We start from the raw sequence: 72,089 nt of genomic DNA on the forward strand, positions 1-72,089 counted from the left end.
GCACCCCTTTTTAACATTTCAAGAACACACACAAAAACACCTGTTTTGATTCATTTTCTTTTTCGAGGAGACCTCTGTTGTCCTTTTAATATAATTATGAGGAAAACAAAAACCAGAAAAGTATAATGCAACTACACCCAATTGGATGCATCATGTGGTTATCTACATGTACATGTATGCTTCAAGTAACAAGCCATGCTGATAAGTATTTCAACATTTTCATGATTCAAAAAGTATACCCTATTTTTTATTAATTTCGAGTACACCGTCGGCTGTCGTCAAAAACAACCCTATTTTTGAACATAAAATGTTCGCGAACATAGTTTTAAAATAACCCCTTTTTCCCTGAAATTGGGAACAATCATTTGGAAGGAAAAGGTAGTCTTATACTGTAAGTGAAGATGGATTATAGTTTTTGGCATGGTTCTTTAGCAATCTGCCGATTTGGCGCTGTTTACAGCATAAACACGGAAGTGGGGTTGTCATTGGCTAATTAAATCGCGTCATGACATCGACACCTCATTTGCCGATCAAGCTGCTTAGCGTTGTGTGACCTAGTTCTTTTAACGCAGAAAGAGCAGTCGGACACTGCTGAAGGACCATGCTGAATACTTTAACACCCAGCTATAACAGATAGTAGATGAAATAATTTCTGTGCATTTGCATACTGGTTTGTCACTTTGCATTAAAAGAGTTGGTATGTAAATCTGAACGCTTAAAATGCTATGTACATTATTATTATGTTTTGATAACTTTGGTCTCTGGTGTGATAAGGAAAACATTCATTTATTTCTTACATTTATACCAAATTAGAGTGATATTTTTGTTGATGACCTCTGTACTCGCAGCAGCTGAAAGGTCTATTATGCTTTGCAGTACCTTAATAGAACTGCTCTTGCCATAGAAAATGTACGCAAAATTCCTCACTTCAACTTTCAATTACTTGCTTAAATCAGGGGTGCATGGACTTGTGTTTGAAAAAATATCACCCCTTAAGTATTGTTAATCTATAGGCCTATATAGCTATCAGTATTTAAGCAGCTCTTGTATACATTTGCTATGGAGCAAGCAGATACACTGCAATGCATGATGGGATACTCCCTTCAGCTGCTGTACTCATAATATTTGTCTTCACCAATGAATTAAAAGAGGAGAATGCCGGGGGAGAATGTGGATTAAACTAAAGGAATTATTGAAATGTCACAATGGGAACCAAAAATAATTGCAGCAAATGCCCTAATGGAACATTTCATAATACAGTCTAAGAGATCATGAGTGTACTAAGATTTGTGCATACAGTCTGTCCACCCTAGAAGTACAAAGTAAATAGACCTCGGAAACTGGAGGTATGAGAATAATTATTTCAGTGCAATGCGTGTGTTATGCTTCTTTGGTGTGCCAAGTGCTGCGCGATTTGTACTTGCTGAGTGCACCATGCTCTTTACGCGTCACATTTTTTAACACGCAGTGCGTGTGACGCAAAGCATCAACCCCCAATGCCACAGACTTGGTTTGTACTTCAAAGTGGACAGACTGTAGCACTTAGTGCAGTCCTGTCAGAATTGCATTGCAAGCAAGGCTCTTCATGAATCATTCCAGAGGTACACTATTTATTTACTCATCCACAGGTTACATGCAAATGGTCTTCACTCATGAGGTAATATAGATTGTCAAACAGAATGTACATAATTATAGAGAACTTAGAGTGGTGTTGCTCATTTGTTGGTGAGTCTGCAGTTTTATGCCAAAGATAAAATCATGTTAACCTCCTTAATATGATCAACATGAATGAAAGTTTTCAGGATTACTCCTGATTTGAGGATTAAGAATTGACACATTCTTTCAGTTCAATGTACTTCTGTGGTCAACAGTGTATAGAATTTCCTATCTGATTATACTGTGTTTGTGGTCACTCAAAGTATTAAAAAGAAAATACTCTTTGTAGTATGTGAAAAAATAAAAAATAAAAAAGTATTCAACAAAAAAAGTATTATAGATTTGTGTCTTGATTTAGCTGCGAAATCATGTGATAGCGCTTGTATGGGACTGAAGTTGCTTCAAGGTCAATTCTCAATTCCATATTAACAAGAGTAGCCAGGGATAGTGCGAGCTCAAAAATTTAAGGGTCCAACTGATTTTTATCCAGACCAAAAATTGAAAGGGTCCAACGAGAATTTTAAGGGGTCCTAAGTTCTGAACTTTGAAAATGGTCAAATACCGATTTAGATAGACAATAGGTTCAGTGGTTCAAAAATAAAAATAAAACTTCATAAAAATAAGATTTTGTAATGATAGCCCTTTCTTCAAAACAGGATAAATTACGAAAACCTTTGTGTTGGTCAGTCTTGCGAATATTTTAACCGACTCAATCGGTCTCAATGCAGCAGTCTTCACAACTACGTCCATTTGAAGTGTAGTGCAATACCAGCAATGATGGAATTGTATTATAAGCAACTCTGCAAAGGATTAAAGCTTCCATGCATCATAAAATTTAAGGGATCCATGCAGTTTTGATCGGACCCATTGTCCAAAACAAAAGGGCAAGGGGTCCCAGGATGCACAAGAATGCAACCATTGGTTGGGGGGTACAGCAGTTGGAGTGCATCAATCTTGCCTTTGAATCTGGTGATCTGAATGAAGTAGAAGTGATCAATTTCAAAACCGGACAAAATAACCTGGGAAAACCTTTTTCTTAAATTAATAGGTCAATCATCTTTGTATCAACAGTTTTTACATTGATTTTTATTTGGCTAGAAATGAGGACAGGTGATACAATTGGTGCCACTGGTGTCCAATTTATATCAAACATATCTAATAGGGCGATTCACAAAAAATGAAATTGGTATTTTTCAACGGGACACCCCCTCATTTTGGTAATAAAATTATACCTGCAAAATATGAAAAAATTCAAAAAAGTTTAGGGGTGCTACCGGTCAATGAACTTTTGTACACAAAGTCAATGGGATTTTTTGTCAAAAATTTCAAACGCTTATTTCAGGGCCTAAAAAGTCTACCAGGCTTGCAAAACTAAAGTAAATGTTCAATGATATACCTAACTTTGTGAAAACATGGGTTTTTACCAAATTAAAGTTCATAGTTGACTGTAATAATAAAAAATGTTTCAAAAGTGACAGAGGGAGTATAGCTCAAGAAAAGAATACCCTGGGATATCCCCTGGAATCCCACCAGGCACCCCAAATTTATACCTTATTGAACTGAACTGTTGATAAAAAAAAAAAAAAGATTAAAATTCTTCACATATTAGTTTACCCCAATGGTGATACCAGCTTTTGAAATCTTATGTAATAGTAACTATCAAAATCCATACATCTGTATCAGGGTGGTCATTATGGCCATACCTGATGAAGATTTGTATTGTTTGAATTGAATGACCACAGGAAGGATTAGATTCACCATGGTTGAAAAGAAATGTATATAAATTGGGGTCACAACATTGGATAGTGGCCAGTTCAAAACTACACCTTGTGCAAGGTACTTGTGACAAGAGCTAGAGTGGCTAAGACACATTTACTACTGGATTACACATTAAACATTACACTACACTTACATAAAATTACAAACCTACACACATTCAAAAAACAAAAAAACAAAAAGACAAAATCATACCATCTTGAGTTTTCTACACTAGACCTACATGCTCTGAGAAAACAAACAAAATACAATATAGGAAACATAATTATGATCAAGTAAAAACAAACAAAACAAGACAAAAACAAAACATAACAGAACAAAAACAAAACAAAACAACATATAATCATGATCAAGTAAAATCAAAACAAAGCAAAAACAAACAAAGAAACAACAAAAAAAAAACATTTAAAAAAAAAAGAAAGAACTAGAGCCCCATAAACACAACTTTATATTAGCCAAGTACCATAATATTTTGGCTGTTCCAGCAACTGCCTTGCCCCAAATGTAACAGTTTTCACAAAAATGCAATTTTCTGGAAAGCGGGTTAACATTTTTACAATTTTCTTAAGCATTTATTTTAAGGACATTACTCACACTATGATCAAATATTTTTGGCACAATCAGGGAAAATTAACATGGCTTTTTTGTGTTGTAAAGAAAATGGCTCATAAATCCCATTGACTTTGTGTACAAAAGTTCATTGACCGGTAGCACCCCCTAAACTTTTTTGAATTTTTTTCATATTTTACAGGTATGATTTTATTACCAAAATGAACAAAATGAGGGGGTGTCCCGTTGAAAAATACCAATTTCATTTTTTGTGAATCACCCTAATATCTAACAACATGGAAATGTGTAATTGCAAGTTGTTCATTTATTTGGACATTTTTGTATTGCGATCCAAGTGGGAAGAAAGGATCCTGGACTGGATATTTATTTAGCATGATCCAAGTTTTGTTGTGCATTGCAATAGACAATTGAAGATAAATCCCCCGCTATAAATAGTACTAGACGCAGGGATGTAAATAACCCTGAAGAAAAAATACGGAAAAAATCACGTAAATTCGGGCTAAAAAGCCCAAAATGGGCTGAAAATAAAAGAAATTGCGTAAATCTGGACTACAAAAATTACAGAATTCTGTAAAAATACAGAAAACTTACATCCCTGTAGACGCTTCCATTGTTGCCTTGGTACTATTTATTACATGCAAAAATGTCCTCAGTATGACAATTAACAAAGGCACACAGTCCGTACTTGTGTGGATGGTCCTCGTATGATGCCCGGTTTGCTGGCAAATGTGTGTGTGTGGGGGATGCATGTATTTGTGTCTGTATGCATATGAAATATCCGAGTCATTCATGCATAGCAGCGTGTAGACTGATATTAGACTCATTCTTGACATTTGCTTAAAAAGTTACCTTTTTCCGTTTTGGTTGAACAGTGATGTAGCTTGCGACAAAATCACAGCGTCTTCATACGCTGAATGAAGATGCCATGATGGTGTCACAAGCTACATCGCTGCTAAACCAAGACGCAACAAAACAACAAAAAAGACTTCCAGGGGGCAAATTATACGGTATATAAGAAAATACAAAAGTTTTTATTTACATTCTATACAAAACAACTCATGAAGATACATGGAGAAAACATATGCTGACGAAAATATCAAACGAGATGTGCAGTTTTCTTGACTCTTGCAATACAAAACATAAAAGAAAATAATCTGCCATTGCTTTATACATGTATCTTGTTATGGTCATACGCCCTCCATGAGCTTAAAAGTCTGGTTGAACTCATAAAATCAAAATTCAAAAGTTACTGTCAAATTAATACATGGTAATAGTGAGTACATAATCGGTCTATAATGATTTTAACATTATCACACACTAGGTTTTAAAGAGCCACTTTTTGGCCTGAATGATCACTAATGCTAACTTACACTACATAACTACCACCCTCCCCCACCCCTTCCTCAAGGCTGGTTTATCACTCAAAAGGCTTCTTAGAGCTATTGTTATAACATTATCAAGTTACTCACAATGTGCATTTCACAACATTTCATTTCATAAAATTAACAAGTGCTGGAATTCATAACTAACACAGAAACAAAGTATTGGCAATATTATAACTATCTTGATTTGCATAAATGACCAAAATAAAATGATAAAATAATAAAGGCACTTAAAAATTTGCACAAATGTGGGGACTCAATTTGACTGTGCAGACTCTCTTTGGAATGAACGAAACACACTCATGATGACCTGTTGGAACTTTATATGTAATTGCCCCAATGGGTAGGAGGAGTCACAGTCACACTTCTTGGTGACAGTGTCTTGATGCTTCTGACTCAGCAAAACGGTAGATCCAGGTGTCCCTATACCTAATTATTCTACAACTTGACTTTGTTGTGTTTGTAGTTTACACAAAAAATTACACACTTTGGAAGTGCTGGACGGTATTTATAATGCGCCTTGTTCATCATCTAATAATAACTAGTAGACTCTCACAAAAGAAAATGATTCTAGTATTTAAAATACTAAGCTACATTTGTGACCTGCTGTCATAAATTGAGCATCAAGTTGACAAAATAACTATTTCAGATTGATTTGAAATCCTTATTTTAAAAGCTTTTAAAGCATACCAATCATGTTATGTTAAGGATGCTCCTTGATTTGGTCTTCAAAGATTTCCTTTTTTAATTGAATTTTCTCACGTTTTATTGGACTTTATCCTTTAAAGTTTCTGACGACTTTACACTCATTTAGTGACAACAGGTCACATCAACTACTGTTTCTAGTACATGTCATTAATCATACAAAATGGACAGAATACATTCAGAAAACAAAACTTCCAAATAAACATTTTACATGCAGCATTGGTACAATAATACTTCCAACAAGCCTTTTCAAAGTATAGCGTACACAAAAGGAGGGCAGTATAGAGGCCCTGCATGAAATAATCGATTGGCTCCAAACAAAGGATTTGAGCCAGTGTCCTTCACCGTAGTTATGGCGGAGTGCAGTCCATTCAATCAAATGTTGTCATCAACCTATTTGATCGTAGTGCAGGGTTATGTGTGTGAGACAAACTGTCACGGTAGATTGCAATCATGCTTTTGTTGAATGCATTTGAGTAGTCCGCCATATTTACGGGATGATACGTCACATGCAAGGCCTTAGGCTCTATTGGGCTACTGTATTAGTGGAAATTTTCAAGAGGTTTTATTTTCACAAATTCGCGATTAGAGCTTCAACCGCGAAAATAACATCTCGCGAATATATGCAATAATAGCATTACAAGTATAGGGGAAGACTGGGCAATCGCGAAAATAACATTCGCAAAAGTGTGTCTGTCACTACAAATCGCGAAAATAACTGTACGCGAAAATTACCACTTATACAGTATTCCATTTAAAATCCACACTCCCCCTGTGAATGATTTTGGAAATATCTTCAGCAAAGGCCAAGGGATTATGGATATCAAATGGAATGAACACATTAGGCAGTTCCATTTGAAACACCCTCCCTATGTGGAAGATTCATGTTGAATCTTTCTCAGAGGGTGTAAGAAATTCAAATAGAGCTGCCTAACATGTGAATTCCATTTGATATTCAAACTCCCCCTGTGGAAGGTATTTCCAAAATCTTCCACAGGGGGGGTGTGGATTTTAAAAGGAATAGTCCAATTTCAATCTGAGTAAAAAACCTGCTTTTGCACATCGCTTTATACACACAGAATGCAAGCAACTCATTTTAAATCAAAAGTTTTCCAGGTGAATAGCAAAATAATCCGGAGGTACAAAATTTTGGCCTCCATGAGCAACACACAAACATAGTGGAGTCGGTACTCTTTGGTTCTTCCAAACTGCCAGGAATGCATCTTTCAAATAATGTGACCTTGTCTTGTCATTTAACTTGGCTCAAAATATTTCTAATCAGGCCTTGGCTTTGTGATGTACCTACCTTCATCGTTAATACACAATAATTGTATAATAATGCTATAATGTTTGTACGAGATTGATGAAAAATAAAGATAGATTGATAAATTGATTCATAATATCCCTCTTTAGAATCCTCACATTTCAAGCTTTCAAATGAGAAGTTATTTCTACTATTTTCACATTGTAAATCATAAATAGATAGTTAACATAAATTGGTTAAAACTCAGCCAATATTCTAAAGTTACATTTATAGAAATAAGGGTGACATCAAATTTCTACTAACACAAATTTGCGAGAAAATGGAACCATTTTTTATTGGTCGATTCCTAAGTCTATTGCCAATCTGTTCTGTTCTGTAATACAAAGCACATGGCAACCTTCAACATTACTACAAATACATTGCCAGTATTGCAGCTATTCTTTAACTTGACCTCAGTATCATCACATTTTGTTGTTGCTGCTTATTGCCAATATTTTAGTTTATTTACTATGTGCATGTAGATTAAATCACATGAGACATTTCATTCATCCTGATCAAAGCATTTGACTTTCTCTTTGTAACAATTTCAGGATCAATCAATGTTGACTACCTCATTGAAATCTTAGTGAATAATCAATGTAGAACCCCCGGGTAGAACCCCAAACCAACTGTGAAACCATACAGTTTGAGTAGCCTTAACTCTAGAAGAATTTGCTTAATTTGTCAGGCCTTAGATAAATAAAAATGATGGAGTAGTCTACATATGTGCCCATCCACCACAAACTGGTCGTAAAGTCGGCATTTTCCATTTTGAGATACAATCAAAAACAGTAACTGGATTTCTATGTTGAATATACTAGGAATTTGACCTTTGATGAACTATAACTTCACTTCCAGATGTCCGATGAAGCTGGTTGAGGTGTCATTTTGAAGCTGAAAGTGAATTCTTTCAAAATCTGCAATAAACAGAAAATGATCTAGAGCCGACTTTACTACCACTTCGTGGTGGATGGTCACATATTAGTAAATTTCAACCGAGTGCAAGTAAACTCAACTAAGAGAATTTGCTCAACAAGGGATATGGTGCTGCACCTTGTATGTTACTCAGTTCATTACATTAAATACATTTAAACAAAAGGCTAAGGAGCAGTCTTCATATGAGTAAATCTCTACAGTGCCTGTATACATAGAGTACCTGTTTATAGCAATACAATCAATCACTACTTGTGAATCTACATAAGGTTCTACTACTGCCATGTCACACCTCGTCCAATCCCTGCTTGATGTTGTTGGTTAAATTGCATGCCTCCTTGCTGCTGAATAAACTGCTGCTGCTGTGGCCCTCCACTATGACCCATATGTGGAGGTGGTCCTCCATAGGGAGGAGGACCTCCATGAGGAAGGGGTCTTCCATGAGGGTGTCCGCCAAGGTGAGGGGGACCACTGTGAAGAGGGGGCCCTCCATGAGGAGGTCCTCCATGGATAGGTGCACCAAGCTGTGGAGGGGGATGTATTCTCATATGCTGTGGTGGTGGAACTCCCATGTGAGGTGGGGGACCAATGTTGGGGGGTGGTCCAACCATTCCTCGATTTTGTGTTGGCGGTGGTACTCGCATCATTGCTGGTCTTTGTTGGGGAGGTGGGGTGTTCATCATTGGTGGAGGTACTTGTTGAATACTGTATTGGGCTACAAATGGAGGCATGGATTGCTGGAGAGTTACACTAGACTGTAATGTATAGCTTGTAGGTTGAGCCCCTGCTGGGAGTTGGGAATCATAACCAGAGCTCCAGACTTGATGTGAACCTTGGTTTTGTGGTGCAGACATTGGCACCTGTTGGTGTCCTGGTGGGAGCTGCTGCTGAGGGCCTAGTGGCTGGGGTTTCCCTGCAGAACAAACAAAATATTCATTGGTAAAGGACCTCTAGGCATGATTCATGATGTAAGATTGAAGTAAGATGGAAGTTTTACATTCAGCATTAATTTTCAAAACAAAACTCCCACCAGTTTTGGTTTGAAGGATTTTATTAAAATAAATAGAAAAACAGAGTATTTCATTGCTAATAAGAGAGACAAACTCTCATGCCATTTTCGTAAATAGAGATTTGACATCTAATTTTCTGGTCTATCATGTTTTGGATGTAATGTGTACACCATACAAAAAGTTTTACATACAGCACCCAACAGGTGTAAAAAAGTTGGAAACTTACTAAATATCGTAATCTGTTCCTGCTCCTATTATTCATTGATATCTATCAAAATCCTGAGTTTTAAACATGCTATGTCCCAAAATGTCATGGACATACAGTAATACAAACAAGAAACAAATTCTTTACCTTGAAAGATAGGTTGTACAACCTGAGTCAATTTAGTCCTGGGCGATTCCTCCATGTAAGCTGTCGGTTGCACAATCTGCTGCTCACCCATTATGTATGGTGTCGGTTGCACAACCTGCTGCTCATTCTCCATGTATGGAGATGGATGTCCTGGTGGAATGTCTATAACAGGCTCGCTATCTTCTGCTTTCAATGCAGCCTGAGGTGATAGTGGACTGTTTGGGGATGGACTTAAATCTGCAAGGGTTAGAAAGAATACATAATGGCATAGTAAACAAGCTTCAATACTGAGTGCTTGGCTGATAGCACCCTCCAACAGTAATGCAATAGATCAAAATTTGTTCAACCTTTTGATCGACCAATGCTTGGGTGATTCTTATTATTTATGAATTATCACATACAGGGATGAAAGTCCATTTTTGACAAAAAGCCTGAAAAACAGTGTCTGGACTACAAAGAAGCCTAAATTCAAGCAAAATCCTGAACTCCTGCAATTAATTGGCTATTGTTAATTGTTATAACATGTATTCTTTCAATGGAATATATTGTCCAATACAATTTTACCATTAATTCTGATTAAATAGGCAATATGGTTTTAATAACAAGCATTGAAGCAACGTAGACAGTAGATCCAAAGATGGAACAAATTTGGCTGCAGTGCCTTACAGACATTTCACTCAAAGCTGACACACTTGTAGTTTGGTTTAATCTCACAGTTACCACTTTTCTCCAGAAATAAAATATATCATGCACAAATGAAACAATCCAAGTTGATATGTGAAAATGACCCAGGGAATAAGTAAGATTGAGAAATAAATCTTAGCTCAGCAGAAGTACAGCTATGTAAATTGACATTATTGCCGTGATCGCATATGCTGGAACTTCCCGCCAAATGGGAACGTGTATGTTACGCTCTGCTGATCACATGTATGGGGTGCTAATGGTGCACTGTTAGCTGGCACCCCAATGGCGGTGCCCCATATGCGAATTAAACTTTTGGTTCCTGGTGGTTTCTTTTTATTCATGCATCATATCGTGCAAATCCTAACCAGCCACATTCTGTAAGGGACTTGATTGACCGAGAAATGAAGCAAATAAGTAAAGCAATCAGATTGGTAAGCACTGAGTTGCTGAAAAAGCATTAAACAAAAGAAAAAAAATCTTCCTTTGGAATATCTTTTTAAATGTAATAATTTCATAAATCCATTTCATGTTCTTGAGTTTCTAGTTGCATCAACTACCCACCCCTTTACATCAGGTTTTATTTTAGATTTACGGTAATAGTTTGGGTATGGCCATGTCTTAATTCACTAAGACAGGCAATACAAATTTTAAGCAGGAAGCTTAAGATCTATTATTACCCAAAACGATGAGTTTGTTTAATTTGGTAAATGACTTTTGACCTTACCACTATTAGTTGCATGTATCTCTTCTATCTTCTCCTTGATAACCGATATAGTGCTTTCAATCTCCTGTAACTCATCCACATACTGTGTACCACCACTGGCCATCATAGCATCTAAGCAACGCTTCCTAAATGGTAGGTAACATACAACAACAAACATTAGTGGCAGTTAGAACTTGAGACTTGGATACGGTGTGGTCTTACTAAATTTCATTTCTGAGGTAGAAAGGTCAAAAATTTGAAAACAAAGAAACAGACAAATTTCCTTGTCGGGGGTGGAGCTTCATTTGAATGGTCAGAAAAGAATCAAGGAACAAATGTGACAACATATTCACACAGCTGTTGGCAAACATACGATATGAGGTTGAAGCCAGGAATCCACCATATTTAAATTGCTCAATAAGTATATCAATGATGAAACTGAAGAGCAGGTGTTTCAAACATAGGTCTTCTACTTAATTACAATTATGCTGTAATTGTAATTGAAAATCAACATTGACCTCAACCATGTCCCTAGCTCATTCAGAGAGGTTTGTAAGCTGAACAATTCTGTGGAATGGTTCCCTTGTACCCTTGCTAGAGGCCACCAGACATTGGGTCCCAAGAATCCACCAATTATTCTCCCTGCTCACCTCAATTGGTGCCACTTTTGAACACACAACTGAACAATCACTCCAGACTGGCATTCTGCTTCCACAATGTTACCAACTCTTTTTATACACAAAGTAGCCCGAGTGAAACTTTGCCAGCAATATAAATGTAACTGGATAAGTGTCACTCATGCCACCTAAGCCACCCTAGACCTACCTGTTGATTTCCAGGCATTTCATGTAGCGTACTAATTCTTCAAGAGTCACAACAAGGTCATCTTTCTCCTGCTCTTTTTCATCTTCCTCCTGATAAAAACATATTTGTTGAGTTGTTAAACTGTAGTATTGAGTTCATTTCAATGAATAATAAAGTATTTCAATTCACAATACTCATACATTGACTCACTGTCAACGATTAAGTGACTGATTTGGAAAATACTTTGATTTGTGTTCAAGCAGTCTACATGAAGGTCCTTAGTGTTTAAGATGACTAGATTTTAAGAAATTAGGGGGAAACATTTCCTGTTCAAATCAATACTGACCCAAATTTCGAAAATTGTAGGACCTTTTTTTGGGGGGGGGGGGGATTTCAAATATTTACAGATCTTGGTGATATTTAAGGTCAATTGCCGAAATAAAAAAAAACTCTGACCAACCAACCATACTTGAAAGGTCCGCCCACCAGTAGAACAGGGTTTTTTTTGTCACCTAATAATAACATACAGGTGTCAGTGTATTTTCTTACCACTGGTGATTCAGTTAATTTGGACTGCATTTCTTGCATTTGTGATAGGAACTCCACATCAAGATTACCTGATGATGCTAGTAGAAGGAGTGCACTGATGGAGAAAAATATTTTAAAAAGATTCAATACATTAACTCTAAAATGGCAAAGACAGAAATTAATTTCATCTACCATTGGGATCAAAATGATTATAAGCATCATCTGTTTTTTTCCCTTAAATCAAAAATATTGTAACTTTTTTAAATAAGGCGTATCGTATCATCAAAACATACTATATCAATGTATCCAACCAAAACACACATTAGCAATGGTATAATCACTTTATCTATACCCTTTTTCTCCCTGATGTTGCAGTGACATCAACACGTTGAGGCACCTGTTTCTCCTGCGCATCTATAGGCAGGCATGAGAATTATCATCCATGAAAAAACCTGAAAAGTTTGAAAAAGCCTGAAAAAGCTTGTGAAATGAGGCTAAAAAGGCCAAAAACGGACTAAAATTAAAAGAAAGTGCGGAAATTTGGACCACAAAAAAATGCAGATGCAGGAAAATTCTCATGCCTGATAGGGCGTCTTTAAGCACCTACATGCATATCCCAACTCTTTGAGTGAATGCTAGCTATTTGAAGCTGCACCCAATGAAATACGCACTGACATTACTATTCTGACATTACATCGCTGACATTACTTTTCCTAGAGAATTCTCCATACAAGCCATGCCAGGCCCTGTTTGAAACAGCTTACCAGTTCACATTGCCAAGTACTGCTTTCATAACCCATGGTATATTACTACAAGTCACATCTTTTACTCAACAGCCTGGAATTTCTTTGACAAGTCCAGTAATTTTACTTGACAAGTCCAGTAATTTGCTTAATTTACACTTCATGGTAACTATTACTTGGTATACCAGAAACAAATCAGTTTTGATTTAATTAATAACTGCACCTTACACGCCAACAAGTGTGACATTGGATTTAAATAATGAATCAAATTTATTATACATAAGCTACTTTGTCTAACTTACTTTGACAGAGAGATGAGTCCCACAGTTGTTAGGTCAGCAGCTAATACTCCATTTAGGTTGATTCCAACTCTGCAATGGAATCAATATACATTTAAATAAATATATGTGACACAATCTGGTCCATGGGAGCTAAAGGTGCAAATTTGAAATTGAGATAAAGGCAAAAATATGGAGTAAAAAAACTAGAAAATCTAGATAGGCCTTTGGTGTTTTCAGTGTATGATATCCTATTTTTTGTATAAGACGAAACTGCTACGCACATACTGCATATTTTTACAGTCTTAGACATGCAACGCTGGTGTTATTGTTACACACATACAAAGCATACAAAGCACAGGGACTTTGAATGTTGATGGATAGTCTGTAGTTGTCTGTGGGAATAGCCCAATTTGGCTTGTTCCGGGGAGATCTGCAGATAAGCATTGCTAATGTGTATAATCTAGAGTCCGAAGTTTACCGTTTTCTAAAACCCATTTTCCGTGTTGTAATCCGTGTTGTAAAATTTGTAAATCTGTGTCATGAATAAAGCTTAAAATGTATAAACAATGATATTAATGTCACAATAAAGTGTTCAATATCGCGATCAAAATGCTCTGATTGGAATATTCTCACGATAATAGGCCGACTTTTACGATGTTTGGAGGGATATAGGAGGTTCATGCCTTGGTAATAATACAAAAATGTCATTTTCCGTGTTGTACCCCCGATTCTGTGAATTTCTTCCGTTTTCCGTAAAACAGAAAACTTCTGACTCTGGTATAATCCTTTATGTAACCAGAAAGTAATGTGATATTCCATTTGAAATTCACATAACATTTGGGAGATGACAGTTTCTCACTTTCAGCTTAACAATGTGGTTAACCCAGGTGGACATATTTTGTGTATGCACAATTCATGTTAAATCCAGCTACAAAAAAGGCTACAGAATGTTCAAATACAGTTTGTGTAGAGGTCATCAGTATGACGTCATTTTGGGCCATCTTGTGGGTAAATCAATGTCATTACCTTCAAGTATAAAAGAAATTACATTAATTTGTTTGTTTGTTTGTTTGTTTGTTTGTTTATTTATTTATTTATTTATTTGTTTGCATGATATTAAATCTACAGACGAGTACACAAATTTGCACCCATGACAGTAAAGGAAAATGCAACTGTATTGATTTACCAGCTTTTACCCACAAAATGGCGAAATGTTGACTGCCTCTATTTACACAATTTGGTCCCCATTTGCCAAAGATATCTTACCCTTCCCAAAATCCTTTGCAACATGACACATCACCTCATTATAGCAAATGACATTCCTATTACTTTGAACAGGTTCCCTTTGTTTTCATGTTGAGAATAAACTGGCTAACATTTTACAAGATCTGGATGTGCTCTGTTCATTGAGGTACTTGTTGCTACTATCGACCCATGTTGCACTAGAGAACAATTCATTTCAGGAAATTAACGGTGGGAGAAATGCATTATGGGAAGTGTAAGATATCTTCTTTAGCTAGCATCATACCTGACAAGCTCCTCAAACAATCCAGGAGCATCTGATCGATTGAAGTTGAACACCTCAATATCTGCTCCTGATTCACTCATCTCTAATATCTACAATATTAAAGCAATCAAAATGTTATCATTATTGGCAAACAATAGTACATTGTGAAACGGTTATATACTACGCATGAATACTGGTCGTAACATACAACACTGAAAAAGCATGAGTCAATATTCTAACAATTTGTCTGTGATTTTGATGCAGAAATATCTTCAAACCATTGAAAAGCGTAACAAGCAACACTGAAAATTGTCATATCTGGGCTAGGTTTTAAGGTATGTCACCTACGAGCTGTGCTCTATTCTGCATCACTCTCAAAATAATCAGAGGGTGTAAGACAGGAGTGGCGAACCAGATTCTAAAGTTGCACCCATGTCTTTATAATGCTGGTTTCATACTTTCTGCTGCTTGCCGCTTGCAATTTTCTGTAAGTGGATCGGCACACCGCTGAGCTGCAGCGGCATGACCCTGAAAGCCATTGTTGCCGCTCAGCACCGATCCAAAATTGTATTTTGTTTCATACGTCACAGCGGCACCACTCCGAGTTGACTTGAATTCAACTCCTAGCGATACTGCCGCTTGGGCAAAGCGGTGGAGTGATCGATATATCGGCTTGCCGCTGGTCACCGCTAGCATTTTTTGTTGCAACTGCGCAGTGAAGCAAAATCATCTTCAGAGCGGCAAGCAGCAGGAAAAAGTATGAAACCAGCATAATCATGGTCACCTGTCCAAAATATCAACTCATTAAAAACAGTCTAACAGCTACTCATTTGATAATGGCCACATATGTTGAAATACTATCAGCAAATTGCAGGTGTGAGTAAGATTTCTAACTATTACCACTTTCTACTTAAGCATTTCTACTACTTTTACTTTCTATTTTTTCAGAAGAGGGCAAGACCTGCACATATAAAATAGGTGATATTTGATTTAGAGCAATTCAAGAAACATTACAACTGCCAGTACATCTGGATCCAATCATTATTTAGATCAAGAAATTACAAAGAAAGTGTCAAATTACAAAGAAAGAAAAATGTACAAACACCAACATTAATAAATGCACTCTGATTTTTTTCGTGAGGTTTTAGCTTAGTGCGAAATAACAATACCCAAAATGTCCAAAATGCTCACAATTCTGTTCACCAAAATAATAGCGTATCCAATTGGCTACATTTAATCAATTCATTTAGTGCTACTTACCAAGTGGGCTAACACATTAAGACCTCCACCTTCATTATCTGATGATTCCAGTAGGGCTGCTATCTCTTCTGTCACCATGTATACATCTCCATCTGGTGAGCCCAAGACTACATGCACTAGCCACTGGTCTGCTAACTCATAACTGAAAATAATAAAAAGCATTATGGAGTAGAGTCACAGCATTGTTTATTCATAATATTTTGCATATGACTTAATCCAGGACAGTGGCGTACCTGAAACACCACAGACTATGCATCATTGATTTATGGTGCCAAAGGTGGCAGTTATAGCTAGCATGGCTATGAGAACAACTTTATTTTGATCAATTTCATGCAAGAGGTCGCTTTTTAATTTAAATATTTAAAGCGGCATTGTGGAGCAATGTGTCCTTTACAGTAACCATATTCATTCAAATCATGATCAAACAGATGATCTGGTGGAGACAAGAGACTAAATGACCAAGATAAGAAATTGAATGTTGCCGATTAACATTATTTTACATTAAGGCTGGGGCTTTTCATCACTGGTCTACAAGGGCTTACTTAAGTGCTCAGTCACCCAACTAATACACTTTAAAGGCTCGGTTAAAACTTATATTTATTTGATATTAGTAGGACATTCCGCGTATTCAGAATGCATTTTGGCAAGTCTGCTGTGCTCTCAGGTCCCACAAAAATACTTTGCAAAGGTAGGTGACTGAGCCCATAAGAGCATATGGAAAAATATCCTCATTTAATGACATAATAAGGCAGGTTGGAAAGTATCATGGCCAAGCAGTGTTTGCTCTCAAATATTGAGTCAAATAAAGTTGACACACGAAAGGAAAGGTATGTGTGGTCTGATATAAGCGGTGTCATTTCCAACCCATGTGGATGATTTTGCTGGGGAGGAGAATACACCAAAAACTTGGGTTTTGATATACATGTTTTGATGGCCTTAACCCAAGAGCTGCAAGACTATGGAAGTATACATGCAAATATTGGCTTCATCGACTCATTTCCCATACGATCAATGTATTTTAAAGTACATAGCAGTTTCTTTAGTCAAATGGCCAAAATTGGGAAAAAATTGCACATGACTCATTCAACAGATGCAGGAAAGAAACAACTTTACATGTGTGGTGTCTGGTGATCTTCAAAGAAAACTGTATCATCGTTATATTTGATCTCAATAAAGTTAACTGCTGATTTTATCAATGTTTGTTTTAAAGGAAGTAGCAACTTTGATGCTAATTCTTAGGTATTTTTACAAACCCACCATTTCACATTCCATGTAATTCCAAACTGATCATCAAGTGAGATGCCTTCCATCTCCTTATTAATCTCCCTGATCTCTGAATCTGTCTCAGATGCTGTACTGTTAGTCTTGGGTTGGAATGGAGATGCCTTGGGATCAAGCTCACTACCCACACTATTGGTTTCCACTGTAAACAAAAACAGAGAGAACATGGTAAAATAATTGAAATTATTTCAAATATAACATTTCTGATTCTTTTTACCTTACAAGTTTTGTTAAGCGACCTAAATTTTCAAATTTAAGCACATATGAACAAAATTTAGCTTGTTTTTGCCACCTCACTATTAACTCACAAAGGCATTTCAAGTTTAAGAAATGAACATGGTAAGTATGGCTCCATAACAGCTTTTCATGTTTTGACGAAATATCTAAATGAGGTTATCAATATTCATACTAAATACTGATGTCTGAAACAAATACTATACATCATTAGACCTCCTCAGGTTCTTTTGCCCTAAAAACTTGTTTTCACCCCCTATGGATAACATGACCTTAATCTCCCACACAGTGGGTGTGTATGAGTGAAGTCACCCATCCACGTAACCCCATTTGAAATTCACATTCTCTGTGTGGAAGCTCCCATGGATTTCAACTGGAATAACCCATTTAGGTAGTAGTGGATTAATATTCACCAGCACAAATAAAAAGGAATGATGACAAGCATCCATCTATAAAGATTACTTGATTTCTTTAAACTCATAAATTTATTGTATTCACAAATGCCATGTATCAGAAAATTGTATCATTGTACTGTAAGTAAACACACATACTTATATATTTCTCAATTGACTTTTTTATATGTCATTGCCTTTGCCAACATCTTTGTCTGTCTGCACTAGTCCTGTCAGTCTGACGCTTGCACCCCCCCAATCCTTGTCTGTTGTCGTCTTTTCATTTGCACTGAGGGCAATCACGTCTTTCGAGCTTTGCTCTTGTGATTGTCCTACCATCCTTTTCTCGATTTTTTGTTACTGTATATATATATATGATATGATGATGGTGAAATGAACTTAAACTTGATATGTCAAAATAATCACCTTTTCCTTCTTGGCCTAAATATTTCTTTTTCTGGTTACCGTCACATTAGACTTCCATGCAGATCAGAATACTTCAAAGCAAAAAGCAACTCCTGCGTGTATGTCTCCTAAACGACTTGCAGGCGTTTTCCCATTGTGACAGTGTCTTCCACGGCAGCTTAAATTTTCCGCAGCTGAAAATGTTGCAGTGGGAAAACAAAGCCCTGACAAAGCTAATCACTAGATCAGAAAATCAAGGCCGATAACCGAAAGTCTAATGAAGTTTGGTGAAACGCACCCCAAGTCCATAATGCACAACTCTATCACCTTAGGGCAGCATCTTCTGATCAACCTCCAACCTACACACATCCTGTTCAAAGACTATGCATTATATGCAATCACTAACAGGGCCTCATCAACCCCACATACTTACAAGCAGCATCTTTATCATAGAGTTGTTGAGCATCATTTAAGTTACATGTCCTTTCTTCTGAGCTGACTTCTGGTAAACCTGGAGGTGACACTCTGTTGTTGGCATCTTCTTCCACTTGATGCTGTAATTCAGTCAAGCATATGTTTTAAGGATTTATCGTAGATGCACAAGAGGATAAGTTTAAAGGGCTATGGCTTTTTACACCATAATGTATGATTTCTGTCAAATTTTAATGTTGTTATTATTTACCCAAAATGTTAGTAATAACTGTCAGGAATAACTATCGGGAAGGAGTTCTATCTACTTTAAGCAGAAATAACAAGGCAAAGTGAAAGAATCCTCATTGACTTTATTGACTGTTTAACATGAAGTTCTATGGGGACTTCATGAGTGAATTATGACATCATGATATAATCACTCTATTGACCTACAAACACAACAAATTTGGCTGATTCCGTTTAGGTTTAAGTTGCGACATGTGTAAACATTAAAAATATAGCATCAAATCAAGTTTGAAAACAGAAATAACAAGGCAAAGTGAAAGAAACCCCATTGGTTTTCTGGCTGTGTAACAAGAAGTTCTACGAGGGACTTAATGTGTGAATTATGACATCATGACATTGTTATGAGATCGTACATTATGGCTTTAAGAGCACTAGAATAAGTTTTCAATCAGCTTTAGTTTTAAGCTTGTGGCTAAAATGCAATTATTTAGTGTTCCATATTGCAATGCTGATAAAAACAAAAGTGAAATAAAAATACATGTTTTGCAGAGGAAACATATTATACCTCGAACCTAATTTAGTAGAATAATTCAAAAGAAGAATTCTAGTTTTGAGATCATTTGCAATAAAGTAAACAAAATTGTATCTTGCATTTTTCAAAGAAAACAATATTGTTCAATTGAAAGAATTTTTGTTTTATTATACTTTAATTTTTGAAATTTCAAGTGCAAGTTTTGTCTTTATTTCCAATTTATTTGTGTTTTGAGCTGCTCATGCAGAGCTGCCAACTCTCCCTCCTTTCGCAGGAGACTCCCTACTTTTAAACCTTCAGAACCCTTAATTTTGGTCATCTCCTGAAAAGGAAATGGTTTCGATCCATTAAGATGTACACATTTTGACAAATCTCCCTGATTGCAACAGGAAATATCCCTTTTTTTTCAAGATTCAAATGTTGGCAGCTCTGCTCATGTTTCCCAAGAAGCTACTTGACTTACGTCACCATTTGGTCCTACGCTTGGTCGATCAAATTCTTCAGCTATATGTTTCAAAGAAAGGTATTGGTGTTCTCTATAGGGTAGAGCATGTTCATTCTGAAAAGGTTATCAATACAAATGCATTAATACAATTATGTGTGGTAAACTGGCTAGGTTTCAATCTTCGACAAGTGCTTATGAGGTGTGTTCAACTATACCATGGCCAAGAAATGCTTTCAGCAGTTAAGATTTTACAACCAATTTTGGTGATTCACTATACAATGCGCCATCAGCGGTTGCTCTTGCTAGTCCAATTTTTGACCTTCAGAATTCGACATCATCGTTCCAGCCACCACTGAATTTTCATGCGAGTGTGATAATAATAATGTTAATAATAATAATAATCATCAATAGATAGAAAATGGATCTACGTGTAACATTTAGAGAATAAAGGTATTGTTTTTAGCCGCTGGAGTGCATCTATCGTCTCATATAACACGGGCGACAAAAGGTATTGTTTTTAGCCGTTGGAGTGCATCTATCGTCTCATATAACACGGGCGACATCATGTCGCCCATGTTATATGAGACGATAGATGCACTCCAACGGCTAAAAACAATACCTTTATTCTCATTCTTAAACAGTTCAATTCAAATAAAAATATCATAAGTATTACAAATTTTAATCAAATTAAATCCTCCATTTGGCAAGGAATCATACCTAGGGCTTAAAATCGATCAGTCCCGTTGTTGCTATGCGCCTCCGATTGGTTCAAATAGCGAGTACGCGTATCACGTCGATGCACACGCGCTGACCCGTGTGATATCGTGTGATATCACATGGGTAAGAACCAATAAGATTGCAGGAACATTCTGAAGTGTTTAAGAATGTTATATTGACATTTAAACACAATGACATTAATCACATTATGTTCCCGTGTTGTATTTGTATTATGCGGGCTTTGGATGTCGACATTTTCCCATTATGCACTGCGTATATTTTTACCTCTCCCCAGAGGTGCATGCAGGTGGGAGTCATCTTCCTGGCAACCTGAACTTAACAAGGTCATCTGATGCAACTAACTCCCCATCTGGGTCATATATAGTCATTGGCTGTAGGACACACTGGTTAACTACTCAGCCCGCGTAATACAAGGAAAGAGGAAGAATTCCATCCTTTAGAAAATAAAACATCAATTTTTACACCAATGTGCTTACCTGTTCCTCTGCACCAGTGTCATCCTCTGCACCAGTGTCGTCATCTACAGGTACAATAAATCGAGCAAGACCTTCCTCAACCAAAGCATCATTGATATGGATGTCTTCGTCTGTTGATGTGTCTGTCAGAAGTACAGAGGCTACAGTGCCCTGTAAGACAAAGAACATAGGACATGTGTTAGTCTCTTAGACTAACCTACAGCTTTTGTCAAAGAACAGCACTTGTTTATATTTTGAGAGTGCAGAGCGTAAACACGGAAGTGCGGTTCTGATTGACTGAATCAATCATCTGATAATCATAGCAACAGACCGATAATCTACGGCAGATTGTGCATCAAATCGTTGGTCGGCGCCCTTGAAGTGAACACAAAGCTCCACATATGTCGCTCATTAACAGGGCGCCCTCGTCAATATGAGCAAGCGACTGCCGTTCTTCTTTGAAACCCCGTGTAGTATGACCTTCATCTTTACAACTATTTTTAGTTGCTGTCCTCTAGTAAATAGGACAGTATACAAATACTTCGAGGTCATGATGTGATAGTGTACTGTGTTAATAATACTGAATGATATTTGACGAACGGGGTATCAAAATGTGCGTAAATAAATCATCTTTCTTTCAATGTAAAAATAATGTGGAAGCAATTGTTAGTTCTGAAGCTATAGGCATATTTATAAGAGCTGTGTTACATTTTGTGCAGACTTAACATTTGTAGAGCAGTCACTATTTGGTTTAGATACCTCACGAATAAGGACAGAGGCTATATTGTCCTGTAAGGTAGGTAAAGAACACAAGGAAAACATGTTTAATCTCATGTTGCCCAAAAGCTAAGTGTTAACGCACTTGTCTTAGATGCATAAATACAACCTTTTCTGTATGATACAATTTTTATAGAAATGACACTTGACTGACCTTGATATCTGTTGTCATGCATATGAGGACTTTATCAGAAGTCAATTGGAGAAGTCTGTCACTAGCAGCCTTAGTCCACTTTTCCTGTAATAAATAAATTAAACGTTTATTAACATGGCTAAGATACAAAAATAGGGACAGTTGTCCCAAATAGGTAATCCGAAGATATGGGTAGTGAACACCAGACACGGTGTAGTTATGATAGATTTGAGACCATAGTTTCATTTTCAGCCAATTTCACAAGATATCATGTTTGATAAATAAATGCACAGGGCACCTGTGTGTGCTCTGTGGAAAGATAAAAAAAGGTTCTTGAACACCACCATTACATTGAAAGTTCCAATAATGCATCTGTTACAATCAGATTTGAAGTGTTCATGTGTGACCAGATTTTTCATTTTCTATTTTCAACCTATAATACAAGTTAACCTCAAATGACCTTTGACCTCGACTTGAACATCACCAATATGTGAATGTTCCCAAAGTGCAGCTATGACCCAAGTTTGATATAAAATTGGATTAATTGAGCCCATATTTATTGGTCAAGACCAATAAATATTGGGTGTAAGGGATCCAATTTTATCATTATGTGTTGGATCCAATATTTTCACATACTAGTACTTGGATACATCAAAACATAATAATGGTTGCATTAGGATTCGGCCTTCATGAGCATGGTTGCATTAGGATTTGGCCTCCATGAGCGACAAACCAAGATAAAAGATTTACCATATTGTTACGTGTGGTGCAATTTGAGTGGTAATCTTTGCCGACTCTCCCAACAGTATCAATCAATTATTCATTTCAATTCAAATTACTTTATTAAGACTACTCCTTACATATCCTCCCAAAATGCACCCATGGTTTTACCTGAACTGGTTCAATGGAGCTGAGCTTGGCATCAATAGCTTGGATTGGCAACTTCATATACATCGATCTAAACAGGAATTTCAAAAAAAAAAAAAAAAAACATTAATCAAGACAGAATATTGAAAAGTGCAACAATAGAAGCAACTCAACAAGAAGATGTTTACCACTATTATTATTTGGAGTATTTAACTACAGACACATCTATGATCTAAATTGTTAAATTCAATTGTTTTAAAAAAGTGAAAAGAATTTTGTTACCATGAACAACCAAAACCAAGAAGTGGTTGACTTACTTGAGTAATCTTAGACTTGCTTTGGGGACACTTGCCACAGTACCATAGTCTATGTATACACACTGTTATCAACAGAAGAAAAACAAGTCAATTAGTAAAACACACAGTGCGGAAAATATGTCCCTGTCATATTATGAAATCATAAAAGGCAAAGTTAATCTTTGTTAAGTGTGACCATCCGTTCTGCTTGAATGTGTTCATCATACCCTAGCATACATTGAATGTAGATTACATAGGAGGTTGAGGTATGTGGACATCCTTGTCTTATTTTACCATGAGTTGGTATGAAGAGAGTATATCTTTTAGCAGGCTCCTTCTCTGGATGACGAAGGATGTGCCCCAGGATTCTCCATTGATGATTGCTTACACAGTGGATGAGAGGCTCAGTATTGGTCACAGCATATGTTTATGCTGGCATTTGAGACACAATCTCTCCGTTTAATATCTAGTCCGTAGCAAAAGTGTTGAGTTTACCCTCAATGTCCGGTGACAACACCCATGATTCACAACTATGGAAGAGAATGGTCATGCAGGTAGTGTGAAATAATATCACTTATTCAGAGATGGATAATCAACTTACACATGCATGAACAGAAAAACCTACACAAATGCACATGAGTACTGTTATACAGCCTGCCATTGCTTACCTCAACAAAATCCATATTTGGTATTCCAGTAATAACTGCCCTGTGCCAGTTGTTATCCTCATGATATAGAGCACAGCAGACCTGACTTACAGCAATCATAGGTTCAGGCATCTCATATAGGTCACCCTCAGGGTAACAGTAAACAGATCTGAAATGAATACACAATGCAACACCAATGTGTGTTACTTTGTATTGAATTTTGTTAATTATGCTTACTGTATTTGATTCATTAACTGGCCAAGGTGCTTAGGTAAATCATTTTAGTGGGTACTTAAGTAAGTCATTTTTAGCAGTCATCTATTTTGAGCAGAATTATTCAACATTCACTACTAACACCATCTAGCCTAGCTCTAAGTTAGCTTTTAGCTATTGACAATGACCATCAATAGCCAAGTGAAACTGTTGACAACATGGTACTGACCACAGGCAAAATCACTACAATATTTACATTTTATATATGTGACCAGCTCCAACAAAACCCAGAACAAGGCATGTTTTTGAGTTATAGGCCTTTAAAGACGACATTCCCATAAAAACAAAATCAAATTATGGAATTCTTAATTTCATGGTATTTGACCTTGGGACTGTGTGGACTTTCAAATCCTTGAAAGTACTTATTAAAATGAGGTTTATTTAATCAATAATTGACAGTTGAACTATGATAATCCCTATTCAATCCTGTTTAAAGCAGGAAATTAATGAGCCCGTTACTCAGATTAGCCGTCAAAAATATCAAGGTATCATTTACAAAATTATCCATATCTTGAAAAGTATTGATGCTATGTATATAATTTTGGTATCATTTTGAAGCTTATTATTCCGTGCTTACAGTTTTTCAAATCATGAAATATCAATAATGTGACTTGTTCCTGGTTTTGTCAGAACGGGTCACATATATAGGACAGTGATTAGATTTCCAAACTCACTCTAGATCATCCATGAGGTCTTCTAATGCAACATTCATTGCTGTATCTTTGAGTTGTAAGCTGAGTTTATGTGGAGTAAACACTGTGGCAACAAACAATTCTACATATTCCTTCAGTGGAGGCATCTTAGCTGGCTTAAAACGAGGACCAAAACCTACTGCATCTGCCGGTAAGGACGCTCTGTGACTTCTCACACCCTGGAAGGAAATACACAGGAATATATTCTCTCTTTACCATGATCTTCTATTTAAAACTTATTCCAAGCTTTTTTCCCTTTGATTTAATGAACATGAACACTGACTGAATGAAAAAATGTCACATATCATGCAAAATTGAGATGTCATCAACACATGGCACTCCTGGAGCACTACTATTAGGCTTTTGTTTATTTGTTCAAGGTTTTAGTGCTCCAGGAACGGCATGTGTTGACAAATCTCAATAATAATTGACAACTGTTGGTTGCAAATTTAAGGTTAAAGTTTTAACATGTTATTGAGTTATCATGTTATTTTGTCAAAATGGTCTTTCGTTCTAATGTCATTGTCAAATTCTAATATCTTCAATTCCATGAGTATCCACTACAGCATATCCTGGGACTTTGTTAAATACAGACTATGCACAACATGAAAACCAGTCTGGCATGGAACAATATTTGATGTTGGCTAGCAAATCATGTCATGTATCACATTGATTTAGTGAAAGTTTTTGCAATAAATTAATTGCCAATCTATGGCAATTCACAATTTTATTTATTTATTTATTTATAACATTCGGCCGAAGCCAGGCTAAGCCCAATAGTGCTTAGAGGCAACTCAATTCACGGGATGCCATCTGGATATGATGGGACAGGGATATGGGAAGAGGTCCGATTTTTGATGCAGGAGGAAAACTGGAGCACCCAGAGAAAAACCTGCGAGGACGAGCATGGATCGGCAACCAAACTCACATGTGGCACCGCTGGGAACTGAACCCCGCCACAGTGGAGAGAAGCGAGTGATTATTTTGTTGAGTAAATATTCCCATAACTCAAATGAGTGAATGCCATAACTCAAATGAGTCAATCCCATAACTCCTTTTGCTTTCTGTTTGAAATAAACAATTTGTTGAAATAATTTTAACAATGCAAGACACTGTTGTGTACTTCAACTGTTTTATCTCAACATCTTAGAGTATAACTTACAGGTGGTGATGGTGGGAGTCGCCTTTCAACAGGATACAAATACACATGATCTGAAAATACAAAAGATGCATCATGGTATTAAATAGTTTACATATATGATGAATACATACATAAATGACAGCCAGTGAAAAAATTTCACTGACTATCCAGGATTTGAACCTGGGACCTTCGGATCACCGGACCGATGCTCTACCAACTGAGCTAATAAGTCAGATGGAGAAGAGCAGTGATGTTATTATCTATAGGCCTTCAGTTCAATACCCGCCCTCTATCATCTTCTCATCCAAGAAGCTTTAAGAAAGAGGTTTGGAAATCCTTCCAAATTATATTCGAGACGGAGAAATAAAGTTTAATCTATGTGGTAAATTAAATATGAGCAAGGTTTTTAAGTCAAGTCAACACATACATAAATGACAGCCAGTGAAAAAATTTCACTGACTATCCAGGATTTGAACCTGGGACCTTCGGATCATCGGACCGATGCTCTACCAACTGAGCTAATAAGTCAGATGGAGAAGAGCAGTGATGTTATTATCTATAGGCCTTCAGTTCAATACCTGCCCTCTATCATCTTCTCATCCAAGAAGCTTTAAGAAAGAGGTTTGGAAATCCTTCCGAAATTATATTCGAGACGGAGAAATAAAGTTTAATCTATGTGGTAAATTAAATATGAGCAAGGTTTTTAAGTCAAGTCAACACATACATAAATGACAGCCAGTGAAAAAATTTCACTGACTATCCAGGAGCTTCTTGGATGAGAAGATGATAGAGGGCGGGTATTGAACTGAAGGCCTATAGATAATAACATCACTGCTCTTCTCCATCTGACTTATTAGCTCAGTTGGTAGAGCATCGGTCCGGTGATCCGAAGGTCCCAGGTTCAAATCCTGGATAGTCAGTGAATTTTTTCACTGGCTGTCATTTATGTATGTGTTGACTTGACTTAAAAACCTAGCTCATATTTAATTTACCACATAGATTAAACTTTATTTCTCCGTATATGATGAATAAGTATTTTTTTTAAATATTACATCCAAGTCTATGTAGTAATCATAGAGGGCAATCCTTCAATTTATTGTCTTATTCATTATTAGATCTGCCTGACTTTGTGCCAAATGTTATAAATCATGTGTGATAGAGCTCTTGGCATTACAAGACAACAATAATTCAATTTGAATAATGAATTATCTCAAATATGAACCTCGTCAATACATGATGTCCTACACATAAAGCATCAGCTTCAACATATTTTCCCTCATGGCTGTCCTGAAACTCTAAATAAGTTCTTTAAATTTGAATAGAATTGACAAAAGCGACACAATTAACTTGTGATTCTATTCAACCAGTTAAATATGATTTTTTTTTATATCAAGGTTAATTTAGGCAATAACAGCAGTTATCTATTTAAGTAACACTGACAGGTTTGCGCCAGCTTTCCACTTGAAGCTCAGCAAGTCCTGGATCAAAGCTACAGGTGTCGGTAGAGCATTCCAAGCCGAGTATGGGAGAAACGATCTCTGAGGACCAATCTTATATCGAGGCCTGGTCAGTAGTTGTTATGAGCAAATCCATGGCAGGTACTCAAAAACAGATGTAAAACAGGAAATGAAAATCTAGCAGTTAATCATCAAATCGATCACTGACTTCTTTTTCTTGAATGAATGCATCAACTGATTAATATTTATCAGCTCATTCATGGCCCTTCCTCATTGAACAAAAAAACCAACCAACATTAATCCACTTTCGTGAATGGTAGGACCAGTTTGAATGCTGAAAACGTTAAAACGTCTTTCAACAACTATTCCTATACAGGAGCCAAGCGTTGTTAATCTGTGAAGAATCCACACTTTTCCGGAGCGTATACACGAACACAAGTTAACGCATACACGTTGAGTGTCAATGACTAACGGACAGTTGTAATGAAATAATCATGTGAATGAGACGATTTTAGCTTGTTTTCATTGTTGAAAGGGATTCAATCATGTTTCACCATTGTTTATCACCGTTTTAACAACCATTCAGACGACGCGGATGCATCGTTGTTAAACGGTGATGAACAATGGTGAACAATGATTGAATCCCTAATTGTGGCTTCATATCCTGACTGCTCTCACCTCTTCCTTTGTATGCAATATTGATGACATCTTGCATGAGCAGCACCACAGAATCCACATCATTGAAGCCAAGCTCCTCCATAGGAAACACCATGCCATGTACTCTCTGAAAAAAAAGTGTTTATATTAACATATGCTGAATTGGTACACAATAAGGATAACTCCATGCATATGGCCTAAAACAGGTCAAACGGATGATGGATATCACACACATGGCCAATTTTGTCCTGGTATTTTCGGTGGTCAGAACACCACTACTATAGTTAATTATGGCAACATTTCAGGGCGTCCATCAGATGCCCATGTTAGGAATATATAGTCTGTTCAATGACTAGGTACAATGTCTCAGACGCGCGGACAGGCACTATTTTACCCGCTGTACTCACTGATGATCAGGAACATAGGGAAATGCAGAAAATAGTCAGTATCAAAATACACATTACCTCATACTCATCTGGCAGATCTTGTATGAGAAGACCATCCCTGTGTTTCTGTAATGTGTTGAAGATCCTGTTCTTTAACTCATCAAAGTTGACAGCAGCATTACTGTCATCTTGTCTACTAGATGCCTGGTTTCTTAATGGAGATCTTACTGGTGACTCTGTGATATGAAGGAAGATTATAGGGGATAGTAAGTGTGGGATCTCTGCTATCAAAACAGATCAAACTAAAAGAGTTTGGGACTTTGTTAAAAGCAATACAACGTAATACTATGATGGTACTTTGTTAAAAGCACAATCATAGTATAGTATTATGTTGTGTTCAGCCTTATCACTAATTTACCACACATGTAACACCATCTGGTCCTTGGAGGCCAAAGGAGGTATTTTTGAAAATTGAGTTACTATAATTATTACCTTATACAAACATTAGGCTATCGTATACTGAAAACACCAATGGTCTTGCATACTTGGTTCTAAAGTTCTGAAGTTTTGTGATGTATATTTTCTTATGTATTTTATTGTTTTTTACTCCATATGTTTGCCTTTATCTCAATTTCAAATTTGCCGCCAAGAACCAGATCGTGTCACATATACTCATTATAAAAATGCAAAAATCTAATTTCCTTTATTTTTATTTTTTATTTTCTGATTTCTCAAATCACTGATAGTGCCTGTAATTGTAAAGCTTGTGAAAATCTGCTGTATTGAATTGTAATGAATGGGATCAAATTAGAGTAACTTCCTCCTTCCAGATGGCCATGTTCTTGTTATGCTGTCACCAGGGTTATAGCTAGGCAAATTTTAGTGCCGGGTGAAATTGATATGAAATGGTAAAAAAATTGAAATTTTGATAAGAATTGCTAATTTTTATACTGATTGTTCATTGATTTTTTGAAACATTTGAAACTGGAGTGGTGGGTATTTGGGCTAAAAATTTACTGGAGTGCCAGGTGGAAATTAAGAGTGCCGGGCGAGTCCGCCCACCACCACCCAGCATAGCTACAACCCTGGCTGTCACTCAATGACCTACTTTTCACATTTGATTTCAAGACACCTCACCAAATGACCTCATTTTTTACTTGAATTTATACTATAATTTCACTATTCACTATTTCTAGAGCTATATAAAGACAGCAAAATATGCACCTTGATTTGTAAAAATACATAATTTTTTGCATAGATTTTGATAGTCCCTGGACAAATGCTAGGATCATTTGGTTTTTATTTAAAAAAAACATGGATTTGTCTCTTGGTCAAGAAACTCCCAAAATCTGGCAAATGTTCTTTAAAAATTCAAACTGTACAATTCAGAATTGTACATTTTCATGACGATGTTTTGAATCAGCATTAAAATTAGTACAAACAATCCTAGCATGAGGGGCGTTTGATGCACGCTACCGTGACATGTTATTTCTTGACCAAATGTACCATTACCTGCTCCTTTAGGTTGATGTGTGCGTGCGTCATAGAGCGTCCAATCACCGTGTTTGTCTTCCCTTTCCACAGCTACTATACTAGGCATTGCACATACTAACTCTACAACACTGTAGAACCCTAATGAAAACATGGGCAGTTCTTTGCCGGTGTGTTGCTGTGAACAGAGGACAAGAAGCAATTTGTTATGAGAATTACTACCACTGTCTTTGTACAGAGTCCCTGATTGGTTAATTAAATGATTTAATAATCTGAGTAACCAATCAAAATAGAACTTTTAAATCTTTCAGGTCGTGCGCCATGAATTGGGGGCCAAATGCGTTACATACTAAAAAATTCAACAATTGACATGTTTTTATACTTAAACTGATCTAATTCATATTCTGTTCATCAAAACCCTATAAAATTATACATCACTGTAAAGCTTAGAGTACCAGGAATACACACATACAAATATTTGGTCATTATACAGGGTGCCACAAATGTCATATAGGGTGGAAAAGTTAAATTTTGGTTCAAAAAGTATACAATTTTGTTCCTCTCTTATTTACTAACATAAACACCTGGTCTGTTAAAACCTTTTTAGATGTGCTAATAACATTGTAGACTTTCAAAAAAAGCAAACTTGTAATGATGAGTTATGTTGCCTAACTGAGATACAGGGTGTTCAAAAGTCGTACAAAATTTGTTATGATTTTTATTATACTTTCAATCAAAACTTTTTTCCTTCATGCCCTACACAAAAACCAATGGCATATTTGAATTCCTCATCAAATTTCCTTCTAAGAAATGATAACTTTTACGGAAGTAGGGTAACTTATTCAAGAAATATGACATTCAGAACGTTTTGGAGCATAAATGCATGCTTAGTACAGTAACGTATAGGAAAAGCCTAGAACCCATGACACAGAATGCAGCACATTTACAACAAATTAAACTAGCTTGGAGTAAAATTGGTCACATTACCTACTAGACATAAATACCAAAACAATGGTACATAATCCATCCCAATACCTTGCTGGGTTACGAAGTTAGAGTACAAAATAAATTCGAGAGGCACTAAAAATCAATATTCCCTATACTTTAACACATGCCTCAACCGTATTCGCCTCATAGTGCTCAGCACTATGTCGAGTCGTGCGATTTCGGTGTTAAAAGCAAACTTTCACTTGATTTTGTCTCTTGTGGGGGTAAATAATGGGAAAAAGATGTTTCCATTTTTTAATTTCGTGGGAAGTGGTAAAATCCAAGATGGCCGCCAAAATCCTATAAAACTGACTGACACATGCAAAAAAAAGCTATATATCACTCTTAAAATATGCCAAAATGTAAATTTCAAATACTGGAACTATGTAGCCTTGTGTCAGATACTCAAAGAAAGATTTAATATTTCGGAGTAACTGGTAAAATCCAAGATGGCCGCCAAAATCCTATAAAACTGACTGACACATGCTAAAAAGCTACATCTATCGCTCTCAAAATATGCTAAAATGTCAATTTCAAACACTGGAACTATGTAGCCTTGTGTCAGACACTCAAAGAAACATGTAATATTTCGGGGTAAGTGGTATAAAATCCAAGATGGCCACCAAAATCTTGTAAAACTGGCTGACACATGCAAAATCCAGATATCTCTCTCAAAGTATGCTCAAAATCTAAATTTCAAACACTGGAACTAGCATTGTGTCAGGCACTTGAAGATATATTTAATATTCTAGCCGTCCCGGTTTCCTCTTCCCATGTGGTGGAATATAAAGGGCATATTCTTTCACAGGCTCGTCATCTTCAAGACGCAGTATATGACCGAGAAATTTGAGTTGATGAATCTTGACTCTGGCAACCAGTGGAGTGGTGTTGGTCAGATTGTAGATGGTTTCATTTGGGATCCGATCCACACGCTTGATGTTTAACATGACTCTGTAGCAAGATGTTGCAAAGGCATTGATCTTGTTTTCCATGTCCTTGGTGATTACCCATGACTCGCACCCGTACAGAAGGGTAGTGACACAAGTTGTCTCAAACAGCTTGATTTTTGTTCCGATTGGCAGGGATGGGCTTCTCCAAAGGCGTTCCAGTTTCCAGAAAGCGGCCCAGGCTAGTGCTTTTCTTCTTTTTAGGTCTCCAACACTAGAGCCCATCTTGGAACGCATGTACTTGAAGTCTGTGACATGGTTGATGGTACTACCATAGACTTCAAGTGCTGGCTGGGCGTTACAGTTTGCAGTCATATATTCTGTCTTAGGTGCGCTGATGACAAGGCCTAGATCTGCTGCTGCTGTTGCAGTCCTACTGGGCCGGGGCTATAGAAGATTCCAACAGGGCAATATCATCAGCAAAATCCAGGTCATTCAGCATCTTAGCAGGATACCTGCTTGACCGACGTGGGTAGGTAACAATTCCAGCGTCAATTCCAGAAGTTGATTTCTTGCTTCGACCTGATCTAAAGCCAGACTGGTTGCTTCTCAGTAAAGGATTAATGTGAGGCTGCTTATATACTGCTTAAATGTATATGAGTTTGTTTTTATGATCACGTTTCCAAGTGTATAATTATGTCTTTGAACCAAAAGCACAATGTTTTACATAACCAGACCCCTTGCCAGGTCCAAGATGGACGGCATATCAGATACAGTACCTACTCATGGCACTAGTACATGGTTATACACCACTAATAGGCCTGGGCGATGCATGGAAATGATGAACTATTTGTTTGCGTGGCATCTGAAAAGACTGTTTAAAATCACTGTAATTGACCAAGTGATATAGCCAAAAAAGTACATTTTGGGTTTTGATGCTTCAAAATGGTATATTTTTCTCATTATATGACACTTTTAGCATTATATTCGCCCTATCTAATTAATTGTAACTTTCAGCTTCAAGGGCACAATGCCATTTTGTTTGCGAAAAGTCTCATTTCAACCTATGTTGAGTTTTTGATCATTTGGGATCTAAATCATCTAGTTTCACCTGAAATTGGTGGCGTTTAACTTTAACTTTAACTTTAACTGTGAGAGTTCTGAATTTGAGAACATACCACCCGAAATCAGCCATTTTCCCATTGACAACAATGTAATGGGTTTAGGGGTTTAGACAGCGTTATCCTAGATTCACGTCCCTTATCTGGGGTTAGGGCGCCTTATCTGGGGTTTAGACTGCATTATCCTAGATTCAGCGATTCTTCCACCCGTGATCTCCCTCGAGAAGATTAGGAAGAATCGTATGGCCTCCCAATTTCACATAATCCCATGCATCCTTGATTATTTTGACCAGCATGTTCTTGTTTGTGGCAAATGGGGGAGAGTAGACTTTCTCTTCCATTATAGACCACACATTTTCAACTGGATTGAGATCAGGGCTGTTTCTTGGCCAAAATCTCGTCCCAGTATGAGGGAAATATATGACTATTTTGCCTTTAAATCAAAGATGCAACCAGAAGTTATTTGTTCACCCTACATAAAATGGTCTGAAAATGAAAAAATATTGCCCCAATTTCATGGAGAAAGTTTCTAAATGGAGGCTGATAATGTTGTCTTGAAAATTCATTGACACCCAGATGTTTAGTGCTTACGATAACTACCTGAGGGCAGCATAACTGATCATCTGCCTAGTCCATACTTGTCCGAATCACCCTATATATAGGGTTTGTGTTCCTTATCTAGGGTTTAAGGTGCCTTAGTGGGGTTTTTTAACTGCCTTATAGGGGGTTTATGTCTCTTATCTGGGGTTAAGGCGCCCTATCTGGGGTTTAGATGCCTTATCTGGGGTTTACGACCCTTATCTGGGGTTAACAATCCTTATCTGAAGTTAAGGCGCCTTATCTGTGATTAAGATGCCTTATCTGTTGTTTACGTTCCTTATCTGGTGTTAAGGCGCCTTATCTGGGGTTTAAACTGCCTTATCTGGGGTTTATGTCTCTTATCTGGGGTTAAGGTGCCCTATCTGGGGTTTAGATGCCTTATCTAGTGTTTACGACCCTTATCTGGGGTTAACGATCCTTATCTAGAGTTAAGGCACCTTACGTGGGGTTTAGATGCCTTATCTGTGGTTTATGTTCCTTATTTAGGGTTAAGGCACCTTATTTGGGGTTTGGACTGCTTTATCTGGAGTCTACGTCCCTTAATCTGGGGTACGGCGCCTTATCTGGGGTTTAGATACCTTATCTGGGGTTTAGACTGCGTTATGCTAAGGTTAAGGTATCTTAGCCCCAGGTAAGGATCGTAAACCCCGTATAAGGCCGTATAAACCACCGATAAGATAATAATATAAGCAAAATTCTGCATTTTAGTGGTGGTTATTTTTAAATTTTGGCAGCCATATTGGGATTTAAGGTCCTGTGCTGTTTTAGATTATTCCAATGGATTTCTAGACCCTGTAAACATGGGTATAGACACCAGCATCATACTTCTAGGACTTTTTGCACCGAGATATAGCCAAATTAATTTTCACTGGCGGCCATTTTGAAATTTTGGCAGCCATCTTGGAATGATAGGCTCTAGGCTGTTGTAAATTACTCTATTGGATTCCTTGACCCTGAAAACATGGGTATAGACATCAGAATCGTGCTGCTGGGTGCTTCTCTGACCAAGTTATGGTGATTTTAAGGGATTTTATGCCATCTTGAAAAACGCCCTCTACCAAGAATTCCCACACTTTTCGATGGTGCAGACTTCTCTCATTTTATTCAGCGTCCTCAAATCTATAAAGAAACACCTTCAAAACTTCTTGTACTCAACCCGAGAAGGGGACTTCCGTTCTGTATCCTACTAAAGCGCAATTTATGAGTAAAATATGGCAAATTTTCAATCACGGCGGCCATCTTGGATTTTAGGGACTAAACGGTCTTTAAAAAAATGGAAACATGTTTTATTTCAATCTTTGCCTTCCAATGCAATGAAATCAATTGAATTGCTTTTAACAAAGAAAGCGCACGACTTCTCCTTTGTTCAACATAGTGCTGGGCACTATCAACCGTATTCGCCGCCACCCCTGACAATACTTCGTTTGAATTGCAATATCTCAAGAAGGAAATGTAGTGTGAAGTTGTTACTTTCCAAAATGTTAGCTAGATAAATTAGAAACAAAATGAGACCAAAACTGGTTCAGTACCCATCTCCATTCTTGAGATCTGGTATAGAATGTCCTGAAAAAAATGTAAAAATGTAACACCGCCACCTTTTCCTATACCCCAATTCATGACGCACGACCTTCAGCAATTTTATGCTTAATTCCTTTCAGGACTACTGGCTATAATAAACATAATTTTTTCACCAGGTTCGCCATTGCAAAAATACCCTCTTTGAAACCAATCAAAATAAAGTCTCCACAAAAAGTAACACAGCCGTTACAAATTCAAATATAGCTTCAAAACTATTAACAGTATGCTCAACTGATATTTTGATATGAAGAAAGGTAATTTATGTACTTGCATTTGCTCTTTTCCCAAACATTTTGTGGTTGTGGCAAAATGCACACAAATACTGGCCCTAAAACAAAGACACTGATCTTTGAATCATCATGCTTCACTCACCTTATATGCAGTGGGAAGAGAAGCAGCCATGATGCCATTTGGGTTCTTCTCCATAACCTGAAACATGGTGAAAAGTAGTAACATTTTAGGCCACAAACAAATTGTTTGCTTGTACTCTCAGGGTCAGTCAGTCAGAAGTCTGTCAATTTTGTATTCTTATTAGGTGGATGTGGTTTAGCTTGCAAGCGCTAAATTTTGTTCCTGATAGATGACAGTAGTCACAGAACATGCTTGTCAAGGTACACATATGTAGCACATTTTAGGCATATATAGAGTAAATATGAACATGCAATCGCAGTGCACACAACTGAAGATGTAAACAAGTTTTATTCTTTTTAGAATAAGGGGAGTTATCATGATGGTAACTTTGCTAAATTAAAGAGTTTAAGGTGGTATTGGATGCATTTTCTAGAAATTAGAAAATGCTTTGAGCATATTTTAAACAGATTAATTGAGTAGGGTAAAAGTACACTGATCAATATGCCTTTTGTTTGGAGAACAAATCGGACATACGGTTTCCATAATACATCAATTTATATTTTCTTTGTATCCTATTGTTTTTGTCAATAATCAATATAGTTAATGAGCTAAAAGGACTGGAAAGGCTCATTAATATGTAATTTTGCCAATATTTTGCTAAAAATCAATGCATAAATGTTCAGGTACTTTTATTTTTGCATACTTTTGCCCTGAAACTTGGTCAAAGTGTTTCTAATATGTTCTAATGTATTATATAGTGAAGCCGCCCTCTAATTTGCATATTTGCATAATTAATGAGCTAATTTGCATAAATGCTAATTAATTATGCAAATATGCAAATTAGGGGGCGGCTTCACTATAAAATACATTAGAACATATTAGAAACACTTTGACCAAGTTTCAGGGCAAAAGTATGCAAAATAAAAGTACCCTGAACATTTATGCATGGATTTTAGCAAAATATTGGCAAAATTATATGTTAATGAGCTTTCCAGTCATTTTAGCTCATTAACTTTATTGATTATTGATAAAAACAATAAGATACAAAGAAAATATAAATTGAAATATTTTGAAAACCGTATGTCCGATTGACTCCAAACAAAAGGCATATTGATCAGTGTACTTTGCTCTACTCAATTAATCTGTTTAAAACATGCTTAGAGCACTTTTATAATGCCTCCATAACCACCTTAATATTTAATTAAAAATGAGAATAACTGATATGAAATCTTGTATTTACTATCCCCTATCATCTTATGGGCAGGTCCAATATTTTGAGCAGTGGATGCTGGCACATTTGCCCATGGATGCAGCAACTAGGCATGTATATCATTTCAGACAAATTATCTCTGCTAAATGTTAAACCAAGTATAACATGATCAATCACTGTTTTGTGAGAAATTTGCACCAAAAATGGTCAAAAAAATCATAAAAAAGCCTAATTTTTGCCCAAATTTCAAATATTTTTGGTGAAGTTGGTCAAAATTTAAAAAAAACCAAAAAAACAGTTCCTAGGTATCTTTAGCTAGTTTTTAACATTTAATAAAAAAAAAAAATTTGGCCAATGAATTTTTTTGTTATGTTGATCGGAAAAAAAATCCTGTTTTGGGGGATTTTCCCTCACAGATGAATTTATTAAGAGTTTGCCATTCTAAACTTTAGACTAACAATTTAGCAGTTATGAGGCCTGAAAGTATTTTTTACCTGTTGAATTTCTAGTAAGAAATCCTTGCCAAAATCTGCATCTAAACTATCATCTATTGCTGCTGCTGCCTTTGCTTTACCACCTCCACCAGATGACTGTTTATCTGACACACTCTGTCTTGATGCTACTCCACTTGCACCACCTTGAGATGACTGCCCATATCTTGAAATGCTTGGTTTGGCACCTGATGACTCTACACTTGTTTTGGCAATTGGCATTGGTTGCCTGGTTGACTGGGCAGGTGCAGGTTTACTTAGAGAGTTGCTGGTAGGTCTTGACGGAGTTGGTAGTAGGGTCCTTGCTGCCCGAGGGGGATTTGATGATCTTGCTTGTTCTATGTTTGTTCTAGTACTGCTGAGTGGTAGGCTGCTTGCTCTGGCTGAGAAACCTTTTGCCCTTGATGTGTCTGGTCCTAAAGATAGGTGTTAAAAAGAGCAAGAAATGAGTGCATGAACTGTAAAGCTAACCTTTCTCAAATTGAGGGCATAGGGAAAACTTATTTCATGATAGACACAACACAAATGAAATGCAAACTGTGAATGTAGATCAATGTTAGATGAAACATTTCAAATAATGTATTATGTAAACAAGATTAGTGCAGTAAACATTCAAAGGAGTGTTAGATGCAGGGTTCACAAATTGCTCTCAAATAACTGGGTCCACTTGTATTTCCAAGTGCTTTTTGTACGGTTATGAGTACAAAAATGTGTCCTGAACGTGAAAATGCGAAAAACTGTAAACCCTGATAATGTGGTCTTGCAAACAAAGTTAATAAACACAAATAAACAACAAATCATCAAAGAACCACTCATACATAATCCATATACCTACAAGAACTGAAAGATCTGCCCTATCCCCTGGCATGGCGATGCAGTGGCAGGCCTAGGAGATTAACTAGTACATGTTGACATTACGTACAATGTAAGTTGTAAGTTAACAGTTTAATACTCATAGTCACAGGTTCGAATCCAGGCTGCTCAATATTTTTTGCACACCATACAAGTGAATATTGATATTAATTAATTAAATGATGAGAAGGAAACTGAATTGACAAACTATTTTTGCTGAGTACTCAAGCCAAGTAGGACCCGAACATTGTATGTACTTTTTATCTTACCTAAGTGCAAGGTTTTACATGTCTACTTTTTTGTCCATTTTAATCATAATGATGCTTATACTAGTTGCTATAGGTGTATATTTCACCCAATACTTACTGGAGAACCCTTTTGGTTTATTGTTGTTATTGCTTCCTTTAGCAAATGACGTTTCCCTGCTTTGTTTCCAGGGTGTCCGCCTAGTATTTGGTAAAGTGCTTTGTTTCTGTGCTGGTGGATCTGTGATTGAGGTTATGTGAACAAACAATGAATGGTACACCTTGGCCGCATTATGCTTAATCGTTTAAATTTTACAAAGTTTTGAGTGTGTTTTAAGCCAGATATTCTTCAGTTCCTCCAGCTCACATAAATGTGCTACGGAAACTCACAGAAAAGTTCCTTGAAATATTTTGTTCATTTTGACAAGAGATTTAGCCCAGTATGTCAAAATGGTGCAGTTTATTATACAGGATTTCTTAAAGAAATTTGTAAAAATGTTGAAGATTAATTAAGGGGGTACTACACCCCTGTGATCAATTTGTGACTATTTTTACATTTTTCTCAAAAAATGTCGTCCCTGTATTAATGTATGGAAGTGAAGCATGGTCAATAACAACAGACATTAAAAGAAGATTGGAGAGCTGCGAGATGTGGTTCCTTAGAAGAATGATGAAGATCCCGTGGACTGATAAAGTGTCTAATGACGATGTCCTAAGTAGAGCAAATGTGAACAGGAAGCTGTTACGTGAAATCAGAGTTAAGCAGATCAAATTCCTTGGTCATATCCTCAGAAAGGATGGTTTCGAGAACCTAGTATTGACAGGAAGAATAGAAGGAACAAGGAGCAGAGGCAGGAAGAGAGTGATGTGGTTATCAAATCTGAAAGACTGGCTAAAAGAAAGGGGAGCTGAACATAAAGCGACAGAGCTTCTGGAGATGGCCTATAACAGAGAATTGTGGCACGACATGATCGCCAACGTCTTAGGATATGGCACCTAGAGAGAGAGAGAGAACAAAAGTTATGTATATTATTGGGGCAAGAAATCTAATTACTACACTGAAATTTCAGTGACTCAAGAAAAGCGGTTCAGTATATATGATAGGAAATGAGGTACATCCTAGGGGTACCTTATTTCTTATCATAAATAACGAACCGCTTGTCTTGGGTCACTGAAATTCCAGTGTAGTAATTGATTCCTGCCCCAATAATATACATATTTTTGTTACCACTGTGTTATTAGTTTTTGAGAAAAATGCAAAAATAGACACAAATTTATCGAGGGGTGTAGTACCCCCTTAAGCATAAAGGCTGAAAGTTCAGTAAGATATGCATTACCTTTTGTATTGTAATTATTCATTTTATTGTGGGGGTTTGTGGGGGAAAATCAAAGAATAGGCACCCCCTACCTTTGGATATCCTTCTCAAGAATGTGTGTTTCTAAAAATCCCTTGTTCATTGGCCTTATTGATTACATGTTGGTTCAACTTAAGTCCCGTAGTAATATAGGTGCATATTTTGCTGGTCGTATCAAATCATGCACATAAATTTAATCATACCGATTGTATGCACGCAAACAAGGGCAGTTTGTCAGCACACTTGCAGCGCAACTGCAAAAAAGGCATTGACATCACTACCAAACTTGAGGTGAACCACAGTAAAGTGTAATTTGCAACAACAAAAATCAGTAGATGAGGACAAACTTGTTAGTTGAATTGTTAATAAATTTGAAATCACGATGTCACAAATGATGAAACAAAAAGATGCAAACACGACAAGATACTTTGATCAGTTCCAAAAAGGCAAGGTCATATATATCAGTATCAATCCATAAACCCCACATTACCATAAAGTAGTATACAGTAACTTTGTTATTCCATTCTCGCAGAGATTCTCCTGATCCGATTTGCGTGAATCTAAAGAGGTTCTCACAGATTTGGTGAGGCTCAGGCTACACACCAAACACGATTTAATATAAAATACTGTTGCCAGAATCCAAATGGATTATCACAAGGTGAAACAAAATTCCACCCTGCCCTCACTCCTGTACTTAAAAAAAATATTTAATACTAATTTTCAACACAATAATAAAACAATATAAAGCCTTTTTTGGGCTGATCAAAGTACACAGTATAAATACGGTACATCAAAATGAAAGACAAAAGAAATTATCATCAAATATAAAACAATTAGTAATCTAAATATGTGTGCATGTGTTTTTGTTAGCACATCACATACATGTACAGTACATGAGTACAATGCTACAAATCCTGGTTACTAACCCACGTCCTGTAGCCCTAACCAAAAAACACACACACCCCCACACAATAGCCTACACCCCATATAGCTATTCTTATCCCGGGATAGACACAAAATCAGTCCAGTGCATGCCATTCTCAAAGTGAAGTCTCACTGAACCTTAAAAAAAACTAATCCCAACACACATACGATACCTTTATTTGCTCCTCGAGCTTGGTTGTTGCCAGGAAATTACTCCTCTCGTGAGATACGATACCTCCTCTACTGAGCATCTCAACAGACACACAATTACTCATAGACATAGTCAGATCACGAGGGAGCTAAATCCCATCTTGGAATAGGGGATTGTGTGTCCAAACTTCCTGCCAAATTGTAGCTCAAACTCTGTGTTTAGGACCCCATTAGGGTGTATCATGAGGAAGGATTTAATTTCTGTCTGTAGGTATGCTGGTACGGTTGGCCTAACCCCAAACCTTGGGCCTCTTGGTTTAACTCCACCTGCTCCTGGATGCAGCCTGCCTCCAAATGCGCCTGATGAGGAGGTCTGTCTAGCTGATTTTCTTGCCACTGCAGCACGTTTCTTGAGAGCTTTGGAGACATCAACTCTCTGACGTGAAACCAAACTTTTGATGTGGGCTGTTGTGTGGTCGGCTTTGCCGCGAATGACCAAGTCTCCTCTGTTCCATGTCGCCTCAACGACATCTGGCATGTCCTGGGAATGGAAAATAAAAATAAGATGTAAAGATAGGCATGTACGTAAATTTTGAAATCTAATCATTTCAGCTAAAATTGTTTTCATTGAAAAGAGAATCAATAACTTAAAATGAGGGGTCAATCATGTCACTATTATAGGCCAACAAAATTGGCAATGTTATACATACATGTAGCAAAAGTGTGCTTGCTTCAATTGTCTTAAATTTTGTGTCCTGGCATTTATTTTAGGCCAGAAAAAATTAATTGTTTGGTTGCCCTTCCAAGACCAAAATTGGAACGGTCGGTACTCGGTATGATTGTCGGGTGCCCCATTTTTTTTTACTTTAGATTCTGGTGGCATCACAAATGTCTAAAACAACTCAACTGAGGATGGGGATAAATCCAAGGATGTGCATAAAAACAGCTTAACAGTGGCTGGTCATGCTGGTGCATGCTTCCATGCACCAGCATGCCAGCATCCATGACCATGATGATGGCGATCTTTTCCTTTAGACCACCCTCGCTATATACATGTAGGGACTAAATTGTTACTTTTGCATCAAGGTTTACTTTTGCATCAAGGTTAAACAGTTGCCAAACACTTTGAAGTCAAGGTTTATTGTATTGGAAGGATGGCAGGGCTTGCTTTGATAAATGAGGGAAATTATGATGGTAAAAAACAAGGTTAAAACAACTTTTTGAAAACAAGTGAAAGCGGCTATTCTGCTGAGAAGTTTTGTCTCAAAAACAATTAAAAAATTATCAGCAAGAATAAGCCAGATTATAAGCAAGAAACAGCAAGAAACATACCTTCATACATACATGCTATGTAACGGCGCGCGTGATTGGTCGAGAGCCGGGCATAAACAGCGTTTATGCCCGGTGGCCTGATGTGCGATCACGGGTAGGGCCAACGAAGGAAATTTACAGTTTTTAATGATGTTACTTGGCATTTTTTGTTATTCCCAGTGGGCACAGGTTAGGATTTCGACGTTGTATCAACGTTGATACAACGTCGAAATCTAACCTAACCAGATTTCAACCTGATTTCAACCTAGAGATTGGTTGAAATCAGGTTGAAATTTTCAACGTCGATAAGCGTTGAAATTTCAACCTGATTTCAACCAACTTTCAATGCAAAAAATTAAGAAGGTTGAAATCAGGTTGAACTTCAACGTTGATACAACGTTGAAATTTCAACCTGATTTCAACCAATGTTTCAACGCACAACTTTATGGCCTTTTTAATACATAAAATATTATTAGGACGAAATAGGCCTATGCTTATTAACATGATTAAAGTAAATTATATCCATGCCGCATGATCTCCCGATTTATACCGTATAGTACGATTTATACTCTTCTTCAAAAGTGGCCCGCCGCGGCGTTCACTACCTCCAACAAGCATGTAATGACTGACGCGAAAACACCGGGTGGTGCAGGGGTATGCTATCTGACCCGTCGCCGCTCAATTGGCGGGCTGATGTTGATGGGAATTCCTACAACTTGGTGGAAGCTGGTGCGACAAACACTTGTTGGGGGATGCAAAAAAAGTGTGGGGGGATACTTAAAAGTTTTGACCCTTCTAGGAGGGGGTGGCTTTGAAAAAATAAACTAAAAATGTTCGCGTCTGAAAATTGAGTTTACATGATTTTCGATGGGATTGACCCATAATTTTTATGTCAAAAAGGGGACCCTGAACTATTTGAGAACTGATAATTTTTTTTGCATCAGACCCCTCTAACAAGTGTTTTTGAGCGGTCCCTAATAGGCCTATTTCGCATAATCTTTTAACCATTTTACTAACACGTGATATCACCCCGGGGTAATACCCCGGGTATCGCCGGCGTCAGAGGTGCAGAGGTCGGCACCCATACGCGGGAGGCAACCGGGTGTGGAGTGAGTGGGCCGTACGCAGCGGTTATGTAGTCGGGGCCCCAGCCCCTGGCTGGAGCCGGCCGCATCATAGGCCTCTATGTTGTCGATCATAGTCGGCGAAAGCAGGGGAGGGGGAACGCACTCTCTCAATTTTTTCATGGGACGGCAAGTGTTTATAGGTAGGCCTATACACGCACGTTTGGCAAGCTATTGTAGGTAGGTGCGTACGCTCGCGCACATTGCACACACACGTTCGCAAGTGTTGGTGAGTACGCACGCGGGTTCGCAAATGTTTGCGATGCGCACTCACGTTTGCAAGTTTTCATGCGACGCTTGCGGACATTGCCGGTATGCACACACGTTCGCAAGTGTTTGCAAGCACGCACGCCGCGTGCACAAGTGTTTGCAAGTAGGGCTCTACGCATGCGCAATCTCAAGTGGTTATATGATATTGCGGTTTATGGAGTACGCATGCACATGCTCATGTGTTATGGAGTATGCGCATTACGCGCGAGTTATTGCGGTACGCACGCGGCGTACACAAGTAGGCCTACTTGCAATTACAAACGTACGTTCGCAAGTGTTTATGGGCACGCATTTGGCATGCGAGTTCGCAAGTGTTCGCAAGTGTTTTCGTGTTTGCTTGTGCGTTCGCAAGTGTTTATGAGTAGGCCTACTCGGCGTGCGCAGGTTATTTGCATGTGCGCATGCCCATTCGCAAGTGTTTGCGAGCACGCAAACACGTTCGCATAATATTTGAAAGCACGCTGCGTGTGCGCAAGTGTTTGCATGTACACACTCGTTCGCAAGTGTTTATGCGACGCATGCACGTTCGCAAGTGTTTGCAGGCACGCAAGCGTGTGCGCAAGTGTTTATGGGTACGCACGCACATGTGCAAGTGTTTATGGATACGCACCTGCGTTCAAAAGTTATTTCGGCATGCATGCGTGTTTGCAAGCACGTATCGCTTTCGCCCAACACTATGGGATATTGCCCAATGTACAGCAGTGAAAGTAAATGGAGTTTATACACACGTACGAGTGACGTACATGAGCTTGAGGCCTAAATTTGCAAATAAAACAGGTTAGTAAACATTTAAATTTTCTTTAAAAGTCTACTTGAATTTTGGACATATTGCAGCATGTATATTTCAACTTGTTTTTCCATTTTGTATCATTAGGATATGTTAAAATAGTTAAGCTTACTAAGCAGTTTATAAGATACATGCCTGTTGTTCATGTTGTTCGAGCATATTCTCTAACGCAATGCTCTATTATACGTCGATGGTATCCGTGAACAAATTCGTTGCTAGTGTTTTTCGAGCAACATATGCCTGCTGCATGCTGTATATGATGAATGCACCATTAGACAGACACGATACAGTCATGACAGTGCCTTGACTTGTACTTTGTAGACATGGTAGAAGACTCGGTCAGTTTGGAATATTTGCTGGGGCAATGCAAATGTAACAAACTAGGCATGCTAGGCCCCTAGCCCTAGTCATATCGTACAGTAAAAGGTCTTGCTTGGTACTGCTGGGAGCATAGATAGGTGAACCCTAGGCCCTAGACTACGTCCTAGTCATGTTCATGTCATGTGCATGTGCATGATGTGCTAGGTCGTGTATTAAATGATTTAGACATTACGTTACCGGTATGGGAGTCTAGGTTGTAACTCCGTCAAGTTTTTTGATGATTTAATTAAAACATAAATTTCAATGTCAATGACAATGATTTATGAAGAAAAAAATACAGGGCCCAGGGGCCTATAAATATGGCTAGGCGTATTAGTAGTACCAGTAATATTTAGTTAGTAATGTTAGGGCTAGGCTAGTGGAATTTGTTGAATAAAGTTCTTTTCAAATAGGCCTAAATAGAGCTTGGGCTCGGATAGCGACGTTTTCACATAGGCCCCCTATTTTATGTGGGACCTGAGAGCACATCAGACATATCTAATTGCATTTTGAATACGAGGAATGTCCTTCTAATATCAAATAATTTTTATTTTGTGAAATTCGATATACTATTTTTTTTTAATGTATAGGGCCTAATATTTTATGGCAAATGATTACCATTAATTGTATAAATCTAATGATATGTGGGAAAATCTATATCTTCAATATGAAAGGTCAAAACTTTCAATTGATGGTCGGCTTTTCATCCATCCCAGGTACATACACTTAAATTAGGATTTCGTGATCCTATCATCCTCTTTTTATGATATGTATCAATAGTTAATAATCCACGAAAAAAACGTATTCCCAAAATTTCAGTTGATTCCGATTTTGCGTTAGCGAGTTATGCATGATTATGTGTATTATAGGCTACTGGTCTATATATGCCATTGTTGTAATTTCGTTCTGGACATACCAGAACGAAATTTAAATTTGACGATATTTTTGCTAAACAAATTAATCTGCAAGAAAATTTTGGTACATAGACAGTATGTAGCCAGAGGTTTCCAGTGGTATAAAAATCTCAACTTTCTTCGGAAAAAAGTGGGGGGGATGACCGGATGAGGCTTTGGATCACGAAATGCCCTTTTAAGTACATGTCATTCGATTTATTAAAAGGGCATTTCGTGATCCACAGCCTCATCCCCCACTTTTCTCAAAAAAGTTGAGATTTTATATCACTGGAAACCTCTGGCTACATAATGTTTATGTACAAAATATTTCTTGCAGATTAATTCGCTTAGCAAAGATATCGTGAAATTTGAATTTCGTTCTGGTATACCAGAACGAAATTACAACACATTGTTTATGGAGCAGTGTAATACACATAATCATGCATAACTCATAACGCAAAATCGAATCAACTGAAATTTTGGGAATAGGTTTTTTCGTGGATATCTAATGAAAATGACATAAATAGAGGATGCTAGGATCACGAAATACTCCTTTAAGTTTACTTTGAGGACTGTTAAATGTCAAAAGTTGCAATTTTTAATAATTTGCCCTAAATTTTTTTATTGTATCGCGAATTTCAAAAAATCGAATTTATAAATATCAGAAGGACATCCCCCGTATTCAAAATTTTCGATATGTCTGATGTGCTTTCAGGTCCCACAAAAAATCTGTGCAAAGGTATAGAGAATAAAGTTTAACACAGTGCAACAAGTTAAACTCAATTTACCCTTGCTGAGAAATGGACCAATCCATGTTATTGTTTACCGGGTCAGATGTCAATCATTGTCATGCAGATAAATTTGTATTGTTTGGCTCGACCGGGAACCAATGGGATTTACCGCCAGCGGGTTTCGGGCGTGATTAGGTGGTTATTTATTCACTGTTGGTTTTGTATTGGACACGACAACAACAAAAATCTTCCCACCCACCGCGCGCTGTGTGGACATGTGAGAAGGAAGTAAAATATAATTATGTGTGACAGTAATGAGATAATGACCTGTATAAATACAGATATATTTTATCTACTACATGGTAGTGTGTTAAATAATAGCTAATTAAAGCATTTAACTGTCTGTAAGTTTAAAAGAAAAATCAAGAATTATGGTCCCTGTAGATAAGGAGGGAGGAATAAAGAGTTGACGCCGATCATTAAAATTACATGTGACTTGCAATTAATTTCCCTTTCTCAGATCTTCATATTTACAATGTACACTGTTTAATTAGATCATGTGTTCAATATGTTGCTACATAAAATTTATATAATTGTTCTGTATCAAACTTTTTAGAATGATAGTTCAAGAGGGAAAGTAAGTCGTCAAAACTATATATATGTACAGGAATTGACAATCGTATTGTTACATGCAGGCACAGGTCAGGTGTCATCAAAAACAGTAAAGTAGTCTTTTATAAGGTCAAAGACTTCACACAGTAAGCAAAAGAAAATAATGCTGGGTTTTGAATTATCTTTTCTGTATTTATTTATTATGATATATGTATATGTCATAGAATGCTAACATTAAGACTTGATCCTTGTAACTTCAGGTAGACCACCTGTTGAAGAGTCTCAGGAATTCCACTTGGGAGCGTGGGATCTGTATGCACCAGTACCATAATTTATTGTTGAGTTTCCAGCCATGATATTTGATGAATAATCCACGGGTTCGGGGTCAAACGCTCAGAATTTAGCCTCGGGTGGCGGCCACCAGAGTGCAAGTTTGGATCACATTGGGTTTTGCTAAAACGAGATTTACTGCGCCTTTGGTCGTTGTTTCGCTAGAGTCTTGGGTTGGGTAATTCGCTTTCGATTAGAGAATCTCCTATTATATATTTGGCAATTATACGGCTGAGAATTTGTTTGTTTGTTTGTTTGTTTATTTGTTGTAGGTACTGGTGCGGGTCTTAAACAAAAGTCAATAAATGGTTGTCGTGTCTGATTGCCAACATGCATGCAAATTTTGCGTCCGAGTGTTTTCAATTTCTCTGTCTTGGGGTAACAGAGGCCATTTTGTATACAAAGTGTAGGAAAATTTATTAGTATTGTGCACCCGGAAGAATACCTTAAAAACCTATTCTATATGGCCTACATTACTGAGATGTCAAACAGGTTTATACCGGCCGGATTGATCCCGGTTCCTAAGCTAAAGACGTTTGGAATTTTTAACTTTTTCACGTAATCTCTGTATTAATTAAGGACTGAAATTTCATTTGAGTTACAATTTTGGGGAACTTTACAGATTCAGATTTTGATTTAAAAAATGTTGAAAGGCGACGCCGCTATTTCAACGGCAAAACTAGCATTAAAACTTGTTCCGTTAGCAGTAATTCGGCCAGGACCTACTTTTCTTGTGAATCGATTTGTATAATTTCATATCTATTTTAGTCATTAATAGGTTAGCATCTTTCATTTGAATCAGAACATGCCGACCTCACGAAGAACATGGTCCATATATATTAAGGACACCACGTAGCCATATACTTTTAACCGGAACTCATCACAATTGCACCTTTCGCGCAGTGATTTGGTGTAATGCGCCTATAGTCTGACTTGCCATTCAATGTAAATCAGCTCAGCAAACTCAGTTTTGTTTTTAAACATGTATAGAAACTAGAGCAAAAATAAGTTACAATTTCCCTCTTTTTGGTCCGAAGAATGGCCCTAAGAAATGTATAGCAGAATGACCTTATAAACAGTCAGGAGTAACTGGTCTACCTTCAGTAGGGCTATCTTACATTACGCATATTTAATCATACTGCATATCTATGCCAAATATAATGTTTCTGTGTAAATTATGGAAATAGTTGTGTTTTTATTTTAAATGATAATCCCGAAATTGTTATTTTTGTCGTTACAGTTGACGTGTCGTTGCACCACATGATAAAGGAATCAAAACAAGATCAGTGAAGATTGGCCATGCAATAGACAGACTATAATAGTCCATGACAATGTACAATGTATAAAGCATCAAGAAAATTGACTTAACATCAGGAACGTTAGATGCAGCCAAAGATTTCGGATGAACTGGCCACTTGAGAGAGCCATAATTTTAAAAGAATGGCATGGAGCAACTCCTAGATCAACCCTCCTTCTTCCTTCAAATTCTGCCTTTGCGTCCATCGAGAGCAGTTAGTGCCACGTACTACTCATCAGTTCAAGTTCTAACCTTAGTCATGAAGGGTCCAAGGGTCCTTCATTCCATCTATATCCCGCAGATGGAATGTACTCCGCCTCAAATTCCAGGAATTGTGAAACGGATCAGCTTCAAAGCGGAGGTTAACAGCTATCTAGGCGCCAACCCATCAGCTTAATGATAACAGCTGTTATTGCCTTGATATGTGTCTTAACATACAAAGAAAGAAGGTGAACAACTAAGCAAGCAATACAGATTCTGGTCTAGATTTTCTTGATATTGGTAGTGATGACATCATCAATGCGAAATAAGCCTACTGATAGGGTTGACGTTTTCGATGCTTATCTCCTTCAGCTAAACTGAGCACGACAAGGATCCTTTAAACATGTGTTGAAGGGTGGAGTGCAAGCGCAGAACAGTTCCAAAACTATTGATCACATTCTCTGTATGATCTGATCATCAGTCTAAGGAAGTTAGTGTGAAGTTCTTCCATGAGAAAAATAAAAGTATTTAGTTGTATAATCTGTCTACAATTTCCAGTTTAGTTAGCGTATCAAAAGTCAAGACTTAGAAACCATATGTTAAAGATACCTTGCATGGTATCAGAAGTTTTAAGTAAGTTGTAGCGTGAAAAGAAGATTTTTACGCGTTTTCTTCAAGTTAATATTGAATGGATATTCCAAATGCGCAAGCCAGGAAACCCCTTATTAACATTTTAAAATACGAGGTTCATTCAAAAAATTCTACCTCCATCGTCACCTCTCTATCTTACGTGTCAGGCAATTGAAATTAAACATCCCAGCAAACACAAAATGTTTTCGAGATCATTCGCAAAAGGTTATTAAAGGTTGTCAGAAAACGTTTAAATGTCGGGTTATATTAAGGGTATAAAACGTTTTCATAACATTAAAAAACATTTTTTGATAATCTTCTGCCCAGCAAACACAAAATGTATTACAGAAACGTTTAAATGTCGGGCTATATAAAGGGTATAAAAACGTTTTAATAATATTCCAAAAACATTTATAAAAACTTGATACAAAACATTCTGAACAGAATGTTATTTTGGGGTTGAGAAAATATTTTGCGAAAAATGTTTGCCTAAAATATTTGCAATAACGTTTTAAAAACGTTTTCATGACATTTATATCTACCAAAAAAGCGTTGACAACGTAAAGAAATCAGCAAGTTTAAAAAACCCACCTCGGCTCACTTTTTGAAACTTGGTCCCATTTGTAAAAGGTATTAATTTAAACTTCATCATATTTATATAAATTTAAAACATTTCCAGAAGTGTAGTAGGCTTGTAATCTTGTTGGAAACGCTGTATTCTGTTGAAATAAAATAAAAACACTGATTTCCTGTTGGTATTCAAAATGGGACCAAGTTTCAAAAAGTGAGCCGAGGTGGGTTTTTTAAACTTGCTGATTTCTTTTACGTTGTCAACGCTTTTTTTGGTAGATTTCTTTTCTTTTTATGAATGTAACCAAGTAGCTCCAAGCTTGGAAAGTCATCAGGTTACAAAGTGCTCCATAAAAGCGAAAAATAGATGTTTGAAGTTGCTGTTCATGATTTATGACAATAAATAATTAAACAAAACTTCAGTCGTTTATTTTTAAAACTTGCTCGTCACGCGTGACTGAGGCGTACACAATGATCAATATATATTTTAATATACTTGAATTATTCAAGGCAACGTAAATATGTACAGAAAATGTAAATATAAACAGCACACACCCAATGTTGACAATGCCAGAGAGATACGGAGAGTAAGTCCGATTTACTTCCAAGTTGGAACTGGTACATGCGCATATATTTAAGCCTATACTACGGAAGCGTCTAAATGCCCCGACTAGGCAAGATAATCGTGTTTGAATGTTTGTGGTTCTTTATAGCCCTGCGGGCCAACCTAGTTGGATATGCCTATTAAGCGGCGGTTATCTGCGATCTTTCGTGGTTTGTGGTTTTAATTTCCCTTATCAAGCACTGGCCTCTATCGGGAGCTAATTTATAGTTTAAGCTTGTTGGATATCCATATTTCGTGGTTTGTGGTTCTTCGTAGCCCTGTGGGGCAATCTAGTTGCAAATACAAATTTCGCGGTTTGTGGCTCTTCATTTCGTTTCATTTCGTTTATCGCGGTTTGTGGTCTTAATTTATTGGATATCCATATTTCGCGGTTTGTGGTTCTTTATAATCTATAGGCCTGTGGGCAATCTAGTTGGATATCCAAATTTCGCGGTTTGTGGTTCTTTGTAGCCCTGCGGGCCAAGCTAGTTGGATATGCCTAGTAAGCGGCGGTTATCTGCGCTCTTTCGTGGTTTGTGGTTTAAATTTCCCTTATCAAGCCTGCCCTCTATCGGGAGCTAATTTATAGTTTAAGCTTGTTGGATATCCATATTTCGTGGTTTGTGGTTCTTTGTAGCCCTGTGGGGCAATCTAGTTGCATATCCAAATTTCGCGGTATTTGGGTCTTCATTTCATTTCATTTCATTTTATCGCGGTTTGTGGTCTTAATTTGTTGGATATCCACATTTCGCGGTTTTTGGTTCTTTGTGGATATATCCCTATTAAGCGGAGGTTGTCGGCGATCTTTCGCGGTTTGTGATTTTAATTTCCCTTATCAAGCCCTCTATCGGCAGTTAATTAGTTTAAGCTTGTTGGATATCCAAATTTCGCGGTTTGTGGTTCTTTATAGCCCTGCGAGGCAATCTAGTTGGATATCCAAATTTAACGGCAGTTGTTGGCGATCATTCGCGGTTTGTGGTCTTAATTTGTTGGATATCCATATTTCACGGTTTGTGGTTCTTTATAATCGATAAGCCTGCGGGCAATCTTGTTGGATATGCAAATTTCGCGGTTTGTGGTTCTTTGTAGCCCTGCGGGGCAATCTAGTTGGATATCCCTATTAAGCGGCGGTTGTCAGCGATCTTTCGCGGTTTGTGATTTTAATTACCCTTATCAGGCCCTGCCCTCTATCGGGAGCTAATTTATAGTTTAAGCCTGTTGGATATCCATATTTTGTGGTGTGTGATTCTTTGTAGCCCTGCTGGGCTATCTAGTTGGATATCCAAATGTCGCGGTTTGTGGTTCTTTATAGCCCTGCGGTGAAATCTAGTTTGATATCAATATTCAGCGGCAGTTGTTGGCGATCTTTCGCGGTTTGTGATTTTAATTTGTGACAATTTATAATATTTATTGCAAATATAATTTCAGATTGAACTGTGAACAGAGCCAATGATAAATGTGTTTTAAATAACGAAGATGTCATGATAGTCAGGCATGGTGAAAGCATCTGGATGGTGAAAGTAGGCCTAGGCCTAGGCCTAGATGAGAATAAAAAATCAGACATGTTTGTTTGATGAAAAAAAAAAAAAATATCATAATAGCAATGGATGTTCGAGATGGTGTTATTCTTGATTTATGACAATACATTGGTTAATAAAACATTAAGAAAAAAAAGTGGTGGGAAGTTTGAACCTGAGCAAAAATTCATAAATGGATTAGAAGTCCAGGACCTTAACCGCTTCGCCACACGGGACGACCGTTATAACGACGTGTGAAAGTGGAGTATTTATTAATATGAATGTATGCTGTGGTCCGGAAAGAATAAAAGAATTGCGAAAAACTTGATTTTTTGGCTTAATGGGATCCAGAATTTGTATGTAGGGTATCCAGGAATATACTAGGGTATATTTGAAAGTGAATCTCAAAAGGTAGTGCGACAGTGACAGCCATGTATGGCTGTAGCAGTGACGAAAGATTGTGGATATCAGTATGATTAGCTATGATTTTCCACTAATTTTGGCTATGAAATACCGCGTGAAATAAAGCAAGAATGTTTATTTATTATCAAACAATCGGATTGACTGTATGATTGGTGTAACTTTTTGAATTAATGAGTTATTAAAATATTACACTTTGGATAGTAAATACAGATTTAGCATGGTTTTAGATATATTTTGTACCCAGCTTAAAAATATCATAGAACAATAGCGTTTTGTTTCGTGTAAATATAGTCCCGATGTGCATCTTCTTATTCTTCTTTATCAGTCGTTTTTTTAAAACTTGCTGGTCATGCTACCAGCGTGACTCTAATAACCCGACATTTAAATGTTATTAAAACGTTTTGAAAAAAAAAAACATTTTAAGAACATTTCTGTGTTTGCTGAATGCAAATATTTTAACATAATTAGTTATTTAAGTGTTGACAAAATATTTGGCAAAAATGTTTGCATTGATAGTTTACAATAGCATTTTGAAAACATTGTTAAAATATTGTTGTAGTGTGTTTTATACAAAACGTTTTAAAACGTTCTCATGACCTTTATATAACCCGACATTTTAATGTATATAAATACGTTTTTACCTAAGCCAAAAGCCAAAATATAACTTATCTAAAACGTTTTTATGTTTGCTGGGATGATTATACCCTTACCTCTTGGCTACAAAATAAAAGTTATTAAATGTAATAAGCGAATACAGATTTGGTGCGCCGGAAACGGTCTGAAAAAAAGGCAAGTTTGATTTAAAAGGTGGCCTACATCTATGTGGAAGTCATTACTGATTTATTTCTGAAAATAATTGAATTGCTGTATTTTTGTTCAAATACTTTAATCAATATCTAATGCTTGCATGTAGTGCAATTTAACTGGGTATCGTGTATTTTGCACCCTCAATTCAGCATGATCAGTGCTTTAATTAGAACCTATGTGAGCTGATAAATTTGGCGGCCATTTAGGATTTGAAGGTTAAAAGTAGGTCCAATCATCAAATTGAGGCTTATTACGGTAAACTAAAACTGATATGAGAAGGTGAGAAATTAGCACAAGGTTGCAGGTTTACTCAGTGGTGGCAATCTTGAAAAAACAAATTGGTCAAAAATTTGATTTTTGGACAAAATGTGATTTTTGGTCAAAATGAGATTTTTGGTCAAAATGAGATTTTTGGTCAAAATGAGATTTTTGGTCAAAAGTGAGATTTTTGGTCAAAAAGTAGATTTTTGGTCAAAAAGTAGATTTTTGGTCAAAATGAGATTTTTGGCCAAAGTGAGATTTTTGGCCAAAGTGAGATTTTTGGTCAAAAATGAGATTTTTGGTCAAAATGAGATTTTTGGTCAAAAATGAGATTTTTATTTCGGTAAACTAAAACTGATATGAGAAGGTGAGAAATTAGCACAAGGTTGCAGGTTTACTCAGTGGTGGCAATCTTGAAAAAACAAATTGGTCAAAAATTTGATTTTTGGACAAAATGTGATTTTTGGTCAAAATGAGATTTTTGGTCAAAATGAGATTTTTGGTCAAAAGTGAGATTTTTGGTCAAAAAGTAGATTTTTGGTCAAAAAGTAGATTTTTGGTCAAAATGAGATTTTTGTTCAAAAATGAGATTTTTGGTCAAAGTGAGATTTTTGGTCAAAAATGAGATTTTTGGTCAAAATGAGATTTTTGGTCAAAGTGAGATTTTTGGTCAAAAATGAGATTTTTGGTCAAAATGAGATTTTTGGTCAAAAATGAGATTTTTGGTCAAAGTGAGATTTTTGGTCAAAATGAGATTTTTGGTCAAAATGAGATTTTTGGTCAAAAATGAGATTTTTGGTCAAAAATGAGATTTTTGGTCAAAATGAGATTTTTGGTCAAATATGAGATTTTTGGTCAAAATTGTGAATTTTCGTCACAAATGTGATTTTTGGTCAAAAAATGTTATTTTTGGTCAAAGGTCAGATTTTTGACCAAAAATTAGATTTTGGGTCAAAAATGTGGTTTTTTGTCAAAAATGTGATTTTTGGTCAAAAATCTGACCGCTGCACACGGCACTCCACACCCAGTTGCCTGCCGCGTATGGGTGCCTACTGCACGGGGCCCTCTGCACCGACCACAACGCATGACCGCTGCGCACGACCTACCAACTCCACACCGGGTTGCCTGAACTTGCCTCCCGCGCGGGCTCCCGCGTATGAGTGCCAACTGCGCATTCTGCACCGACTACGATGCGGGCGATATACCCGTGGCAATTCCCCAGGGCGATACCAGGCCTATAATCATGATATAATACACCAGCCGGCCGATTGTGAAACTCTACACGGGTAAGTATCAATTTATTACTATTATTTAGTAATTAGGCCCTATATCTGAATGATAATTTACAAAATCGGGTTAAAATCGGGTTATAATCAGGTTGAAATCGGGTTGAAATCAGGTTGAAATCAGGTTGAATTTCGACGTTGATACAACGTCGATACAACGTTGTATCAAGGTTGATGCCCATTTGCAAATACAACGTGATTTCAACCTTATTTCAACGTCGAAATCGGACGTTGATACGTCAGAAACCGACCCGTGTGCCCACTGGGATTATTTTGATGAAATAAGAAGCACAAAATGTTCTGGTATGTATGAACGGGGTTCATTCATATATTTTCATGACTAAACAGTTGTTTATGCCTCGGGCATAAGCGGCCCTCGGGCATAAACAACAGTTTAGTCATGAAAATATATGAATGAATTAGGGTTCATTCATATATTTTCATGACTAAACGGTTGTTTATGCCCGAGGGGCCGCTTCCCGTTCATACATACCAGAACATTTTGTGATTCTTATTTCATCAAAATAATAACAAAATATAACAAGGAACATCATAAAAAACGATGAATTTCCTTCGTTTTTCATTACCCGAGATCGCACATCGGGCCACCGGGCATAAACGCTGTTTATGCCCGGCTCTCGACCAATCACGCACGCCGTTATATAGCGAGTATGTATGAACCCCTAATTTATAAAATCAGCATCACTTCCGACACATAAAAAGATGATCAGATGAGTGGAAAGTGGCAAAGAATTTGTGAAATGGTTGAATTTTTTAAAGAAAAATACTTCGTGTTTTTCGAGAAAATTGAATAAATGCACAATTGCGTCAGGCAGTAAAAAACTGTCAAACGCGCTTGAAAATGCTTGATACGTGAGCGTAAATCACCGTCAAAACGAGCGCTCGTGCTACGCGAAAGTTTTGAAGTTTGCATCACCGGTTTTGCATTCAGCTCTTTTTTACGCCCGGCTTTTACGTCAAAAATTGCGATAAAAACATGGATTCTGGAACAAAATGAAGCTTGTTCGACAAAGTAAAAGGTATGTTTGTATAGCTAGAACATGTTTAACCTTGATGCGAAAGTTTAATTTGATAAATTCGTAATTTTAACCATATTATTAAATTATAGAAAAATTATCAAATTCGTGGACATCGTGGAACATACTCTTTGCGTGGCTGTGCGTAGTAAGCAGTTGTACGCAGATAGCCTCGCTAATACGGACGCGTAGAGTAGCGTTGTACGCGTGTAGTTAGCATGATTAGTCGCGGAGTAACAAGCGTAGTTGAATGTTCCACGATGTCCACAAATTTGATAATTTTTCTATAGTTCGGGTGGTTTAAAATTTGACCGACATGATGCCTTTCTGTGATTATTTACATTCTTTCGTATCCCTACTTCAATAAACACTATATCAACGGGATCATACACACCTGTAACAAATCATTCACTGTGTTGTAGCCCAGTGTTCGATACGGCAATTCATGACCCTCCACTTCACGAAAATCATTCTCCAACTCCTTGGGCGTCAAGCCCAGTGGTGCCGACAGCAACAATGCACGAAGGATTTTCTTCAAACTCTCCTTCAATCTAGCCTTGTCAGTCATCTTGCAAATGTGGTATACCTGTAGACTACAAAATCATTAATTTCTACTTTACGAGCTTTGAATTAAACCACTAAAATCGTGCAATAAAGTGTGATTTTCATGAGCTAAATTTCCGCCATTCCTCATGTTTTCGTACCTGAGGATAACCTTTGACCGTCAAAATTGACACTGATTGACACAGCTTCATTGTTAGAGGTCGATGGTCTTTGCTATGTTTGATCGCAATGATAATATTTTTGGCGTAAATCAAAAAAGGATGATGCTGTTTTAAAAGGGCTGTGGATATTAATTTTCCCGGGGATATTTTTTCATTATGCATTATAGGCCTAAAGTCTACGCACGGAAACGGGGAAATTAGAAAAACAACAAAACAATTAAATAAAAAAGGGAGAAACTATAAACTATTTGCAAAAAGGGGAAATAAAAAGGGGGAAACTATTTGCCAAAAGAAGTTTAAAGGGAACACTACCGTATTTGCAAGGGGGAAGGGAGAAACAGACCCCCTTGCAATCAGTGGGAGTAGCCTATAGGCCTAAAAGACCCGGGGTAAAAAAGGGAAAACTCTTTAGCAAAAGAGGAAAGTGAAACAGGGAAACTAGGCAAAAAAGGGAGGAGTAAAAAGGAAACTCTTTGAAAAAGGGAAAAGAAAAAAAAAAGGGACAAACTATTTGCAAAACTTAGGGGGAAAGTGGGCCTAAAAGTGGGAAAGGGGGATGGGAAAGTAGGCCTATTAAGGGAGAAACTATTTGGGGAACTAGCAGCAGGAAAGTAAAAAGTAAAAGGGGGAACTATTTGCAAAAAGTGGGATGGCCTAGACGGCCTATGAGGCTAGGCCTATTTGAAAAGGGGAAAGTAAAATAGGGAACTTAAAAAGTGGGAAACTATATTTTGAAAAGGGGGAAATTATAGGCTACACAGCAAAATAGGTCAATGTCAATAGGCCTCAATGGTATGGTAGGCCTGAAATATCCTACGCAATAATGTTTAGGCCCCTACCTATATTTGTATTAAGTCAGTGGCGTAGATTTCTTTTTTGACATGGGGGGGCAAACAATTTGCCATTTTGAAGCTAAACTGATGGAATATGGTGTAAAAGTTGAATAAATTCGCGCGCAGCGCGCAAAATTTGCAATTTTAGGGCTAAAATGGCCCAATAGGCCTATAGGCTAAGATTAATTTGGTCAGAAACCCATTATAGGCCTACAGGATGATATAGGCGTAGATCGGGGAGATAAATGTCGCCAAAAGGTGCTGGTTTCACTTTAGCCTACTTCAAGAAATGTTTTCCAACCCCATCCCCAATGTCAAAATGAAATCTTATACGCCACTGTATACATGTCTCAACATTGGGGGGAGGGTGATTGTATCATGGCCCCCTGGCAATTATGATTGTGGGAAAATTTATCCCCGCCCCCCCCCCAACCCCCGGGATCTACGCCTATGATTACAGCACAGTAGCCTATGCCCGAGCCTATGGAGGAATTCAAACCAAGACAAAAAATACCTTGTCGTCCATCACTCGCAAACGCAAAATCGGTAGGCCTATTTCTGAAATTTTGCCTAAACTTTTTTCGTGGGTCATGATCTACCGTAGGCCTACTGAAACCAGGGACATGCATGGTACAATAGTAAAATCTTCCTGTTAGACCAAAATCAAGAAGATATTATGTTTACTAAGCGACACCAACATTTTGATGTGAGTGAACAAACTAAAAGCTATCAGTGCATGATAATGGCCATAAGATTAGACAGCCAGTCGTGATTCCACATAATTTGGACTAAGAGCTGTGTTGAAGGGTCCATTCTCGCTCCAACTTGCACAGGTTCCTTTCCTCAGACTTTAATAACGCGAATTAACACACAAGATATATGGTTGAATAAAGACTTACATATTATCGTCACTTCATCGGTTAGTAATTAGTATAGGCTTTGGACGTCTTCTCATAAACGAGATCATATCAAAGAGTGCCTAGAAAAATGCCTGAAAAATACCTAATCTTGCTAAGGCAGCCCTCAACGTCAGCCCCTGGAGCTCCCTGGGTGGGTCCAAACTCACTTTCTAAAGATCTATCATTACCATCTCATTAACTTACTGATCTCTTGAAGTATTTATTTGTAAACATAATTATCCCCTTAACTGGGCCTATTTCTAAAGGTGTTTTTGGCCTACTGAACCCTTGAGAGATCATAACATGATCATGAGAGATCACGATTGTGCGTTTGGACTGCACTTAAAGATACTTAAGGTGGCTGTGTACTCTCAGACATGCATGTAGTAAAAGTGCAATAACTTTGTAATTATTCGCGCAAAACATATAAAAGTATACATTTTTATGAAGGCAAGACATCAATAAATCTTAATATAAATACAGATTTGGGGTAAAAACAACAATTTTGAAGAAAATCACAAAAAAGTGAGTTTTTAGCAATATTTGTTAGGTACAAACAAAAAAAAAAAACACTCTTTCCAAAATATTTTATTTTGTTTTTAGCTCAATCTTGAGGCTCCATTCCAAAAACGGTTTTTTTTTTTTGATATTGGCCTTATTTTTTGAGATATTGACCATATAAGGCATCAAAATGAACTTTTTAAAATTCAAAAACGCCTATTTGCACAAAATGATGCCCAAAATCGGAAATAGACAAAAATATAAAAAAATGAGAAAACCGTTTCTTGAGTCGATCATGCTTTTTACGATGATCATATTTGCTTACCTATAGATGCTGTATTTATTGAGTTATCGTGTACCTAAATCGTCATTTTACCGGGAAAATGAACATTGAAATAATGGCCGTTGAAGTTTAAAGTGGTCTCATTTTGCACTTTCATCGAATCTCACAGGAGAATGCGACAGTTTTCGTTTTTGTAACTTATATTACGTGAACATCGGATAAATCCACAGCCCCTTGAGAAGTTTGAGCGAAATCCATTCATAACTTGATATTTAAATCGGGGAAAGAACTTGAAAAAACCCACATTTTATCAGCTAAAACGGAGCCATTTGACCACTAGGTTTTTGTGAAATCAGTGCTTCCGTGGTGTTTCCATAAGATGCGCCGCGCATGCAGATAAGCGTCGCGTATGCGTCGCGTATTTGTGCGTTAACAAATTGCGCGATACGCAACGCGATGAGTTGTTGCGCGCGTGTACCTTGCTGGTACAACAAAGATTTTCTTTCCTTTTCAATTTCAAACACGAGTGGAATAGTGAAATAAAATCCTTAAAATATTGCAGTTGGAGTTTACAAATCTCGATTTTCATTCCTTGTATTTATAAAAAACATAACAAGGTACAAACATATCAAAAAACCTCAATTTTGAGAAAGAAGCAATGGCTAGAGTACACAGCCGCGTTAAGTGATCATTATGATGACATGTAAGTGGTTGACACTTACTGGTTATCATGATTTGGTACACCCAGGTGTTGATGCCAATTAACAAGCTTATGAATTCATAATTATTTTGGATAACGTAATTAATTGATAGTATCGTGATTCCTAAGACAATGCAATGGGAATCACTACCAATTAATATTTATCATATATCTGGCCTCTTACACTGTATGTAGCAGACCTCCCAAAAGAAATATCCATAGGCTGTAGAAATAGGACCAAATAAACATGGTAGCTCATGATGATATGTACACATGAAAAACAATGATTTCACGTGGCACGTTTTCATAAATGGCTTTCAGTTAGTTTGGCCGGGGGTCGGAAAAGGCTCGGAAACGCCTATTATAGACCCGGTGGGTTCAGTTTGTATTTAAAGGTAGGACGTATGACCGTTCCAGGATTTGAAAATGACCCCTATTTCACGGGGAATCAAGGACATTTGCAGCAATTTTACCCCCTATTTTACGCGAAATCAAGGAAAATTTGCTTCCAAATACCTCCCCTATTTTTATCATTTTGAGGACGCATTTTCATTCCACCCCCTTATCACCAGGAATCAAGGACATTTTTCCGAAATAAATACCCCTATTTTTACCATTTCAAGGACGCTTTTGAATTTTCCCCCTATTTCACGGGAAAACGCGGACGAAAGTCCTAGAAATACACTCTATTTTTCATTTCAAGGACAATTTTGCTCCAAAACACCCCTAATTTGGACAATCGCGAACAATTTTGTCCTCGAAAATTCCGCGGACATTTCTTGAAAAGTACCCCTAATTGGAACCATCATGCGTACACATTGTCAATGAAGACTGAACCCACCGGGATTATAGAGGCTGCATGAGAAGCTATAATGAGAGTTGGATCGAGAACTTTCTGATGGGCCTAGTGGTCTCAACAAAGCACACTCACAACAACCCTTTTGGCTCCTGGTCCACACCCAAAATCATGCGAACTAGACTCTACATTTAAAAAAAATAGAGCGTAGATCCAGGGGGATCCCCCAATATTTTGCCAGGGGGTGGTCCATACAATCATCCCCCCTCAATGTTGACGCCAGTCACCTATGTGGGTTTCTGACCAAATTAACCTCATATTTGGAAATTTTAGCCCCAAAAGTGCCAATTTTTTCGCGCTTCGCACGAATTTATTCCACTTTTGCACCATATTTCACCAGTTTATAGCTTCAAAATGGCAAAATTTATCGCGCGCTTCTCGCGCATTTGTACCCTGTCGCCACAAGGTGCTGGATCACTATACTTCAAAACATTTTTTCCACCCCCCCCCCCATGTCAAAAAAGAAATCTACGCCACTGGAGCCCTTAGCGGGTTTTGTGTTTAATGCATGCAATTAAAATTTAAATGACTCCATAGCTCTTTAAAAATGGCTCTTGGTTAACTAGATAATCACAGGATCAGGAGCTGCGTTTTCCAAATGTGTGTCCCGGTCCCGAGCTGCTAATTTCGAGGCTTGTCCAATACTCAAAATCATATGAGTTAGGGGCCGTGCAATAATTATGAGGCGGGGGGTACCGGGTAAACATTTTCTAACGGCATGCCAAAAATCGCTCCACCTCCCCCCTCTCGACCCGCCAAAAATCGCTTGTCCCCCTCTCGGCCTGCCAAAAAATCTTTGCTCCTTCCTTTTGCACACTTGATAAAGTTTTGGATCCCAATATCATCTGTTTTCCTAAGCCTTTTGCAGCATTTTATTTAAAAGGTGCCCCATGAATGTGTGCCAAAAAATTGCCTACCCCCTCTCGGCTTGCCAAAAATTACTTGCCCCCGCCCCTTTGGCTGAAGAATCCCCACACACAATTTTACCCTCCCCGGCCGGGCTCATGATTATAGCAAAGCCCCTTATCATCATCATCATCATCAGTGGGCTGCGGAGCAGGCGACTACAAGCTTTCTCCAACTATTGCGATCTTGCATGGGCAAGCGAAACAATTTTGTTTGGCTGCAACATCCCTTCAGTGTCTCCCAGGAGGTGCTGGACATACTGTAAGTACAGTGTGCGCGGCCGTCCCGGTTTCCTCTTCCCATGTGGTGGTATATAAAGGGCATATTCTTTCACAGGCTCGTCGTCTTCAAGACGCAGTATATGGCCGAGAAATTTGAGTTGATGAATCTTGACTCTGGCAACCAGTGGAGTGGTGTTGGTCAGATTGTAGATGGTTTCATTTGGAATCCGATCCACACGCTTGATGTTTAACATGACTCTGTAGCAAGATGTTGCAAAGGCATTGATTTTGTTTTCCATGTCCTTGGTGATTACCCATGACTCACACCCGTACAGAAAGACAGTAACACAAGTTGTCTCAAACAGCTTGATTTTTGTTCCGATTGGCAGGGATGGGCTTCTCCAAAGGCGTTCCAGTTTCCAGAAAGCTGCCCAGGCTAGTGCTTTTCTTCTTTTTAGGTCTCCAGCACTAGAGCCCATCTTGGAACCCAAGTACTTAAAGTCTGTGACATGGTTGATGGTACTACCATAAACTTCAAGTGCTGGTTGGGCATTACAGTTTGCAGTCATATATTCTGTCTTAGGTGCGCTGATGACAAGGCCTAGATCTGCTGCTGCAGTTGCAGTCCTAGTAAGCTGCGACTGGGCCCGGGCTGTGGAAGATTCCAACAGGGCAATATCATCAGCAAAATCCAGGTCATTCAGCATCCTAGCAAGATACCTGCTTGACCGACGTGGGTAGGTAACAATTCCAGCGTCAATTCCAGAAGTTGATTTCTTCAGAAGGTAATCTACCAGGATAATGAACAGGAATGGTGCTAACACATCACCCTGAAGCACTCCAGTTGTTACTTGGAAAGGCTCTGAGATACTTCCATCTACCATAACGGCACTATTGGAGTCCTTGTAGAGCACCTGGATGGCATTTACCACAACCTTTGGTATTCCATAATGCCGCAGCACTGAAAACATGACGGACCTGTTGATGGAGTCGAAGGCTTTTTTGAAGTCCACAAAAGTGACGGTCAAGGGAAGTTGGTACTCCTTGAAGCCTTCCATGATCCTCCTCAAAATGTGTATTTGCTGAGCACAGCTGCGACCTGATCTAAAGCCAGCCTGGTTGCTTCTCAGTAGAGGATCAACGTGAGGTCGGATCCTGTTCAAAAGGATCTTGTTGTACACTTTTGCGGCAATGGACATAAGCGAAATACCACGGTAGTTTCTCATGAGAGAGAGGTCGCCTTTCTTTGGTAGAGGAATGATGACATTTGTGACCCATTGACGTGGCGGTGTCAGCGTTGAAAATACTTCCATGCAGAATTTGAGAATCATATCAATCATGCTATTATCCCCTCCTCCCTGAAGTGCTTCAGCAGTTATAGCACAGTCCAATGCTGCTGCCTTGTTGGTCCTCATGGCTGCTATTGCTTTGACTACGTGATGATAGGAAGATCTTCAAAAGCTGGTGCAGGAAGTTCTGAAGCTGCTGTGCCACTGTCGTTGTTAAGGATTGAGCTAAAATATTCCTTCCATTCTTCAAGCAGTTCATGGTCACTGGTTGGGGCTGTGCCATCCCTCTTTTTGACTTTCACCCCTTTCCTTGAGTTCTTCCCAGAAAGCGAGTGTATGATTTTCCAGGTGGTGGTGTAATTCCCCATCTCGTCGGCCAGCTTCAGGTCTTCCATCTGCTTATTGAGGGTAGCAAGCTCGTCAGTTTTATAAGAGTTGTTAAGGCTGGTGTTCAAGTTCCTCCATCTTTCTCTAGCTTGACGAGACTTTGAAATGGAGTACCGCTTTTTGGCTTCATCCCTTTCAAGTTTAAGTCTGATGGTTGAATCTGATACCCAACTTGGCAGTCCGCATGGCTCTTGCTTTCCAATAACTTTGTCAGCAACTTCACGAACCGCTGTCTCAAAGGTCTCATACCTATCAGAGATGGGTGTGGCATCATCCATGCTCAAGACCTGGAATCTGTTTGATAGCTCCAGCTGAAATTCCTCCTTTGTTTCAGAATCTTGCAACTTCTTCCAGTTGAATTTTGGTCTCTTGCAAGGTTTTCCTTTGCTTGTTCGCAGACTGGCAGCTAGACGGACACTCACAATACGATGATCGGAGTCCACTTCTACTGAGTTGTATGCTCGACAGTTGCGAAGAGAATTTACCCACTTGCTGTTTATTAGAATGTGATCTAACTGTGCATGGGTTGATCCAGCTGGATGGGTCCAAGTCCAGAGACGGTTCCTGGGTTGGGGGAATCTCATCTGGGCTGGTCTGAGATTGTACTCCTGGCAAGTGTTGACCAGGCGCTCACCATTGTCATTTGTTGAATCATGGTAACAGTATGGACAAATGACCCAAGGATGGGAAAGATGACTATCTGCTCCTATATTCTAGCATTAAAATCGCCGAGGATGAGATGGATGTTGTGCCTTTTCATACCATCCAGGTGGTCAGATAGTGATGAATAGAATCATACTGCAGTTACTGTCCGTTTTCCTATACACAATACACAGTGCTCTTTCCCATTGACGCGTGACCTTTACAAATAGCCCTACGTTAACAGTATGGGGATATGACTAGTTAACGTCGCTGTGTGAAAATAACCGGCCAATATTAAAAGTACTCTTCTAAAGTTCTAGAAAATATAGTTTTTAACATGTCCTAAATTTTTAGCTAATTTAGATGTTTGGAAATACCGTAAACGTTCGCCTAATGGCGCTTTTGGATTCTTAGAAATGTGAGAGCGCCATCCCTGTAAAAGCCGACTATTATCACTGATCATTAAGGGTACGTGTAGTTAAAGGGTGACACCTATCGACACATACAATATGAACAAGATCGAACAAACTTGTTCATGATAATGGGGTAATTATTCACCTGATTCGTTGTGGCCCAGTGAGCAGAGCATTAGACTATAGTGCGAGGATAAAGAGAACTTGTGGAGAAGATTGATGGTTCGAATCTCATGCAGTAATTTCTGACAGATTATGATGTCTGTCAATGTTTTTTTTCTGATTTGAGGAAATTTCATTCTCTATTTTCTTGATTTTATCTTTAACATTGTTTATATAATTTTATTATTTTATCTTGTATGTGTCTTTTTTCATGATTCTTTGTTTTTATCGTTTCATTTTAGAGTAACTCAATCCATTCAATCAAATGTTGTAATGAACCTATTTGACATTTGTTATGTGTGTGAGACGAACTGTCGCGTGCGACAAGTCTTTCAATTCGCGCGAGTGTCCTTGCGCACCTTGGTTTCATTATCATTGAGGTATAGGACTTTTTATTTTTTCGGAGGAGAGCAGGTAGGGCAACTACTTGATAATATTTCTACATGTTCATACTACATACTCTGAAAATTTTAGAAAATTCGCACGAGTCCGTTTTTTTAAATCACATTTTGTTCCTAAAATGGGGTTATAGCGCCCTCAACGGGCACTCTCTCCATAGGGCTACATGTAAAGACCAGTTATAGACAAATGGCCCTAAAATAAAACGGACTCGTGCGAATTTCCTCAAATTTTGCATATGATGTAGATTTAACATCTGGAATGTAATGCAAGTGATGCCGTTGCTGCTCTTCTAAATTCATTTTTAAAATGTCCGCCCCAGACCAAGGTGTTGCCTATGCATCAGTGGCCATAAGAGGTATATCATTTCATTCGAAAGGGGGGGGGGTCCCAAATATACGGGGGTCATAAAGTCTTGGAAAGAATAATAGGAGGGGTCATAAAATGTTTTATGACCAAAATGTATAGGGAGTCACACGATGACCACATAAAGTGTGTTATTTTATTCAAAAAGACTGATTTCAATACAATTTTGGGGTTTGGGATCATACAATTTTTGTTGCCGAAATAGGGGGTGCGCAATTTTATTGACGCAGACTTTTTGTAAATTTGGGACCCCCCTTCCGAAAAAAATGATAGCCCTCTAAGAGGATTCAAAAGATAACCTCTGCCCCAATAATCCCTAGCTATATTTGTTTGAAACTGTTCCACGGAGCTGGATGTATCATAATAGGCTCAGTCTTCAAATGATATAAATTAAATTTGAATGAGTGAACGAACAAAATCATACAAGGATACAACGACCATCTGAATAGAGGCTGTGCATATGACGTATCACCCCGTAAATATGGCGGACAACTCAAATGCATTCAACAGAAGCATGATTGCATCTACCGCGACAGTTCGTCTCACACACATAACAAAATGCACTACGATCAAATAGGTTGATGACAACATTTGATTGAATGGACTGCACTGCGCCATGATTACGGGGACGAAACCGGTTCAAATCCTTTGTTTGGAGACAATCGATAAACGCAAGGCCTCTATAGCTATCATTGAATACTGGCTATGATTCCACAACACAATGAGAACATGTTATAAGGCGCTTTGGAAGGCACACAATACCCCAATGGCTTTCCATAGTATGTGCACTCAACAACTATTCAGTATCGAAGCCCGGTATCGAAGTTACGTAATGTTACTATGTCAACGGGATCACGCGCTTAAGTAATGAACCACGATCGAAACAATCAGTACATAAAAAGGCATACCAAAATAGCGTGATCGTAATGATCGCCATACAAACAGTGCTTGGTTCCGATACCATCACGGAGTTACGTAACTACTTCGTGGTCTGATAGTTATATGATCAATGGTCTGATCTACTTGGGTTCGATTCCTTTAAGAAAAGAAAATATAACTGATCATTTATAATGCATACATGAATAAAGTAATTTGAAACATTGAGGCCGTTCTATTTTTCAAAGGTCATTTAACTGTTAAATGTAGTGGAATATATCACGCATTGATAGGTAGCAGGTGGAGCAAATTTTGTCAGCGGTTTTTGTTGCCGTTTGTTCGCAGTGCCTATTTATCTTAAAAAAATAAGAAAATTAAAATTAAATTTAAATAAATTCACAATATTCGTTCGTAAAATGGGGACAAAATCCAAAAACATTTCTTGACCCTTCTTCACATAAAAGTGGGGGCAGAAATCAAGATTCGAACAAGTACCATTCACCATTCAAGGCGCACCCTCTACCGACTGAGCTAACGGGTCAGACAATAGAAGGGTGTAATTTTGAACTGAAGAATATTAAAAAATATGAAGAAATTACAATGTTATAAAAGATTTACCAAAATGAGTTAGGTATAACGTATGAATCGATTTACAAATTAAGTCCAATGGCACTTTGAGAAAGAATACCCGAAGAAACCCCAAAACATTTGCTGCTCTAGCAACTAACCTAGTGACCTAAAGTATTGGGTCATGTCACGATATTTTTTCTGAGGCATTATGTCCAGGTTGCTCAATTTAACATACACGTATCCTTAATGCTGTTGAGATTTTACAAGGATGGCGCTCTCACATTTCTAAGAATCCAAAAGCGCCATTAGGCGAACGTTTACGGTATTCGTACTTTGGTGTTTTAGTTAATGTTATAGGTAATAGTACATTGCCTAGTTAACGTCGCTGTGTGAAAAATAACCGGCCAATATTAAAAGTACTCTTCTAAAATTCTAGACAATATAGTTTTGTAACATGTCCTAAATTTTAGCTAATTTTAGGTGTTTGGAGAGGGTCGTACTTTTGTGTTTTAGGAAGGACATGTAAACGACAGATAACACCAAAAATATGAAGAAATTATTTCCAAACCGTGTTAAGTCAAAAATCATTATGTTGCTCATTTTCAAGAATGCTGGTTTACAAAAAGCACGCCATTGTCTGATTTCGTGAACAAAGCCACACATAACATTGTTTCCTTTCGTTTCCTTTATAATCGGTTACCCAACTGAAGCTATGAATACCAGCTTTATTGCGATATCGCACATGAAAACAGTCACTTGTGCACAACCAGAGAAGATCCGATTTAATCAGTTGAGCTGTTTCAATGAGTGTTATCTTGGTTTAATAGCTTTTAATGGGGTTAAGTCCTGCAAAGGTCGAGATGAATTCTACTGTAGACATGACTGCATCATGTTCCTCCTTGTCAGAAGATGTTGAGCACTCAGTGGGTGCATATACAACAGTGATGCTAAGCTGTGGGTTACCATGGTATGTTACAAATAGTATCCTCTCGGAAACAGCTTCAACACTCTTAAGACATCTGTGAATGTGCTTGGACATGACCAGACCCACTCCTCCATGTCTTTGCTTGGTAGCAGAACTGAATATTAAAACCCAGTTCCTATCGTCTGACCAAAGTTCATCAGTTGGGCTTGGTGTAATGAGACGATGTTCTTGAATTCCGGCAATATCAATACCTGCATCAGCACAGCCCATGAATAGCTGATGGATGTTTCCTTGTTGATTAACAGTACGGACATTATAAGTAGATATTACAACAGGTTTGAAGGTAGACAGGCGACAATACCGTAATCAGGGCCAACAGTTCGTGATGGTGTGCCGAGTTCCCGCTGGTCCGTCATGGAGTCAACAGTAGACTGCCGCTCATCTACCCTCGGTATTTTTGAAGATTTGCTTGTAGTTTTCGTAATCGCGGGTTTTGCTGGGACTTATTTTAATCCAGTCCCAACAGCTTTACGGGTGATCAGCCCTGTTTCAGCTTCTTTTCTGGACACACAGCAGCCGAGATCTACCAATATGTAGTAGTTCGCCCCTGATCTGGAACATGTTGGCCAGTGTTGGAAGGTTGACCAATGATGACATGTTCAACACCAGCCTAATGACCGTTGAGAAGTAAATCTTCCTCTTCCGCTCTTTGGCCCATGATGAAAATTAGAAGCCATTGAGATAGGCTACTCCAATATGAAGAGAATCACTACCGTCCTTTACCCCTTAGAATACTCAGAAAAATACTTATCAGCAGTTGATAGCAAAATACACGAATTCAATACACTAAATAAATAACACCAGATAGAGAACTGTTACTGTCTGTTCAATTAGCTTAGATTCTTGAATTTTTAAGATATTTGAAAAAATAAAAACTTGTGGCCAAAGTCATCAAAGAAAAGTGTCAGCACAGCCTTAGACCTAACGTGATTTATACTTTTCAAATTCCCAAGTTCAATTTAAAACCCCATTTCTTTTCAATTTTGCCTCATTTTGGGCAGTTACTTGGGTCCACCGAAAGGGTTCGCGACCTTTTTACAAATCGAGTGGGACGGTCCATTCTCAACTTAGGGCATAGACCCTATCCAATTTAGCAAAACAATCTGTCCACCAATCTGTCCTGCTATTTCAATTGTTATGCCGTTCCGGTTATTGGATAGGTTCTATAGGTGATGATGGTCCACCGGTTTATACATAACATTATTCTGAGCATTATTTTTTCCTAAACAAGGACATTAAAATTATGCATTTCGTTCTCATTTCAACTGGTTTACAATGTAAATTGAGTTTTTTTGTTTAAGGGGTATTACACCCTTGCCCAATTTTGTACCTATTTTTGCATTTTTCTCATAAATTGTAGCGCAGTGGTGACAAGTAACATATGTATATTATAGCGGCAAGGACTACAACTACTGCACTGAAATTTCAGGAACTCAAGGCAAGTAGTTATCGATTTATTGATCAAATATTGGTTTTCCCTCATTTTTGACTGTAACTCCACAACTGTTGTCTGTGCTGAAATAAAAATTTCCAGTGCAGTAGTTGTAGTCCTTGCCCCTATAATATACATATCTTACTTGTCATCAATGCTCTATAATTTTTGAGAAAAATGCAAAAATAGGCACAAAATTGGGCACTGTTGTAGTACTCCCTTAATACCACCATTCCTTCCCAAGAATATCAGCATTCGCTTGACATTTTCAGATACAGTAACTTTAAAAGAAATGTTTTCTGTAACCTGATTGTTTTAAATAATATTTTCTTGTATAAAAGTTCTTTTGTTTCACAGTTTTTTAAGTTTGAAATTCAACAAACAAAACGAAATAACAAATTGAAAATAAATGTGTAGTTTTATAATAGGCCTATAATAGGCCTACACCTTCTCAGACCCATTCTCAGACCCATTCGCACAATAAATAAATAAATAAATAAATAAATAAATAAATAAATAAATAAATAAATAAATAAATAAATAAATAAATAAATAAATAAATAAATAAATAAATAAATAAATAAATAAATAAATAAATACATACATACATAAGGAATGTATTTATATAAGCTGGGCCTATTTTAGAAAACCCATAAATAATAACGTAATGTTTCGACAGTAGGGTTTCAACACAAATTAGGCATATTGGCAAATATTTTGCTGGACAATACTTCCTGATGCGGATGGTCGAATAAATACCATCTCTGCGCATTGTGACATTCGTCCCCATTGCTCTAAATAGATTTTGTAGCCTTCACAGGCAGTTCTCGTTTATTTATTTTCTTCATGTTCTTCTTTTGCTTTGTTTTGTGTTTTTTGTTTTGAGCGCTACGTTCTAAATGTAGCAGCGCTATATAAATATTTATAATGTATGTATGTATGTAAATGGATTGATTCCAAAAAGTTTAAGGTACCCGACGTTCTACGGCTTTTTATAAAAATATCGCGGGAAAAGACCAAAATTGAAAAGAAATGGGGTTTTAAATTGAACTTTAGAATTTGAAAAGTATAAATCACGTTAGGTCTAAGGCTGTGCTAACACTTTTCTTTGATGACTTTGACCACATTTTTTTATTTTTTCAAATATCTTAAAAATTCAAGAATCTAAGCTAATTGAACAGACAGTAGTAGCCTAATGGCTTTATTTCAAAGTTTGTTCCAGCGTCACTAGTGACTGTTTACTAGCCACCACTCGATCGGTGAAATATGAATAAAACCGGAGATCTCCGGGATTTACTATAAAAACTTAAATGTTGCTGTAATTAACGGGGCCCTAAAAATATTTTACAGTACAAAACATATTTTACATTTGAACAATTCGTTCAAACGAATTAACAATTCTTTCAAACGAATTAATAATTCATTCAAACGAATTAATAATTCGTTCCCCGGATTCGTTCAAACGAATTAAATTCGTTTGAACGAATTATTGATTCGTTTGAACGAATTATTGATTCGTTTGAACGAATTATTGATTCGTTTGAACGAATTGTTAAAATGTAAAAAATTTTTTGTACTGTAAATTTTTTTTTTATAATGTCCCCTTAGGGGCTCCGTAGTAATTAGAGCGCTTTATTGAGGGCGTAGCTGTGGAGCAAATCCTAGAGTCCCTATATATACCCAGCAAACACAAAAACGTTTTTAAAACGTTTTAAATAAGTTATATTTTGGGTTTTGGTAAAAACGTTTTAATAACATTAAAATGGCGGGTTATATAAGGGTGATTCTCTGAAAAGGGGAACTTTTAAGTCCCGCGACTTTCGGCGCTCATAAAAGTTTTAAAAGCGGATTTTCTTTTCTTTTTTGGCTTAGTCATGGACTTTTGTATGTATAAAAATAGTTAAGAACATCCAAGTGGGGAAAAATTAATTTCTTGGAGTCAAATATTCTTCAATATCTGACGACCCCCCTGAAAACCCCATGTCCCGATGTCACGCACCGAATTTTAGTGATTTTGTAGTATTTTTGTGAGCAAGTGTGGGAAGTGAAAATTACCACTGATTGGGGTAAATATCATGTCTAAGAAGGTTTAAATGCTTAAAACCACTTCTAAAGTCAATTTTTTGGAATAATTCAAAAATGTGTGTCAAAAATTGCTGTCCCTTGGTTTTGCATCATTGCCGTCACGTTGGCATCAAAACGGCTGGAGGTGAAGACCAAATATCAGAGGTCAATAATTTGAACCTGTACGCTGCCTTTTACAGACGACGAAAAACATCAACCCGGAATCGGTGCACATTGGCACTCTTTTCCTGCCAATTTTGAGGGTATCTTCAAGTATACACGCGCGTACCTTTATTCAACATCATCTCCAAACGTTTCTGATCAATTTGATATACGTCTTATTGTTGAATTTTCCCGGAAAATAATGATGGTTGAATATGTCCCGTAAGCTGTTGTGGTGATATGTAACACGTGGGTAAGCTTAACCCTGCTATTAATCGTAAGCAATGTCTGAACCATCATCTCCGTAGACTTGCTTCAAGTCCTTTGGCGTCCATAGTTAGAGAATGTAAAATTCATGGAAGCTTTGCCACCCATCTTCCAAAAATTTCTGTTTCAAAAGTTATTCTTTCGAAATAATTATTTACCATCATAATTTTGTATAAATTTATTTGACATTTGAATT

At 37.5% G+C, this 72,089-nt stretch overlaps 1 protein-coding gene and 3 non-coding genes across 4 annotated transcripts; 1 reads left to right on the forward strand and 3 right to left on the reverse strand.

The window, feature by feature from the left end:
• Positions 1-5,002: 5,002 nt before the first annotated feature.
• LOC140137988 (uncharacterized) lies at positions 5,003-56,690 on the reverse strand. Its single transcript, XM_072159817.1, is given in 28 exon segments — positions 5,003-9,238; positions 9,688-9,924; positions 11,096-11,220; positions 11,900-11,988; positions 12,428-12,521; positions 13,452-13,520; positions 14,959-15,047; positions 16,198-16,339; positions 17,455-17,620; positions 18,943-19,063; positions 20,162-20,257; positions 21,358-21,507; positions 22,268-22,351; positions 23,138-23,204; positions 23,431-23,492; positions 24,078-24,225; positions 25,004-25,200; positions 26,184-26,233; positions 28,298-28,403; positions 28,741-28,898; positions 30,175-30,331; positions 35,699-35,755; positions 37,382-37,719; positions 37,722-37,794; positions 38,597-38,716; positions 40,928-41,046; positions 41,049-41,445; positions 56,350-56,690. Coding segments are annotated over 28 exon segments (4,323 nt in total). The 5' UTR covers positions 56,524-56,690; the 3' UTR covers positions 5,003-8,600.
• On the reverse strand, positions 26,322-26,395 carry Trnat-ggu (transfer RNA threonine (anticodon GGU)). Its single transcript has one exon. It is a non-coding gene; the product is annotated as a tRNA-Thr (tRNA).
• Positions 26,618-26,691, reverse strand: Trnai-gau (transfer RNA isoleucine (anticodon GAU)). The gene has a single exon. It is a non-coding gene; the product is annotated as a tRNA-Ile (tRNA).
• On the forward strand, positions 27,009-27,082 carry Trnat-ggu (transfer RNA threonine (anticodon GGU)). The gene has a single exon. It is a non-coding gene; the product is annotated as a tRNA-Thr (tRNA).
• Positions 56,691-72,089: the final 15,399 nt, after the last annotated feature.

The sequence above is a fragment of the Amphiura filiformis genome, chromosome 17 (assembly GCF_039555335.1).
Source record: "Amphiura filiformis chromosome 17, Afil_fr2py, whole genome shotgun sequence".
Classification (NCBI taxonomy): Eukaryota; Metazoa; Echinodermata; class Ophiuroidea; order Amphilepidida; family Amphiuridae; genus Amphiura; species Amphiura filiformis.